This window comes from Humulus lupulus, chromosome 5 (genome assembly GCF_963169125.1).
Source record: "Humulus lupulus chromosome 5, drHumLupu1.1, whole genome shotgun sequence".
Lineage (NCBI taxonomy): Eukaryota > Viridiplantae > Streptophyta > Magnoliopsida > Rosales > Cannabaceae > Humulus > Humulus lupulus.
Window position 1 is genome coordinate 191,687,345 of NC_084797.1, and position 72,089 is coordinate 191,759,433.

General features: G+C 41.5%; 4 protein-coding genes, 1 long non-coding RNA gene and 1 other non-coding gene across 6 annotated transcripts in view; 3 read left to right on the plus strand and 3 right to left on the minus strand.

The window, feature by feature from the left end:
* Positions 1-2,246, minus strand: part of LOC133833893 (uncharacterized) — a 2,948-nt gene extending 702 nt beyond the window's left edge. The window contains exon 1 of the long non-coding RNA XR_009893195.1: positions 2,109-2,246. This is a non-coding gene — a long non-coding RNA (uncharacterized LOC133833893). The remainder of the gene's footprint in view (positions 1-2,108) is intronic.
* Positions 2,247-10,109: 7,863 nt separating this feature from the next.
* On the minus strand, positions 10,110-11,142 carry LOC133779795 (uncharacterized). Its single transcript, XM_062219705.1, has 2 exons — positions 10,893-11,142; positions 10,110-10,552 (listed from the first exon to the last, which is right to left on the minus strand). Exons 1-2 carry the CDS (start codon positions 11,140-11,142, stop codon positions 10,110-10,112), a joined length of 693 nt encoding a protein of 230 aa, XP_062075689.1.
* A 9,283-nt stretch (positions 11,143-20,425) lies between these two features.
* LOC133779797 (uncharacterized) lies at positions 20,426-21,412 on the plus strand. Its single transcript, XM_062219706.1, has one exon. The coding sequence runs from the start codon at positions 20,426-20,428 to the stop codon at positions 21,410-21,412; it is 987 nt and encodes a 328-aa protein (XP_062075690.1).
* A 24,401-nt stretch (positions 21,413-45,813) lies between these two features.
* Positions 45,814-45,920, minus strand: LOC133780770 (small nucleolar RNA R71). The gene has a single exon (XR_009869589.1). It is a non-coding gene; the product is annotated as a small nucleolar RNA R71 (small nucleolar RNA).
* Positions 45,921-47,014: 1,094 nt separating this feature from the next.
* On the plus strand, positions 47,015-47,761 carry LOC133779798 (uncharacterized). Its single transcript, XM_062219707.1, has one exon. It carries the CDS (start codon positions 47,015-47,017, stop codon positions 47,759-47,761), a length of 747 nt encoding a protein of 248 aa, XP_062075691.1.
* Positions 47,762-68,842: 21,081 nt separating this feature from the next.
* On the plus strand, positions 68,843-69,829 carry LOC133779799 (uncharacterized). Its single transcript, XM_062219708.1, has one exon. It carries the CDS (start codon positions 68,843-68,845, stop codon positions 69,827-69,829), a length of 987 nt encoding a protein of 328 aa, XP_062075692.1.
* Positions 69,830-72,089: the final 2,260 nt, after the last annotated feature.

Genomic DNA, 72,089 nt, shown 5'->3' on the forward strand with positions numbered 1-72,089 from the left:
ATAAAAGAGAACCGAGTCTCCACACTAAGATCTAGCCAATAAATATTCTCATCAAGGGTAACTATCGTGTTACCTAGGGCATCGCTACTTATCCAAGAGCGTAATCCAATTTACACGGTTTTACGGAGACTTCTATGTTAATCAGTGGGGCTGGTGAGCAGCTGCCCCTAGGGTGTTCAACCTCACTCTATCTTGGCAACCCCTAGTATCTCTAGGCACTCTCACGGAATGGCCAATATTCACGGCTGCTATCCGGGAATAACTTATCAGAGCACTTGCTCGGATTCTAACCGTCCAATGATTAAGTAAGCATGAGGGCCCCTAGGTCCCATTTATCTTGGCACCCCTAGGTTTAACCAGCTTATCCTCATCTCATGGCCACTCGTCGCGGTAATGAACCAGACATAAATAAAATCAAGCAGTGTGACGGGGATCAACCGTCTAGGATATGACGGACTTCTACCGTTCATATTTTCTAAATCAGCACTCACTAGACAAACGTCTCTAAGCAACTTTCTATGACAGCCTATATATGTGCATGTATCCCTATACTAACATACAAGACAATAATCATTTCATGTTGCAGCCATACAATATAAGTTGACTTACTTGGAGTCCTTAGCGCTCAGCAAGTTTTCACCCTCCAACGTTCAGTCCAGTTACGCTTAGCCAATACTGTAGTTATCCATACAGTATACTCGGATTAATTATGGCACTAATAATTCATTATTATTATTTTGGGCAGTTTGGTCATTTTAATAAAAGTCATTTGTAAGGATTTATAATCCTTATTTGGTTTTAAACCTATTAAGGAAAGTTATACAAAATATTCGAGACTAAACCCTAAGTCTCGGGGAGACCTATCCTAAGGTCTCGATACCTAGGCTCGGGTATCACAATGGTATTTCCCCACAACCCGCTAAAAATCTTACTCTTTCAAGGTATCACTATGAACCCGCACTTTCGACTAGTCGGTTAAAATATGTAAGATTTTAGCCGGTATTATATCCAGAAAATACAAATAAATTCCTTAATTATTTTTAAAGAAAATAAACTCTTTAAATTTTCCTTTTATTTTTCTTAAGGTTTTAATATCTAAAAACCGTTTTAAGAAAATTGCCTAATTTGTCTTAATTAGGAAAACCGTTATAAATTTCTCATATTGACTAATTAATTTTCCCAAAAGCAATTAATCAATTTTACTTACTAGAAAAATAATTCATTTAAACTCAAAGGGGTAATTTTAGTGAAAATATGATTTCAAGACTTACCAATTTATATCTTGAAATAAACAAAATTTTACTTTTTACCTTATGTTCCAAAATCTCATTTTTACACTAAGTGTGAAAAACCTATTTTTCACATTTTTAACTACATACTTCGTTAGTTCATAACTTGAAATTTACTTACCCAATTGTTACCAAAATTTCCCAATTCCATTTTTGTTATGCCATTTAGGTCTTTGTAAAATCTTAGGTCAAAATGAGCATTTTTGATTGGTGAAATCATTTTCCAACAATGAGGTAAAAATGACCTTATTTTCAAGTCCTTATTTTTTCCAAACTTTGACAGTTAATAACTTTCAAACCGTTCCATATTTTCTTACCAAATTTTACAGTGGACTAATAGGTTATGCCAGAAATATGTCCACAAAATTTTAGAAAAAACTGGGTTCATTTTCCCTATACAGTGGCTGTCCAAACTTGGTTCCGAAAATGAGAATACGAAAAAACAGTTTTTTACCTAAACTTTGAAATAGCATAACTTACTCATTTCTAAATATTTTTTAGTGTTTCAAAAGCTCAATTTTATGTACTCAATCTCAACAACATAACAGTACAATTTAATTTTACAAAAACAATATACAGTGGCTACTTGACCCCTTGGAAGTCACAGCTTAAAACATGTTTTGTTTTAGGGTATCCTACAAAACCCTTGGGGGTTTTGGTTCCCATTTTCAAAAATCAATACACATGCATCATAAAAATTATTAAAAAACTACCATAACCTTATTACATCATCAACAAGAAACTCTAAGCATTAGATATACAAAATAATGCTTAAAACTAAAAACCCTACAACAAACTCATCAAAAGTAAACTTTTTACCTCTTTGGTGTTCTTGCTTAAGGTTTGGACCTTCCTATAAGCTTTGACTCCTTCAAAACCTTTCAAAAACCCTAACCAACTTCCTCCAACAACATAGGTAATTAGCTATTTGAAACTCTATGCTTAAAACTTGACAAAAGTCTAGATCAATGAAACTTTACCTTAGGGAAAACCCTTCCTAGACCAAGACTTAGCTTCCAAGTTTCTTTGGTGTTCTTGGGGTTGAAAATGGAGAGAACACTTGAGAGAGTCTTCAAAAATCAGATGAGAGTGAATGAGGGAGGGAGAGTGGTCGGATTTGGGGGTTAGAATGGCTCACACAACTCTTCAAAATATCACAAAACACTTGAGTGCTTTTCTACCCACTTGCCCACTTGACTTCTTAATTAAATGGGATTTGAATTTTATAAAATTGGGTTCACACCACTCTAAAATAGCACATGGCCAGCCACCATTTTCCATATATGTGACCATTAATTTTTTTTATTTATTTTTTTATAAAGGTTAATAAGGGTTTATAAGAAGAAAAGTCCAAATTGGCTTTTGACACCTTTTTCACTCTTATTAAGTTTTAATCACCAAACTTAACATTAATTAATTAAATTAAATGTCTCTCACATTTAATTTAATTAATCACATAATAAAATTTAACATAAGGTCCATTCATGGAATAAAATTCCCCATTTCGGCAAAATTAGGCATTTAACACAAAATGCCCTAAAATTTCCATTTTCTTTTAGGTTTATTATTTTTGACCAAAATTTAACTTTTATGAATGTATTTTATGCCCAAAATATAATTGCCATGATTTTTCGTTTTATTTTCCGAGATTTTTACCCGATCAGGGTTTTTGTGTCGGTCCAGGACCGAAAGTCTTATCTTGACTTTTAAAATCACAAAATTCATATTTTGGCTAGCAATAACTCATGGAATACTTACAAACAAAATATAATATTATTTAAAATAATATTCTTAACCCAGGGGAAAAAATCCCGACCTGAGTCGTTTAAAGGTACCCGAAAATGCAGGACGTTACAGAGGCGATTTATGGTCGCCACCTTTCCAGTTAAACTTTGTACTTCCTTACGCGACCCAGGCAAAGGCGTTTCCATCAATGACATGAATTTCTCTAGATTTGCCTCTATCTCCCTTGTGTTGACTATAAACGCCATAAACTTTCCCAACGAAACTCTGGAAATGCATTTTTGAGGGTTCAACTTCATATCATATTTTCTTAATATGCCAAAACATTTTTCCAAGTTGAATAGATGGTTACTGACACTCTTTGATTTAACGAGCATATCGTCGACATACACCTCCATGTTTCTTCTGATCTAGTTAGCAAACATTTTATTGACTAATCGTTGGTATGTAGCACCGACATTCTTCAACCCGAATGGCATAAATTTGTTGTAGTATACGTTATGCTCAGTCATGAAGCTGGTATGCACTTGGTCTACAGGGTTCATCGGGATCTGGTTATATCCAGAATACGTGTCCATGAAAGACATGAGCTCATGACCGGCTGTGGTGTCTACCTACTAAACAATTCTTGGTGATGGGAAACAGTCCTTAGGACAAGATTTGTTGAGATTGAAAAAATCAATGCGAGTTCTCCACTTCCCGTTCAGCTTTGGGACCAGAATGGGGTTAGCAACCCAAATCAGGTATTTTTCCTCTCTGATAAATCTGCATTTAAGTAGGCGAGCTACTTCTTCTTCCAATGCTTCCGGTCGTACCTTCCCCAAGAGCCTTAGTTTTTGGGACATTGCATGCATGTTCTTGTCCAAGTTCAAAGTATGCATTATTATACTCGAACTAATTCCCACCATATCTTCATGCGACCAGGCGAAGACATCCAGGTTCTTCCTAAAGAATTCAACCAGCTCCTTCTACCTTTCAGCTCCAAGATTTTTCCCAAATTTTACAACTCTTAAAGGTGTTTCTGGGTCGATATTTATTTCCTTGAGCTCCTCCACTGCTATGAGCTCAGATCTATCTTTGCCCACTCGTGGATCAATGTTGTCCCATTAGGCGACCTTGTTATCCCCTTCTTGAGGTTCTTCCGTCCCATGGGTAACTTCCATTACATGGGACTCCTCACCTCCTTAGTCTATGACCATTGCCTACTGCTCGAGTTGTTACTTTCCTTTCATGGCTACACTATAGCATTCTAGAGCGGAAATCTAGTCTCCATATACTATGCATATCCCCGAGGCTGAGGGGAACTTCATTGCCAGGTGTCGGATTAAGGTGATGGTTTCAAAAACCATCAGTGCGAGTCTATGGACAGGGGGGATTTCTCCTACTATTTCCACGAGATGTTGCATCTCTTTGTGGGCACGATGGTGTAGGATGTCTAACCGGCAATGGCAGATGTCTTATTGGTGAGGCTATCCCTGTTCCATTAGGACGAACTAAATTAACCCACCTTGGTTCTACCCCAATGTCCCGAGTTCTCTGTGCCTGGGGTTCTGTTCGCGGTGCATGAGGATTTGTTGGGGTGTTTTGTCTCCGTGAACCTGTCCCAGCCTGCCCTGGTGGGTTATTATGGGCATTCCTGTGAATTTGTGCAGAAGACACGGAGCTGGGGGTCACAGTTTTGACTGACCGATTGATATGCGGGTGATGGTTCCGAGGATGACTAGTGGGCTGAGCACTTCAATGATTTCACTTTGAAGGTTCAGAGCTCGGAGTGACGGTCCTGGCAAAATGACTGGATTTGGAACGGTTATTCCCAAGGGACATATGAGACCCACTTTGCCTCTTTCCAACATTAGCATCAGTTGCAAGAGGGGGTAACCAAGAAATGACCTCCTCGATCTGATTTTTTTCCATATCGAGATGACTCCTTAATTGGGCATTCTCCGTCTCAACGGCAGTTAAATATCCTGGATTAGATTTTGGTGGGAGTGACGCTAAACTCCTAGCGTCATCCTGGCCCACCAGTTGTTTCCCAAGACATTGCTGAATATCCAGGGCCCTTTCAGTGGGAACGGCTGTATGATGTGCCTCCTGCCCACCAGGCTGTTCCATTTCCCTGGCATGCATTGATTGAGTAACCACCATGATGAACGTCGAATGAAACTTGTAAAGCACTAATTTCCTCTCAACGAAAGCACCAAACTTTTGACGCGGTTTTTCGCTAACAGTAGATTTAGAAATCTAATAAGGATATTAGTGCTTATTTGCGAACCGTAATGAAATTATAAGAACCGTTTTGTACACACACAATTTTACGTGGTTCAATGGAATATAGTCTTGCTATCTCGGATAATAAATGATAAATGTTCAATACAGCCTGGGCATTAATGAGCGTATAAAGAGCCTCCAAGTCTCTCGCGATCCTTTAATATATGTTCTGAAAAGGTTTTCACGAGCTGAATATCTTCATCGAGCTGGTGATCAAAGATTATTCGAACCTTAGCTCGGATTAACTTCAGAGTGCCCAAAAGGGGGATCTGTACCGTTATCCTAAGAGGCAGCCTGATAATAACCTGAATGTCATATACCGAATCCCAACTCAAGCTGCTCACATCATCATTAGCTAGATGTTCTACTTGTCTACTTTTCCATATATTCATCTGCCAGGTGTTCCCCTAGCTGAGTGATTAAATTCACGCTAATTTTTAGGGTACAACATATATATATATAATATACATAATTTTCAAAGTAATAATAACAAAAATTAAAAAAAAAAATCATAAACATATATTTGAATCAAATCTATACACAATGTGATATGTAAAATTAAAATTAAAATTATTTTCTACATTGTCAACAAAGTTATTTTCTTAGAAAACCCACTCAAAATCTCAAAATAATCACAACATATAAAGAAAAATATCACAAAATATCATTTTAACAATTAATTATACTTATAATTTTGAAAACTTACCTCAAATGTGTGCTTGAAATAGAAATTTTAAGTCAAAATCTCAAGTTCCCACACCTCCTATATTCTCCAACAAAATCCTAAAAAATCTAATGAAAAAACTCATAATCATAACTAACACAAAATTTCATATAAATATCATCTTAATTCAAAACATATAATTTTTTTCAAGAAAATTTACCTCAAAACTTGAAAATGGAGAGATTTTTGTAGGTTTTAAACCTAAAAAATCTCCAGAATTCTGCCCCAATTTGCCTCTGCCTGCCTCAGTGTATCGCACCTCTGGAAGAGAAGAAGTCAAGGGTAATAGCCAAGGAGGACTTCCAACGTCTTCCATTGGGAGACATGCCACATGTCCCGTGTCTCTCATTGGGAGACATTGGATGCCCCCCTCGACACGTGTTTAGACCCCAAATTTTCAATGTCTTCCTGCACTTTTAATGTATCAAATTTTAGCAATTAATAAAAAAATTCAATGCCTCCCAACATAAGACATTTAAAATGTCTCCTAATTTTTAATGTCTTATACCAATGGTGTAAGACATTGTAGGGAGTCATTGAATGTCAAAATTGTTGTAGTGTTAAAAATAAATAAGTACATCCCACTGATTAATTAACATAATGAAAGACTCCAAGGCACTATAGCATTCCAGATCGTTTTCTCATCCAATAGCTCCCTGCAACATACAAACATACTTATGGAAAAATGACTCAGCTCACCATGCGTGCCAAACAAGTCTATCTAGTGTCTACCTGCAAGGGGGAAAGTAAGGGGTGAGTTAAAAGCCCAGTAAGGAAGTGCAAACAAGACATACAAGCATAAGCGACATATTCCACACATTCTTTATTATACTTTTCTTATAGCAATCACTATCAACACATGTCATAATCATAAACATGATACTATTTGCGACATAAGCATAATTTTACATCATAAGATCGTAATCATAACCACAAGATCATTTGCAACATGAGAATACACATTCAACCAAGATCGTAAGCAACATAATCATAAGCATACAACATAAGATCATGGCTCCCCTATTGTCCATTGATCCATGTGACTCCCTTTTGGCCATAATTCACCTGGCATCCTTTCAGCCATGAATTTCCTTAGCACCCTTTTGGTCAGAATATTAGGCACGTCTGCCTTTAATAACACTGCAGCACTTGGTTAAGCAAACATAAACAATGGCATACATATCATCGTAACAAGAGTCCAATCAGAAACAAACCAAAATCTAGCTAACTTCCTTACCTCAGGTCCAAGCAAAATAAGAGCGGGAATACATCACATGAGCCTAGAATAATTTTTCACACATGAACGTGTCTAAACATATCTCACATGTGCATGGTTCATGCACACGTGACATCTATCTCATAAAAAGTTGCGCCACTTTCTAGATTTTAGCATAGCTCATACACAAAATCATGATTGCATGTCACACATATCAATCTTAAAGGTCTTCAAGCAAGGACCTTAGACTTACTCAATTAACATATAATTACACGTAAAAATGCTCTTGCATGTAACATGCATACGTGAGACCATTCTTGAAAACCATGCCAAAGTTTATGATATCATACACTTATTTCTTAACTTTAGAAAAAATTCAACAAGCATTGTTAACACTCAATTAATGACCCATTAATTTTCCTATCGTACTTGCTATCATTTTGACATCTAAAAACCATTTAAAATCATGCATCAAGACTTAATCCCCAAAATTATAAACAAAAGTCACAAACTAAACATGGCGTAAGTCAACAATAGGCAAAGGATAACAAACATTAATCCAAACATATATACAAACTTGTTTGATATTCATAATTTATTTTAGAAATCATATTACCAAAATAATTAATCAATTTCTAACATGCTTTCAAATCCAACCACAAAATAAGAAATAACACTTTTCTAAAAAAATGTAATTATTTTTAATTATCTTTCTAGAACACCTAATCACATAAAATCATGCCATTCACAATTATTCAAAATTTGTTTAAAAAAATTCATAGTTATAAATACCATATCATCAGAGAAAAAAAATCACCTTTAGATACTCATGCCTGCTAAACTCATAAACTTCAAAATAAAATTCAGCATGTTATTCATTTATTTTCATTTATCTTTTATGCATATAAATTCACATAAAATCATAGGTTTCCTTTAGTGAAATGAAAGAAAAAAAAATATGTGAAACTAATCCTTTTCATCTTTAACATATATCATGAAATCATGGCATCAAACTCATTCTTAGTTTACTCATGCTTGCTAAATAAATATAAAAATAATAAAACTGAGCAAGTAACATACAATTAAAAAATGACCAATAACACTTTAATAATATACCAACAATACATGGATACGTCTAACATGCTTTCTAATATATTATGCAAGTCCCTAACAATCTTTAATCTCATGTACACATTTAGAACAATATTACACCATGTAATATAGCCTGAAATACATATAGACTTAACAACCAAGTTTACCACAAAATGACACCATGTTTCTTTATTCAAGTATCAAGAGAAAATCAATAAAAATAAAACAAACAACTAGAACCCATTTCATACCCCTTGGCAGAACACCCTATGAATCCAAAAGAAAAATATTGCATTAATCCACATAAAATCATAGCACAAAAACAAGAGATGAAACAAAATAAAACTATTACATGCTCCCTATAAATCACATACCCTTATTTCCATTTCAAAACCACCAATACTTAACAATATCAATATCAACATATGTTTTATCAAAACTCACATTTTCTTTTCCAAAAAAAATAATGGATTCAGTTATTTTAAGAACCAAGAGTATCAAACCAAAACATACCATTCATGCAAACCAAACTAAACCACAATTCTAGCATGCTTTTCTATGATAATCAACCAATCAAGAAAAGAAAAATGACAAAAAAAAATCCATTACCTCTTGGTGGTATTCAAGAACACAAAGTAAATCAATCCTCAACCACCTAGGGATTTCGAAATATCGCCAAAGAAAAAGAGACACAAACGTCTTAGAATTGAGAAAGATTTCTCTAATCTTAGATGATCAAGAACCAAAAATAAAATAAAAAATGAGAACACATACCTAGAGATCTTTGAAAACCTTTCCTCTTCTCCTCCTTCCTCTCTTTCTTTCTCTTTTTCGTGCTCCCCTTTCTCTCTTTCTCTCCAAATTTTTGCAGCCACACAACAAGAATTCCCAAGGCTCGCATGTCTTCTATTTATAACCCCTAGTTACCTAACCCTAAGAAAAGAACTCAAGTGTAAAAACTAAAATCCTATCCCACAAAATAAGCTAAATCTTGCCATTTCCTCTCCTTACACCTTGCCTAAAACTTATCTACAATGTGAACATAACTAAAACGATAAGCTTTTTCATCTTATCCCAAAAGATGAAAACAAATATTTTCTTTTATATTTATTTTCTTTTCTTAATAAAAAGGAAAATGCTCAAGACCCTCATTAGGTCTAGGTTCATATTTTCTTATCTTATTTCCATCTTTATTTTCTTAATCTAAATTAAATAAATAAAACAAATCCCATTCACACACACACTACACACTCGACACACACACACACACACACACACACAAATAAATAAAAAAAAAAATGCAACCTATTCTAAGCACATAATTTTGTCACACCAAATAAAATTGTAACACTAATAATAAAACAAACATTACACAATTATTCCAAACAATCAATTAATTCCTAATCACACAAAACAAACATTTAAATTATTTGCTAAAATTCAAAAAATTAAACTAAAACAGAACAATTAAATAAATTAATTGGATCACTACAATCTACCCTCCTTAAAAGGAATTTCTTCCTTGAAATTATCCCATACCATACAACTCAGGGTAGCGTTCTCTCATGTCCTCTTTCAACTCCCAGGTTGCCTCTCTAGTTGAACAGTTCTTCCACAGGACCTTCACTAGTAGAATCTTCTTGAAGCTTAGTTCCTTGACTCCTGACTCTAAGATTTGCACTGGCTGCTCATCATAACTTAGGTCATGCTTCAGTTCCAACAATTGATAACTCAACACATGGGAGGGATGCACATATTTCCTCAACATTGAAATATATTACACATTATGTGTCTCAACGAGTGCTGGTGGTAAAGCTAAGTGATAGTCAACTTGCTCAACTTTCTCCAAAATCTTAAATGGACTCATATACCATGGGCTTAACTTTCCATTCTTCCCAAAATGCATGACCCCTTTCATGGGTGAGACCCTCAGAAGCACCTGATCACTTACTAAGAATTCCAACTTTCTTCTCTTAAGATTTGCATAGCTTTTCTGTATACTCTGAGTAGTCATCATCCCCTGCCTAATCTTAATGACTGCTTCAGTGGCCTCTCTCACTTCTTCTTTACCTAGAATATGTTTCTCCCCCACCTCATCCCAATGTAGGGGTGTCCTGCATTTGCGTCCATGTAGCATCTCATACGGGGCCATCCCAATAGTAAACTGGTAGCTATTTTTATAAGAGAATTCTATTAGAGGTAAATATCGACTCCATGATCCTGAAAAGTCAAGTGCACAAGATATCAACATGTCCTAAAGAATCTATATTATTCGCTCTGATTGACCATCTGTTTGGGGATGGAAGGTCGTACTAAGTTTAAGCCTCATCCTTATTGCTTGCTGTAAACTCCTCCAAAACTTTTAAGTGAACATAGACCATCTATCAGATATTATAGATTTTGGCACTCCATGTAATCGGACGATCTCACTTACATATAACTCTGCACATTGCTCAGCGATATAAGTTGTATTAACTAGTAGGAAGTGTGTTGACTTGGTGAGTCTATCGATTATCACCCAAGCTGAATCATGTTGTTTTAGTGTCCTTGGCAATCCTACCACAAAGCCCATGGTTGTCTTCCCATTTCCATTCTGGGATACTGATGGGTTGGAGCAAACATGCTGGCATCTGGTGCTTTGCTTTAACCTGCTGATAAGCGAGACACCACATCACATACTCTGCTATGTCGCGCTTCATTCCTGGCCACCAGTACAATGCTTTTAAGTCATTGTACATATTGCTAGAGCCTAGATGCAGGGAGTAAGGAGTAGTGTGAACCTTTGAACTGGTGCTCCCATTTAGATCCATATTTGCTGGAACACAAATTTGATCCTTACACCACAACAATCCACCCTTGGAATTGGTGAAGTTGTTGTCACTCCCTTCCTTGATTAGTGCTTACTGCCTAACCAAAGCCTCATCAAGTTTTTGCTTCTCCTTTCTCTGTTCAAGTAAAGATGATTGCAGGGTAAGGCTTGACAAACCCCCAGATTCTAATTCAATTCCAACTGCTACCATTTCCTTCCGAAGTGGTGCCTCTATTGTACTTTGTGCTGAGAGAGTCCCATAATTGCGTCTACTCAAGGCATCTACCACAACGTTTTCCTTGCCTGGGTGATAAAGGATCTCCCAGTCATAGTCCTTTACTAACTCCAACACCCTTGCCTCGTATTCAACCCTTTCTGAGTGAAGAAGTACTTTAGGTTCTTATGGTATGTGTATATCTCACATTTTTATCCGTAAAGGTGGTGCCTACATATCTTAAGGGCAAACACTACTGCAACGAACTCTAAATCATGGGTAGGGTATATATGTTCATACTCTTTCAATTGTCTTAAGGCATAAGCCATTACTTTACCATCTTGCATCAATACACATCCCAAGCCATTTTTGGAAGCATCACAGTATACTACAAACTTCCCTTCTTCAGTTGGTACACATAACACTGGAGATGATATAAACTTATTCTTCATGGTCTGAAAGCTATCCTCACATTTTTCAGTCCCAGTGTATTTCTAATTCTTTCTTGTCAAATTTGTTAGGGGTGCAACAATCTTAGAAAACCCTTAAACAAATTTTCTATAATACCCCCCCCCCCCCCCCCAATCCTAAGAAACTCCTAAATTCTACTGCATTCTTAGGTTGAGGCCAATCTCGAATAGTATCAATCTTAGTTGGGTTTACTACTACTCCCTCCTTAGACACTATATGGCCCAAAAATCCCAACTTCTCTAACCAGAGTTCTCACTTCTTAAACTTTACGTATAACTGGTGCTCTTGAAGCGTCATTAGCGTCAATCTCAAGTGTTCTTCATGTTCTGCTTCATATTTGGAGTAGATTAAAATGTCATCAATAAACACTAGCACAAATTTTTCCATAAATTCCTTGAAGACTCAGCTCATCAAATCCATGAAAGTTGTTGGAGAATTTATGAGTCCAAAAGACATCACCAGAAATTTGTAATGCCTATACCAGGTCCGAAAGGAAATCTTTGGGATATCCTCTTCACTCACCTTCAACTGATGGTACCCCGACCTCAAGTCGATTTTACAAAATACTACCGCTCCCTGAAGTTGGTCGAAAAGATCATTGATTCACGATAGCGAGTACTTGTTCTTGACTGTGACCTTATTATGTTCCTGATAATCTATGCACATCCTCATGCTCCCTTCCTTCTTCTTAACAAACAACACTAGAGCGCCGCATGATGAATAACTTGGTCTTATGAAACCTTTGTCCAACAACTCTTGTAGTTGTATTTTTAGTTCCTTTAGCTCCGTCGGTGCCATGTTGTATGGTGCCTTTGATATGGGCATAGTCTCTAGAATCAATTCAATCACAAATTTAATTTCTCTGTTTGGAGGTAGACCGGACAAGTCCTCTGGAAACACCTCCTGGAATTCACACACCACGCGAACGTCCTAAGGCCTTAGTTCAGTTTCTTTTGTTTTATCCACTACGTTTGCAAGATACACCTGGCATCCATTATGAACCATGTTGTGTGCTTTTAAGGCTTAGATTATCGGTGTACGAAGTCCTGCTATGCGCCTACAAAGGTGAACTGGTCTCCATCATCTGGCTTAAACTTCACTGCCTTCTTGCGACAGTCGATGGTTGCTCCATACTTAACCAACCAATACATACCAAGAATCACCTCGTAGTTTGTTATATCCAACTCGATCAAATCTTCTATACATATTCTCCCTTCAATCTCTATTGGGGTTGCCAGTATCCATCTAGTTGATACCATGACATCACCTGAGGGTAACATCGTAGCAAAGCCCTCACTAAAATCCCTATAGGGTAAACATAGGCTATCTATCATTTCCACGAAAATAAAAGAATGCGTAGCTCCTAAATCAATAAGGACTTTACATAATTTACCAGCTATAGAGATCTGACCTGTTACAACGGTGTTACTGCCATTGCTTCTCCTTTTGTCAATACGAAGATTCAGGCTGGTACAAGATTGTCATTGCCTCTTTGTCCTGTCCCTGCCCCCATCTATTGACAATTTCTCTTTATATGACCCTTCTGGCCACACTTGAATCATTTTCTAGTGTTTGCCCTACACTCACCCAAGTGCTTACGGTTACATTTCCGACAAAATAGGAACTCGGTTTTGCAATCCTGCTGGTTACCATTGCCATTGCACTAGGCTACTGATTTGGGCTTCTTGTCTGACCCACTACCCTAACCCTCATGAAATTTCCTCTTGTTGCCACCCTACCTTGAGTGATTCTTCCTAGCCTCTCTCCTAGCTACCCCATCTTTCTAGATTCGGTCTTCCATGAACTTTGCATCCAAGGCTCAATCTTGGACCTCAACATAATTTTCTATGCCCACACTAGTCAACTTGACGTCTCTGACTATCATCAACTTCATTCCTCTAATGAAGCGTTGAATCATCATGGCTTCCGTCAGAACTATTTCTAGTGTAGACTTAGCCAATCAGTCAAATTGTTATGCATATTATATGACAGTACAACTCCTTGTAACTAGTGTCACAAACTTATCGACCCTGGTGGCCATGACTGGAGCACTATAATACTTCTTGTGGAAGGCCAACACAAATTCATTCCAAGTCATAGTGGCTAATTCTCGAGTTTGTCTGATGACGTCCCACCAGATTCTTGCATCCTTCTTCAGTAAGTGGGATGCACAGGATATCCTCTCCCAATCATTTAATTCCATGTGTTCAAAGATAGCCTCCACTGGTTTGTGCCAATCTTGGGCCTCCATAGGATCCGGTTTCCCCTCAATGTTTGGTGGGGATTGTTTCCTGAACCTCTCATACACTGGTTCAAATCCATGTATTTGTACCCTTGGCCCCCTAGCACCTGTTGTGCTTCTACTAGTGTGGGTGGTGCTGGTGGCGTTTACCCAGCGCGAGCCAATTCTTCCTCTCTCACCCTTAATTTCTCTCTCAACATTGCCACTTCTCTTGCTAGATCGTTAGTAGTGGGTGCTACAGGCACCTTGGGAATGTCAGCCGTGGGAGGTATTGGTTCCTCAAAGATTTCAACCATGTTTAGGTTAGCAGTCCCACCACGATCCCTGACTTGTCCTCTTCCATGACCAACTCCCCTTCCTCTGCCTCTTACCGCTCTTTCGACCGACATGATGGAAATTTAGGGTACATAAAAGGATCTGATCATAAGAAAAGAGTGAATCTGATTCTTAGTGGCTCTACTACAAGAAGGAATAACAAAAGAAACCTATTATTTTAATGCTAACAAACAGAAAACAAAACAACTTACAACACGATGAGTTAAGTCTTTTTCCCAGTCTTCAGTATGTATGCTGAGGGATTCCTTGATGCCAAGAGCTGAACGACTGTCTCTGATACCATTTATAATGGCCCAAATTTCCTGTCTCTATTAAAATACTAATTTTAATAATAACCTTGTAGATTACATAATCTGATTGAAAATACAGTGGATCTTTATTTAAAATAGATGCATAGTTTGGATCCAATGTTAAAAAAAAAAGAGAATTTGATGTAGTCTAAAAAATAAATAAGTACATCCCACTGATAAATTAACATAATGAAAGACTCTAAGGAAGTATGGCGTTCCGGATCGTTTTCTTGTTCAATGGCTCCTCGCGGCATACATACATATTAATGGAAAATTGATCCAACTCAAATACGTGCCAAACAAGTCTATCTAGTGTCTACCTGCAAGGGGGAAAGTAAGGGATGAGCTAAAAGCTCAGTAAGGAAGTACAAACAAGACATACAAGCATAAGCAACATATTTCATACAATCTTTACATACTTTTCTTATAGCAATCGCAATCAACACAAGTCATAATCATAAACATGATACTATTTGCGACATAAGCATAATCGTACATCATAAGATCGTAATCATGACCACAAGATCATTTGCAACATGAGCATAAACATTCAACCAAGATCTTAAGCGACATAATCATAAGCATACAACATAAGATCTTGGCTCCCCTATTGTCCAATGATCCATGTGACTTCCTTTTGGTCACTTCCATGCCACCCTTTCATGGATAATTCACCTGGCACCCTTTTGGCCATGAATTTCCCTGGCTCCTTTTTAGCTAGATTCTTAGGCACATCTGCCTTTAATAACAATGTAGCACTAGGTTAAGCAAACACAAACAATTCCATAGATATCATCATAACTAGAGTCCATTAACAAACAGAAATCTAGCTAACTTCCTTACCACAGGTGCAAGCAAAATAAGAGTGGGAATGCTTCACTATGAGCCTCAAATAATAGTCAAAACACTTATCTTAATATTATGTAAAACACACATGAACGCGTCTAAACATATCCTAAGTGTGCATGGGCCATCATAACAAGTTGCACTACTTTCTAGATTCTAGCATAAGTCATACACAAAATAATGTTTGCATGTCACACATAACATCATGAAAAACAATGTTGATACACATATCAACCTTAAAGGTCTTCAAGCAAGGACCTAAGACTTACTCAATTAACATATAATTATGCGTAAAAATTCACTTGCATGTAACAAGCATACGTGGGACAATTCTTGAAAACTAGGCCAAAATTTATGATATTATACACTTATTTCTTTACAACTTTACAAAAAATTCAGCAAGCATTATTAACATTAAATTAATCAACCATTAATTTTCCTAGCATGTTTGCTACCATTTTGTCATCCTAAAACCATTTAAAATCATGCATCAAAACTTAATCGCCAAAATCATAACTAAAACTCACAAACTAATCATGGCGTAAATCAACAATAGGCGAAGGATACGAAACTCTAATCCAAACATATATACAAACTTGTTTAATATTTATAATTTATTTTAGAAATAATATTACCAAAATAATTAATCAATTTCTAACATGCTTTAAAATTCAACAACAAAATAAGAAATAATACTTCTTAATAAAAAATGTAATTATTTTTAATTCTCTTTCTAGAAAACCAATGATAACTCTTGAATAAAGATTTATTTCATGTGCTTTTGAGCTTATAATTGTGGAAAAATCGTGGGTGATGTTAGTGTATTTTAAGCTTTTGTAGCTAACTTTGGTGTTTTTATGATCTTAGTTAAGTTTGCTTATTTTTGTAGTTTTTAATAGCTAATGGGTTGAAGATAATAGTTTCATGAATAAATATTGTAATAACAATGAACTAACATGTGAAACTATCTAAATTGAATTTTTGATGGCTAAATTATTAGGTTTTGCTGGAGCAAAGTAGATTTTGCTGAAGCATTTTTATCAGGCAGCTTTTGGACACCTTGGAACACATGGAAAGTCAAAGGGTTGAGCTGGAATAGTGGCTGAGGTGGCAAGTACAGAAAGTATGAGTCAAAAATTGAGAGTAATTGCCAAAAGAAAATAGGAGACCCGCGTTTTTACCAAGAAGATGGGCAATATGGTTAAAAAAGGGCAAAATGAGGAAACCTAGATGATACTTACAGAGGCTTCAGCCAAAATAAAGGAGGTAGCCATTTTTGGAAAGAAAAACCACCAAGAAGAAGGAAGGAGAACCATAAATCAGCAAGAAGAAGGAGAACGAAAAAGAGAGCTCAAGCATCATTTTGGATTTGTTCTTTCTTCCTAAACTCCATTTTTATATTTTCTAAGTGATTTTTGAATTTGAATATTATGGGTTGTTTTGATTGTAGATTAATTTTTATTAAGTCAGCCATGAACTAATTATTAGGTTGCTTGAATTGTTGATGAACCCTATGTTATAGACTAGTAATTTCTTGCACTTTATTTTAGTGAAATCTCTCTTATTCATTTAAGTATGCTTATATTAATTTTTGTTTGTCCAACAATGGCAAGATATTTAATTATGTTTAATGCTAGAAAGGTTAAATATAATGGGAAGAACTTGGATGACACAAGTCATAATCTAGGTTAGATTATGTTAGTAAGTAACATAGGGATGTGTTATTTTCCTTGTGTAACTTTTTGAGAATTAAATCTTGAATTTGCATTCTTAAATCTGATTTGGCACAGGAATATGTTTAATTAGGTAGAAGAATTAATGTCATAAAATTTGGAAAAGTTTTATGAATGTTTAATGAATTCTTGTTAACCTGAGAGTTTTGTTAGAATATTGCTGCCGGAATCTGTTCAAGATGATTAGTATAGGGGGAATCAATAATTCAAGTCAATTTTACAATCCATATATTTTCCTTAAATTTTCTTGTTCAGTTCAGTTTTAATTTCAGTATTTCAATCTATTTTAATATTTTGATTAGCCTAAAAACAACCCATTTGATTTTTAGTACTTTTAAGTTGTTTAGTGATTGTTTTGCTTATTTTATATTTTTCAATCCCTGTGGAGACGATCTACTTATCATTATATTACTTGTGTGACTACATGCACTTCCGTATTTAAAATCTAATATTAATTTATCACAACAACCAATCACATAAAATCATGGCATTCACAATTATTCAAAAAAAAAAAATTAAATAAATAATTCATAGTTATAAATACCATATTATCATGGCACAAAAATCACCCTTAGATACACATGCTTGCTAATCTCATAAACATAAAAATAAAATTCAGCATGTTATTCATTTATTTTATTTTATCATTTAAGCATATAAATTCACATTAAATCTTAGGTTTTTTTTAATGAAATGAAAGAACAAAATATGTGAAACTAATCACTTTCATCTTTAGCATATATCATAAAATCATGGCATCAAACTCACTATTAGTTTACTCATGCTTGCAAAATAAATATATTAACAATGAATTCAGCAAGTAACATAGAATTAGAAAATGACCAATAACACTTTAATTATATACCAAAAATGCATGGATAGGTCTAACATGTTTTCTAACATCTTATGGAAATCCCTAATAATCCTTAATTTCATTTACACATTTAGAACAATATTACACCATGCAATATAGCTTAGGTTGAAATACATATAGGACTTAACAACAAAGTTTACCACAAAATAACATCATGATTCTTTATTCAAGTATCAAGAGAAAATCAATAAAAATAAAATAAACTACTAGAACCCATTTCATACCCCTTGGCCGAACACACTATGAATCCAAAAGAAAAATATTGCACTAATTCACATAAAATCATAGCACAAAAACAAGAGATGAAACAAAATAACACTATTACATTCTCCCTATAGATCACATACCCTTATTGTCATTTCAAAACCACCAATACTTAACAATATCAATATAAACATATATTTTATCAAAACTAACATTTTCTTTTTCAAAAAAAATAATGGATTAATTATTTTAAGAACCAAGAATACTAAACCAAAACATACCTTTTATGCAAAACAGATCAAACCACAATTCTAGCATGCTTTTCTATGAAAATAAACCAATCAAGAAAAGAAAAATAACTACAAAATTTCCATTACCTTTTGATGGTGTTCAAGAACACAATGCAACAATCCTCAGGCACTTAGGGATTTCGAAATACCACCGAAGTAAAAGAGATACAAACCTCTTAGAATTGAGAAAGAGTTATCTAATCTTAGAGGATCAAGAACCAAAATAAAAAATAGGGTTTTTACCGGCGAATAAACCCAATGTTTATAGGTTGTTCCACTTTTACACCCTTTATTTTTCACGCTGAATATACCCAAACCCACATGAATTGTGTCTCCATCACTACTTAACCCCTAACAGCGTTAAAAACGCTTACGTGGCCAATTGCGTGTACAAACCCAGACACATATGCTTTGAAATATTAACTGCAAATCAAAACAAAGTTTTCCAACGGCTTAAACAGGGAATGCTTTCTTTATACCCACATTTCATGTAGAAAAAGCAAACCCACATTCAAAGTTTTTTCTGAAACTAATTTCTTGAGACTACGAAGATCACAGAGGACGACGACGAAGACTGAGGACGAAGAACCCCCTGCTTTTTACCATTTCGGATTGAGGATGACGACGAAGAAGGAGGAGGAACTGGAACAAAATGTCCATGCTTCGGACTGAGGACGAAGAACCCCCTGGATATGGTAAGCCCCTGACTGTGTTGTGCATGTACTTTTGTGGGATATTCTTTGTTTTGTTTGGGTAATGTGCTTTGTCGTATATCACATGAGTTTGTCCATTTTGCCACTAACTTTCTTTGTATTTTTTTATTATTCGATATGCTAGATCTGTGTGGGGGCCATTTTACTGTGGCAATGCACCATGGAGGAAATTTCTTCACTCCATTTGGCAACAAAAGGTATCATGGAGGTAAAGTTTCTTTTTTGGACTGGAATCACACTGGTTACTTCAGTAGATATGAGTTGGATTGGATGGTGTAATGCTTAGGGTATAAATTTCCTGTGGGTTTTTTGTGGAAGCCTAAGGAGAAGCATTTGAATTTTGCTGAAATGGTAATTGGTGATAAACAAGTGATTGAAATGGTTGAAGATATGATGAGGAGAAAGTATTGACAAGTGGATATTTTTGTGGTCCAACCAGAAAGAACTTTGGAGTTGGAATGGAGTAAAGAGAAAGATGCAATTCCTTATATCCCAGAACTTTCTAAGAAGACGGTGTGCACTATAGAAGAGTTACCTGATGATACAACTATCCCAGCAGATGTAGTGGTCAACCCATTATCAGATGATGAAGATCCTTGGTTTGATCACAATGAAATTAGATATGAGGATGGTCCTAAAGTTGTAGACATTGACTTTGTGAACTCTGAAGATGAGGAAAATGTAGATGATGAGGACCCATTTTTTGTTGTCAATATGCCAGAGGAATGGACACAATCTAGTTGTGTCATTGAAGACTTGCATGATGATGCAGATGTATTTTTTGATGTGGTTGTCAATCCAAAACTCAATTGTGCTGCAGAAGAGGCCCAAGTTGGAGAAGAGGTCGAATATGAGTATGAGTATAATGATTTTGGCCCAAGTCAACATGATGAAGCTGATGTTGGTGAGAATATTCAGAGTGAAGGTGATGTTGGTGAAAGGGGTCTAGAGAGTTAGCATGATGCAGCTGCTATTAATGAGAATGGGCAAAATGAAGGTGAAGGTAATGAAGAGTCTAAATTTGTTATGGAGGAGGAGGAGTACATGTAGAATGAGGGTGAGGCTGAAGAGATGTTTGCTAATGCTAATCCTGCAACATGGTGGCATTTAGTTACAAAAGGTTGTAGCCAAGTTGATCCAAATGATGATGAAGGTGCTTATGTTAGTGAGGAAGACCTACAAAGTTTGTCTAGTTCAGATGAGGATGGTAATGCCAAGAGGAGAAAAAGATCCAACAACCAATTCAATCGTGCAACAAACATGGATAACTTCAAATTTAAATTAGGCATGCTTTTTTCTACCGTGGACCAATTTAGGACTGCATTGAAGGAGCATTTTATTAAGATTAACAGGGAGTATGTTTGGCTGGCCAATGACCAAAGGAGGGTAAGGGCAAAATGCAAGAGTGTAGGCTGCAATTGGGTCATTTATGCAAGAGTCCAATTGTCAGACAAGCACTCATTCATGGTAAATACATTGGTGGATAGGCACATGTGTGGATTGGTTTTCAACAACAAACATGCAACCTCCAATTGGCTTGCAAAGCATTATCTGAAACAGTTCAGAATAAACCCAAACTTAACTTACATAGGTTTCATGCAGCTAACAACACATACTCAGTTTTCAAGAACAACAAGGTCAACTTTCTACAGAGCAATGAATTGTGCAAAAGTGATGTTAGAAGGGACTATAAGGGAACAATATGCCATACTGGAAGATTATTGCAAGCAACTGTTAGAGACAAATCCTGGGAGCACATCAATATTGAAAACCAGAATGCAGGATGGAAAAAGGTTATTTGAGAGGGTGTATATATGTCTTAAAGCTTGTAAAGATGGATTCCTCAATGGTTGTAGGCCCCTTATCTACTTGGATGGTTATTTTTTAAAAGGATATTGCAAAGGAATGTTATTAGCTGCAATTGGCATTGATGTAGCAAATGCCATGTTTCCAGTGGCTTATGCTGTAGTGGAGAAGGAGTACACAGACAGCTGGACATGGTTTTTAAATTTATTGAAGGAGGACTTGAGGATTGATGAACCAGAGAGAATAGCATAGATTTCAGATAGGCAAAAGGGCTTAGAAAAGGCATTAAGTACTGTATTTCAAGGTTTGGAAGTGAGATTCTGTGTGAGACATATGCATGCCAATTTCAAGAAGCAATTCCCTGGACTCTTACTTAAGCAAATGACGTGGGCCACTGCAAGGGCAACAACTAAAGTGGAATGGAAAAATAGGATGAATGAAATTAAGCAAGAGAATGTCAAGGCATATGAATGGCTGATGAAAAAAACCCAGAAGAATGGACCAAGTCTCATTTCAGGGAGCATGTGAAATGTGACATTCTTATTAATAACCTCTGTGAAAGTTTCAACAATGCCATTCTTGATGCCAGAGACAAATCTATTATCACACTGCTAGAAAATATTAGGCATTGGATGATGAGTTTGTTCTGCAATAGAAGAATGAGTGTCTCTAAGTGGGTGCATCCTATTTCCAAAAGAATTATGGACATCATTGAGAAAAGTAAGAATGTTGCTAAGCATTGTTTCCCTATGCTTGCTGGAGGTGGTAAGTTCCAGGTAAATTTATTGCAAAGCATCAATGCTCAGTCATTTGTTGTGAACTTGGAAACGAAACCATGCACATGTAGGCTACTCCAATTGTCTGGCATACCGTGTGGGCATGCTTTAGTTGCTATCTGGTTTTCAAACCTAGATCCAGTGCGATTCATAGATGACTACTACAAGAGGCAAGCATATGAAGCAACTTATGCGACACCAATCGAACCAATGCCTAGCCCAAATAAGTGGCCTAACACTGGTCTGAATCCGATACATCCTCCAACAGAGACAATTTTACATGGAAGGCCTAAAAATTCTAGAAACAAAGAGGCAGATGAACCACCACCTATTACTGCAACAAAGGCTAGGAGAGTTGGCCAAGTTAATCACTGCATCAATTGCAAGCAAACAGGCCATTCACGAGTAACATGCAAGAATGCAACTATGGAGGTAAACTTGGTACTGAATTTGTATTCATTTGCAGTTAAAATGAATGTGATTTGCTTAAGTATGACGAGTTATGTTTTTGGTTTAATTACAGCCTATAAGGCAAAAAAAAGAGAGGAAGACCACCAGCTCAGAATCCTACTACTGAAACTATTAAAAGGAAGGAGCGAGCTAAGAGACAAAAGCAAAGGAATGGTGGTTCCACATCTCAGACCAACTAAGAAGCTGCTCTTTAATCTTAAACCCTTTTGATGTAGAAAACTTGTTTTCTTTTTGGTGTAGTCGCCATACAATATAGGCATTACCATACTTTTGACATGTAGATATTCAGTCTGACTTTATCAATATTTTGGGACATCTTGGCCATTAGGAATACTTTTGACATGTAGAAATTATGCTACTTAACAATATGTCATATTTTTGCTCTATAAAGTTGAAAATATCAATCAATGACAAAATGTCATGGTTTGGTGCATCATTCTATTATGCTTGAAAGCAACACTAAATAAATATATGGTTTGGTTTGGTCATTACCTTCCAGCTCACCAATAAAAGGGTACGTCGAGTCCTGATAAATAATGTGAGCTCGACCATCTTGGAAAAAATGGGAATCTTTGTTTGTGACCTGAAAGCCTGTGTGACGACATTGTACGGATTTTAAGGGGAAGGAATAGCCAGCACGACATCTATCGAGCTCCCAGTGACCTTGGGATACTACCCAGTCTCAGTAACCAAGATAATGGAGATCATAGTGGTACCCCTTCTTCCTACAATGTACTACTAGGAATACCAACCCTTATTGAGCTAGGGACGGTTTCATCTGTGAGGCACCTGGCCATCAAATTCCCATCACCTAGTGGCATTGGGACGATGAAAGGAGACCAACTGGCCACCGGAGAATGCTACAAAATCTCAATGAGGGGGAAGGGGCTAACAAGTGCACAGGCGCTTATGGTCATCTGAGAAATAAGGGAGATAGTATATGAGGTCGGAGAAGAGATCGACCCCAGGATAGAAAAGGATAGGGCTAATCTCGGACCAATCGAAGAGCTCGAGAACGTAGATCTCGATGAAAAGGATACCGCTACGGTGGTAAAGATAGGGAAGAACCTTCCAAAGGATGCGAGACTGCAATTAATCCGCTTCCTAAGGGAAAACCAAGATGTGTTCACATGGTCGCACTCAGACATGATTGGGATCATCCCAAACATTATAAGCCATGCACTCAACATAGACAAAGGCTTCCAACCAAAACAACAAAAAAGAAGGCTCCTAGATGATGAAAGAAAGAAAGCCTTGAAAGAGGAGGTCGAAAGGCTTGAGGAAAATCGATTTATCCAAGATGCTTTCTATCCCATTTGGATAGCCAATCCCATGTTAGTTCTGAAGCCCAATGGAAAGTGGCCAACTTGAAACGATTATTCGAACCTCAACAAGGTATGTTCAAAAGATAGCTTTCCCCTACCTTGAATTGATCAACTTGTAGATGGAACCACGGATCACATGACCATGTCGTTCATGGATGCGTATTCTGGATATAACTAGATAGCCATTATAAAGGGTCCTATTCTATTACTTTGTAAAAATGTCACTTATCTCATAAACAATTAGAAACATACCACTTAAAAGACAAATTCAGTGGGGTCTTGATAAAACATGCAAGTTTGGGCCCGATAGTTTAAAATAAAAATAAAGTGTTCATATGCAATGTATAAAGAAAACAAAAAAAGTTTAAGTCCCACTGGCATATTTAAAAATAAAGTCCATAACATAGTTCTTTAAAAAAAAACTTGGCACTTATGTTGATCGTTTATTCGTTCATTGGAAACCCCCACGCCATACACACCCAGACATCGAAACTCCCCACATCACAGCACATGCTAGAGAGAAACCCTATTTATTACCTGAAAGGGGGAAAGTAAGGGGGTGAGCTAAAAGCCAGTAAGAAAGTACAACAAAATTAAAGATAAGACACGAAAGACATGTATAACAAAACAAAACAATTCATAATATCATCATACTTATATCTCACAATCAAAATGAAACATATCCATACATCACATCCATTCAACATAAGCATACTCTTTGTGATCATGGCGCCTCTATTGTCCATATCACACCTCGAGGTAACTAGTATAACTGGGCTAGTAAAATATCCTCTATGAGGAAAACAAGATCTCAAGTCCTTGAATAACCTGGCCGCGTCTGCCCTCTGAGTTACGTCATATCCTTAGTAACTCCTTTGTTGCGTAGTGTTCAGCAGGCTAGCAACCATCTCTTTTCATTCATCATATGAACACATGTACTCCATTTCACATCAAAACAAAGGAACTACATGTTGCATCATACTTTTCATAACATTTCAAGATAGAATTCCATTTTCCATATCACATGGTTTATCATCAAAACATAGGACATTATTCCTTGTAGCATACAAGTCTTACCATTTCATATCATAAACATAGAAATTATATCTAACATTCTTACCTCAAGTCCAAGAAAATTAAATAGTGGGATGCTTCACAATGGGCCTAAAATCATAACCCAAATATTCGTCTCAATATTAATATTAAGTAAGACTATGCATGCCCAACAAACATTCCCCACGTGTGCATGGGCCATGCACACGTGGCATAGGTTACATCGAAAATCATACGTGAATTCATAAAGGAAAAATTCACAATTTACTATCTTGCCCTTAACGAATGCCAAACCACAAACACTCACTCAACTACAAGACGTATTATGAATGTAAGGCTAAACTTGCATGCGACATGCGTATGTTGGAAAGTGCATAGAAGTTGGTAGAATTTAATCTCTTGTATCCATAGAAATCGCGTAATATTTTATTAAGAAAAATGTTTACCAATTTAATTTATGTCGCAAGGCTAAGTTGAGAAATCGTACTGTTTACCGAGTTTTTCGGAAACGAATACAAACAAAATAATAAAAAGATAAGAACTGTAGAAGTGCATAAATATATATGGACAAATAGGTTTTTTACGTGGTTCAGGCGTTAACGAGCCCTAGTCCACGAGTCGATGTTATTATACTTGTAGAGAATTACAGTAAAATGGCTGGTGTACAAGAAACTCACAAACTCACAGTGTTTCTCTCGAGTTCTCTAGAAGAAGACGAAGCTAGAGGGATTTTAGCAGAGTTCTTGCTATGTAATGTGTTCTTCTCCCCTTCCTATTGCAAAATGAGGAGGTCTTTATAGCTAGAATTTTGGATTAGGGTTTTACTTTGCCCCCCTGAGTCTTAATTACACCAGCCATAAATAGGGGATACAATTACCGTAGTCGCCTGGCTACCAGGCTCTATGTGGGTATATTTACATGAAAGTATGGGGAATGCACAAAGGCAGCTGTCTTTTCCAGGCTGTCAGCGGAACAGTAGGCGAAATGGTACTTTTAGGCGTGCTGGGATGTGTGCGGCCTCGACCTGTCGGGCGTGTCAGGCGGGATCCTGTGTCAGGTGGATATCATTCCAACTATGCCTTCTCCATGACTCGACCGCTTGGTCTTCTTCCGTGCGAGGCACGGAACTGTATCCGCGAAGGTAACCTGAAGAGCTTCTCCTGGAAGGACCTTCCCCGAAGGATATCCCTTCGGGAGTCCGGGAGAATTGACGAGCTTCCGCATCGCGGTTGCTTGAAAGAGTATGCTGGACACTAAACGGGAGAGGCGGAGCCTTTCTGTCCATCCGCAAGCTCTGGTCTCCTTTCGTGAAAGACTTTGATAATTCTGGTTCCCCGAGACTATCCATCTAAACGCTATCCGGAAATCTGGATAACATTTACCCCCCAAGGTCATGGGGCTTGAGAGATCCGGGGGCTTGTACAGTCCTCCGGGTGTTCTGGTCTCTAGATTAGGCGAGGGGTCACCTCCTGCGTTCCTGGAAGGGTTCCTTTTTCCCGCCTGAGTGTCAGTACAAAAAAAAGGAAATTTCTTCTGTTTGAACTCAAGTACTCAAGTGTGGCGAGGGCCACGCGTCATGCAGGGAATGGCTCTGTGACCAAGACGTGTGCGTAAGGCGACTGGCTGAGTAGTGATTTGACGGTATTTAATGGTGCACTGGGCCCGAGGTGTTATAATGATGGGAAATAAATACTTAATTCCCATCCGAGGAGTCTTAAATGGGACCGGCGCTTCATCCCCAACCGTTGGATTTGATGCATGCGGTATGGGAAGATCGGGACCGTCCATTTGTGGAATTCGAAATGATTTCGTTCCTGCTATAAAAACGAGGGAATGGACTTTTCTTCCTCTTTACGCTTTCAAATTCTCAAGCTTTCAGATTCTCAGATTCCCAAATCTTCGAACTCTCAAGCTTCCAAGCTTCCTTTCCTTCGAATTCGCCACTTCTTTTGGTAAGGAATCCAGGAACTTTTCTTTCGATTAGGCAGTAGGTTTGATCGCCGAAGTTCTAGGTTTGAATCGTTGCTTGTCTTTGCAGCCTTTACTTCACGCGTCCGTGCGGTGTAGTGACCTGGTTACTCCCTCAATCTTCAACTACTCGAATACCAGTAAGTATTTTTACTTTGCTTTTCCCTTCTAAACCTCAGTTTGTTGGTAGTTTATAGGGTTGAGTTTTCTGCCGGTGTCATCTTTATGCATGCGTGAATAGGGCTTTGATAGGCATGTGACTGATGCGAGTCAATAAGTCATTTCTTTGCATGCTTTGACGATTTACTTTTGGAAAGTTGTTTCTCGTCTGCTTGTGCTGTTCTGGTTTGTTATTTTAGGGCATAAGCGTGAACGCCTTTAGGGTGTTTTCCCCTGGGAAAACACTTCTCTCGGCGGGCTTAGGCTCGAAGTTTGAATCTGGTTCCTTGCTGTCCTCCGGGTGGCATGGTGCCAGTCCCTCGGCAAGCTCGGTGGGAGCCTCTCCAAGCAGTTTTCTGGGAGGGTTTCCCTGACGCCTTTAATACCGTTAGGGTATGGCAAGGGTGCTGACTGCTTGGAGTGTTTTCTTCTTTGTTTCTTTTGCTCAGTGACGAGCACCTCAAAGGAACAAGTCATCGCTATGGTAGAGGCTGAATTTGCCCAGGAGCAAGGTTCCCCTGTTGCCAGCGCGAAGGGGAAAGCAAAAACTAAGGTGGCCTCGGCTAGCCCACCGACTATTAACAGCTCCATCTGGGAGATGGACCAGAAGCCGAACCTGCTCAGGAACTACGGCATGCTGGAGCTGTATTCCTCAGAGGCAGGCCTGAAGAACATCCCAGGCCTGATGTGGCATCGCCTGTCGGTGCTAGGTGAGTCTGCCAGTCAGAGTCACGAGGGTTTTGGCGCCTGGAGCTGGGCACACATAGTGTGTGGGGCACACTTGCCCCTAAGAAGTTATTTTGCCAACTTCTGCGTGAAGACGGGGATTGCCCCCTTCCAGTTGATTCCCCCCAGCTACAAGCTTCTAGCGGGGTGGTACATCTTTTGCAAATCCAGGAATCTGGAAGCCCCTACCCCAGAGGAGGTGCTATACTTCTATGGGCTGAAGTCTCAGCCCATGAGAGGTCATGCAGACAAGGTGGGGTTTTATAGGCTGGAGAGATATCCGGACGTGATGTGCCCCACATGTCATACCGCGAGGGTTCCAGATCTCCGGGAGTACTGGTTCCTGACGACTGGCTTCCCATTGAAGAGGGTGCCAGCTCTATCTTTGGACTTCAAAGTTCCTGGTAAGTGCTCCTTCCTCTCTTCTTTAACTTTGTTTCTTTAAGTTTGGTCTGCCTTCCGGGAGGATCTCTAACACTCGTGTTTGGATTTTGCAGAAGCCATCCCGCGGACACCTCACTGTGCGGAGATGATAAGGAGGTCAAACTTCTACGAGGGGCTCTCGGAGGAAGAGCTGAAGGTGGAAGGACTTGTGACCACCGAATCTTTGAGGGAGTATGGGCTACTCACCTCTTTCCAAAATATTGAGCCAGTGAGTGGCAGGGGGCAAAGTCAGGTGTCAGTTGACGTTCGGGAGCAGATTGCCCTGGAGCTGTCCAAGGTGGTCTACCAAGCGGCCCGGGACGAGAATAATTTATCTCCTAGTTGGGCGGAGAGGTTCCCCGCCCCCCAGCCGGAGGAAGAAGAGATCGAGGCTCGCCACGCCGCAGCTTACCCCAATGAAGGGACTCCGGGAGCTGGTACCTCCGGGAGAGGTAAGACTAGTTTTCGATTGATCCACACCCCCAGCCTGTCTGAGGTTTCCCGGACTTCTCAGGTGGGGTTCGATCCCCGCTTCCTTAGGCTAGATCCGCGCAGGATACCCTTTGACAGATATTGCGATAGGGTAGATGAGCTCCTCGGGTGTTTGAGTGACGGTAGTCTGCCAGAAGGTGTCACCATGGTTGACCCTTCTTCCCTCAGCATGCCATTCCCGGACTTCAAGGAGTACGAGAGCTTCCTGGAGCAGGAAGCGATGTTTTGTTTTGCTCTGGGAAGGCCATCCACGTTTCTCGTGCATGGTCGTCCCTTTCAAACTTTTCCCTTTTTTGTTTCTTGTTCCCTGCTGGGGGACTTGTTTGTGCTTTTATGTTGTTGCTTGTTTTGTTTTCTACTTATCTTTTTTCACATTGCTTGCTGGTTGGTTAACCTTGTTTCGCACATTTCTTGCAGAACATCCTGAAGTAAAGATGTTGGGGAGAGCTACCTCACTTATCAAGAAGGCCGCCACCAGCCAAGACCCGTCCAAGGGGAAAAGACGAAAGGTCGGAGCTGGTAGGGGAGGTAAAGCTGCCACACCCAAGAAGACAAGTGGCGAGGCACAAGGGTCTCCGGTGGTGGAGAGGTCAATCGTGCCCGTGGTGGAGAAGCCTCCTGTCAAGGGGCCTTCCAAGAACATGGTGGTCTCGAGCAGTAGCAGCGATGGGGAAGGTCTTGTGTTCCCCGCGAAGAGGGCCGGGGTGTGCAAGCGCTCCGGAGGAGAGGCTGAGGGCGACAAGAAGAAACGCCTTAGACACTCTTCTCCCGGAGGTGATGGAGACCTCCAGGCTGCGCGCAGTCCCCACCAGACAACCCCCACCCAGCAGCAAACACAACTCCAACAGCAAAAGCAACAACAACAACAACAACAACTACAAAGACAATCAACACCGCCACAACAGCAGCAAAAGCAACAGCAACATCAGCAACAACCACAAAGCGGGGCGGTAGTGTCTTTGCTACCGTCCCCAATACCCCGTCTACTTCCTCCTCCAGTCCAAAGGGAGTCCACCCTTTCGGGGTCTCCTTCTTCTTCTTCTGTTCCACTTTCTCAACAAACAAGCCTTCCTCGGCCTGGCCTGAAGTTCCACTTCCCTCAGAAACCAACTCGTTTCCCCGCTGCCCTCCTGGAGGGTGTAAGACGGGCTGATAATTTTTTGAAGAGGCGATTGGAGGCCGACAAGGCTGTTACTCAGGGAAGGGCAGACAACTTGTCTGCCGTGAAGAGAGCTGAGCTGGCCGAGGGGGTGAGATCCCTTCACCCGGCTGGAGCGGTTTTGGATGGCCCAACCTTGGAGAAGAGGCTGGTGCCTAGGCTCGGACGTTTATTGGCGCCGTTCGGAGCGGAGATGATGGAGGACATGGCCCTGAGCTTGTGCGAACTCAATTATGAGAAATGGGCCATCAGTAGCAGTAAGGACCCGCTGTTGCTGACACATGCCGTAAAGCAGCAACTTTCGGGGGTAAGCTGTCAGTTGTTGTGTTCTGGGATCAATTGTCTTAGTACATTTGGTTCTGCTTAACTCATTCTGTTGTCTTTCCTCGCAGGCCTCTCTCATCGCGGAACGCTCGTTCCGGGAGGTGGGTGCAGTTTTGGTTCAGCTGGAGGAGAGCCAGGTGGCTCGCCAGGCCTTGGAGGCGGAGAAGCAGAAACTGACCCAACAGGTCGAGAGCATAAAGGGGGAGGCTGTGGAGCAGATTAACCAGGCCCGGCGCACGGGTGAAGAAGAGGCGGACAAGAAATATCTTGCCAAATATCGAGAGTACCGGGCCAGCGCGGAGAATGAGTTCAAGCAGCGGTCGGATGACTTGAAGGCCCAGAACTCCAAGCTCCAGGAAGAGCTATCCCAGGCCAGGGGGGAGAAGGACACCCTGGATGCCCGCTTGCAATCGAAAAATGATCTCCTCCTTAAGCAGAACGAGGAATACGCCATTCTTCAGAATAAGCTGCACGAGGAGGAGCAAGATCACAAGAGGAGCAAGGATCTCGCGTCTATGCTGGAGTTGGGGCTCGCTGAGAAGGATAAACAGATTGGAGCGTTGCAATTCACTGTCAGGGGGCATGTGACCGAGAAGCAATCCTTGCTGGATCAAAATAAGGTGCAGCGCAAGGAGATTGATTCCCTTAAGGGAGAGCGGGATGCATCCAAGGCCGAGCTGGAAAAACTGAGGGCTCAATTGGCTGTCGCTGAAGCAAAGCTGGCGACCTCTGAGGCGGAGCGCTTGAATGAGAAGGAAGATGCCGAGGTGGTGCTGAATAGAACGATTAATCTATCCCACGTGGTCCTCATGCACCAACTTTGGAAAATAAACCCGGAGGTAGTAGGCTACTTGGGAGAGGACGCCGCCGCCATGAGGGAAAAGATACAGGCGTGGGATCAAAGCCCAGAGGTGTACGTCCAAACTTATAACATCGACGAGCCTGCTGGAGTCCCTGAGGCAGAAGATCCCGAAGAGGCGGGGACCTCTGAACTTGCCATTGATGACGTTCCATCTTCCAATGAGCTGACTTCGCCAGCCCCAGTTGAAACCGCTGTCTCCGAGACCCCGGTCGTGGAAGCCGCTGCCACCCCCAGTGCTTGAAGGGGTCTTATTCTTTGTGTAATAATAAATTTTTTTTCTATTTTTCTTTGATTGCGGGAACATTACAGATGTCCGGTCTGCAGGGCCTTCATTGTCATAATTGTAGACTTCTTCTTTCCTTTCCTGCTGAGTTCCTTGTTTAATTTTGTGCTTAGGGTAGAGACTTTTATACAATAGAAATTGCTGTAGGGGCGCATGAGGTTTATGTTCCAACGGCCAGAACCTATGCATTTCTAACTTGAAGCTCCAACGTCTTATGTCTTTTCCCACGTAGTTTCTAGGTTACGGAGGGTTCTTGGTTCCAACGGCCAGAATCCCTCTTTCATCGTACTCAGCTTTCCTAAGGTAAATAGCCAATCCCGGGACTTGTAGTTATACCGTTCGCTGGGATGGCTAAGGTGACCTGTTGCATCTTCCCATCGTGATCTTTACAAAGCTTGCGAGGCCAACACTTAATACGATTCCGCGGGATGGTGCTGGAACGGGAGATCTTTTGGTGGGCGTTGCTAGACTTAGGGCTAGATCTTTGCGAAGCAAAACTAACTGTCGTTGCGGACCTCACGGTGGCCGACTTCAGGGACTTGGCATGAAGCCTTGCGAGGCAAAGTTCGTTGCGGTGGAGGAAATCGTCACGCCTACCATGTATGATCCTAGAGTAGGGGCTTTGCGAAGCAAGGCCTGCTGTAATTGGGGAATCGATTATATTTGCTCCCAGAGCTGAAGCTTGCGAAGCGAAGTTTGCAGTGGTCGAGGAGCTGGCCATGCATTTTTTTGTGAGACCCGGAGCTGAAGCCTGCGAAGCAAAGCTTACAGCGGTCGCGGATCTTGCCCTCTTTTGCCTTGCGGGGCCCGGAGCTGGAGCTTGCGAAGCAAAGCTCTCAGCGGTCGCGGATCTTGCCATGCATTACTTTATGAGTCCCGGAGCTGAAGCTTGCGTAGCAAAGCTTGCAGCGGACGCGTAGTATTCTGCGAAGGACTTGCCAGGGAGTTGGGGGTGTTTCGGCATGGCTCTCTGAATGTGCCCCAACCTCCAGTCCTGTTCATCGCTGGGCTACACAGGAGATAACTTTCATGACGCATAATGGCAGATATTTTCATGGCAATTTTCACATAACCACATAATGCACACATGACACGTAATGCAAATATGTTCATGGCAACAAATCAACCTAAGCTTAATCAATTTTAAAAATTTCAAACACAATGCTAGCACATAAGTGGTGTTCTCTTTATGTTTTGTTCAAGGGGCGTACGGCTATGCCTTAGCCATGTATACCCCCCCAAGTGATCGTGGGGTCCGGACGTCTCCGGACCGCGTGGTCACTTGTTAAAACGCAGCTTGGAACAAAGGGATAAAAAATGCAGTAAAAGCGGAGTGAAACTCTCCGTGTTTTATTAAATTAGCCCGTTAGGCATGTGTTTTACAGCTGGGAGGACTATCTCCATATTTTACATTTTTGCTACGTCCACCAAGGACTTTCGACTAGATAGTCCGGGGCTTACTGATAGTAACGGCGGAGGTGCTCTGCGTTCCAGGCGCGCGGGACTTTAGATCCGTCGAGTCTCTTTAAGTGATACGTCCCATGGCCCACTTTTTCTTGGACTTCATAGGATCCTGCGTTGTAGGAAATACTCTCCGTAGGACAAGGTCCCCAACTTCGAATGTACGGCTCTTGACTCTTGAGTTGAAGTGTCGGGCTATCTTGCCTTGGTACATTTTGAGTTGGACCTGTGACTGCTCCCGGAGCTCTTCGATCATGTCCAGGGACTCCTGGAGAAGGGCGTGGTTCCGGGTAGGGTCGTAGGTGTCCTGCCTGTGAGAGGTGATCATAGTTTCTACTGGGATGACGGCCTCACAACCGAAGGTCATGGAGTAAGGTGTGTGCCCTGTCGAAGTTCTCTCTGTTGTGCGATAGGCCCAAAGTACTCGCGGGAGCTCTTCCGGCCAGTGAGCCTTGCATGCTTGGAGTTTTTTCTTCAACGTGGTCTTTAAAATTTTGTTCACTGCCTCCACTTGCCCATTAGCTTGAGGTCTGGCGACTGCGGAAAAGCTTTTGATGATTCCATGCGAAGCACAGAAGTTCGTGAAATGTTCACTATCAAATTGCTTCCCATTGTCGGACACAATTTTACGTGGAAGCCCGAAACGGCACACTATATTCTTGATGACAAAGTCCAGTGCTTTCTTAGACGTGACCGTGTTCATAGGTTCTGCTTCAGCCCATTTGGTGAAGTAGTCTACCGCGACTATGGCATACTTCACTCCACCCTTTCCAGTTGGAAGGGAACCTACTAGGTCAATGCCCCAAACGGCGAACGGCCAGGGGCTGGTCATTAAGGTAATTTCTGTAGGCGGCGCTCGCGGAACCTTGGCGTACCTCTGACACTGCTCACATTTTCTGACATAATCCACACAATCCTTCTTCATGGTGGGCCAGAAGTATCCTTGACGAAGGATCTTTTTGGAGAGGCTCAGCCCGGAGGTATGGTCGCCACAGAAGCCTCCGTGAATCTCATGGATGATGGTGCTGATTTCGGTTCCGGCAACACACCTAAGGAAGGGTATGGACAACCCCCTACGGTAAAGCTTTCCATCCATAACCACGTATCGGGGAGCTTGATATTGGAGCTTTCTTGCGTTAGCTTTATCAGTGGGGAGCTCTCCGGTGGTGAGAAATCTGAGGATGGGTCGTATCCAGGAATGGGAATGGTCGATGATGGCATTTACCCTCTGTGTCTCAGTGCTAGGTGCTTCTAAGTGCCCGATGGGCACTAGGCCATATTGTTCAATCTCCGGGTCTGTTGCAAGCTTAGCCAGTGTGTTCGCGAGTGAATTCTGGTCTCGGGGGACCTGGCGGATTTGGTAGCCTTTGAAATGCTGCAGGAGGCTGCGGGAGAGAGACACGTAAGCAGCCATTTTTTCGCCTTTCATCTGGTATTCTCCGGATATTTGGTTTACCACAAGTAGGGAGTCGCTGTATACTTCGATTTTTTGGGCTCCAACTTCTCTGGCCAGTTGTAGTCCAGCTAGCATGGCTTCATGTTCTGCCTCGTTGTTGGATGCTGGGAACGCGAAACAGATGGCGCTCTGGAGCTGACGTCCTTGGGGAGAAATTAGGATAACACCTGCCCCAGCTCCTTTTTCATTTGAGGCTCCGTCTACATAGACCTTCCATGTGGGAAGTTCCGGGACAGGATCTTCCGGGAGGTCATTCATTCCTGAGCATTCCACAATAAAGTCTGCGAGAGCTTGACCTTTTATGGAAACACGTGGCTGGTAGTGGATGTCAAACTGGCTCAGTTCCATGGCCCATTTAAGTAATCTGCCAGAAGACTCGGGCTTCTGCAGGACTTGACGGAGAGGGTGGTTGGTGAGTACTCTGATGGTGTGCGCTTGGAAATAGGGCCTTAGCTTCCGTGAAGCGATTAGCAAGGAGAGGGAGAGTTTTTGGATCATTGTATATCTGGACTCGGCGTCCAGTAACCTCTTGCTCACGTAATACACAGGGAGTTGGAGACGGCCGTCTTCCCGGACGAGAGCGGTACTTACGGCATGCTTTGTCACAGCTAAGTACAAGAACAACGCCTCTCCTTCGACATGTTTGGACAGAATGGGAGCTCGAGTTAGATGTTCCTTGAGGTGTTGGAAGGCTGCTTCGCATTCGAGGGTCCACTCAAACTTCTTGTTTCCTCGCAACACATTGAAGAAGGGGACACATTTGTCAGTGGCCTTAGATACGAAGCGGTTGAGAGCAGTTATCCTTCCGGTAACGCTTTGGACATCCCTATGCTTTCGGGGAGAAGGCATATCTATGAATGCTTTAATTTTCTCAGGGTTGGCCTCCACTCCACGGGAGCTGACAATGAAACCGAGGAACTTCCCAGACGAGACCCCGAAAGTACATTTCTTCGGATTCAGTTTCATTCCGTACTTTCGGATCACGGCGAAAGCTTCCTCAAGGTCGTCACTGTGGTCCCCGGAGGTCTTGGATTTCACCAACATGTCGTCTACATACACCTCCATGTTCCTCCCCAGCTGATCATTGAACATTTTGTTTACTAGACGCTGGTATGTCGCCCCAGCATTCTTCAAACCGAATGGCATGACCACGTAACAGTAGACACCCTTGTCCGTGAGGAAGCTGGTGTGTTCCTGGTCCGCGACATGCATCTTGATCTGGTTGTATCCGGAGTATGCATCCATGAAGGATAAGAGTTCATACCCGGAAGTAGCGTCTACCATCTGATCGATTCGCGGAAGAGGGAAACAGTCTTTTGGGCAGGCTTTGTTCAGGTCCGTGAAGTCAATACACATTCTCCAGGATCCATCGGGTTTCGGGACCAGAACCGGGTTGGCCAACCACACGGGATAGAGTGACTCCTGGAGAAAGCCTATGGACATCAGCTTGTCCACTTCGGCTTTGACTGCCTCGGCCCTTACTGGGTCTAACGGCCTCCTCTTTTGGCGAACTGGAGTTGCAGATGGGTCTATGTTGAGTGTGTGGCACGAAACATTAGGATTAATCCCCGTCATATCAGCGTGGCACCATGCCAGGATATCCTGATTATTCTTCACAGTGGCCACGATCTTTTCTCGAATGGCAGATGGAAGGTTTTTCCCCACCTGAATGACTTTGGTGGGATCTTCCGAGTTGAGGATCACCTCTTCGACTTCCTCCATCGGCTCTATCGCCCTCTCGACCCCCACTCTAGGGTCGAGTTCGTCAATGTATGCCCCTTGGGCACCCCCAGTCTCTAGTAAATCCTCTGCCAAGGGTGTGGCAACAATCGCCTCCTGGACCGTGTAGACGGATCGGACGGAGACGTTATAACAGCTTCGTGCACTTCGTTTGTCTCCCCGGAGGGTGCCGATGCGCCCGTCGTCGCATGGAAACTTCAAGCATAAGTGGCGTATCGAGGTTATGGCCCCAACATCGATTAGGACCGGTCGGCCTAGGATGGCATTATACGCCGTGGGGCAGTCGACCACCACGAATGTGCAGTGCTTGAAGGCACAAGCGTCGCTGTCTCCTCTGAGGGTGACTGGAAGTTGAATTTTGCCTAAGGGCATGAGTGCATCCCCATTGAACCCCTGAAGCTGGATGGGGCATGGGATCAAATCTGTCTCGGTTAATCCGATCGCGTGGAAGGCAGCTTTGAAGAGGATGTTGACGGAGCTTCCATTATCGACTAGGATTCGTGACACCTTCTTATTGGCGATCTGGGCTTCCACGACGAGGGGATCGTTGTGGGGGAAGTGCACATGTCAGGCGTCGTCTTCTGTGAAGGTGATGGGAAGATCCATCATTCGGGGACGCTGAGTAGGTGACTGAACCAAGGCGCACATCTCCCCGGTGTGTTCTAACTCCCTCAAGTACCTTTTCTGGGAGTTGTGGGTGCTTCCGGCAAGGTGCGGTCCTCCGGAAATGGTGGCCACGTGTCCGTCAACGGGTGGCGGAGCAAGGCCAGGCGGATATGGCTTTCCGGGTCCTGGAGTCAACATGGCAATGGGTGCCGGAGAGGTCGGAGCAGGAAGCGCTGGGAACTGAGATCCAGGAGCTTGGGGGTGACCGGCTCCAGGAGCGCTAGCGGTCCCCCTCTGTCCCGGAGAGTACGCAGCTCCGTGAACTACTCCCTGTCCGGGAAAGATTATGGGTATCCTCACCCACTGACTGAGGTGTCCCGCTCTTGCCAGGGACTCGATCTCATCCTTCAGCTGAAGGCATTCATTTGTGGTGTGCCCCACGTCTCCGTGGAACTCACACCTCTTATTGGAGTCCCGCGGACGCCTTCCTCCGTGGGACACTTTCGGGGGCTTCCGGTAGTTGACCATATTACAGGTCGCCCGATAGACGTTCTCTCACGAGTCTATCAAACTGGTGTAATCCGTGAACTTGGGCTCATAGTTCTTCCGGGGTTTCTTTGAATGGTCCCCCCGGTTGGAGTTTCTTCCGCCTCGTTTATTCCACGATTGGCTCAGATTTTGTTCTGGGCCTTCCGCTTGCGGTTGAGACGGGCCGGGAGCGATACTACATCCGGTTGGTACAGCTCCGTACCCAGAGAAATGGGTTTGACTCGGCGTCTGAGCAGACGCGGAAGGTCCATACACGCTTGGAGTGAACTGGGCTCCTGGAAGCGTGAGGGCTGGCGCGGGAGCTTGCGAAGCAAAGCTCGGTGCAGTCACGAAGGGCGTCGGAGCTGGGGGAACTCCAAAGGCCTGTTGGTAGGCATCTTCAAGGTTGATGATTCCTTGAGCTTTTGATATGAATTCGGACAGAGTTTCTGCTCGCCTCCTTTGCATTTCTCCCCATAGTAGGGAGCCCACGGTAAGCCCCGATTGAAGGGTGATCAGCTTCATGTCATCGCTGACCTTGGTCTTAGCAGCAGCTTCCATCATTCTTTGAATGAAAGCTTTGAGGCTCTCATTGGGTAGCTGCTTGATGTTGGTTAAAGAACCAACCTCCATGTCGTGGTCCCGGGCAGCAATGAACTGCCTCCTGAATGCGGACTGTAGCTCCTTCCAACTGTGGATGGATCCGGGAGCTAATCTTTTCCACCAGTCTTCCGCGGACTTGGTAAGGGTGAGTGAGAAGCACATGCATTTGGCATCCTCACTGACGCGCGCCACTTGCATCATCTTGTTGTATTTAGCTAGATAGGTGCGCGGGTCTGTCCTCCCCTCATATAATTCTATGTGAGGCATTTTGAAGTTCTCCGGGAGGGGCGTTTCTGCGATCCTCCGAATACATGGTTCCGGGTCTTCTTCCTCAGAGTCTGATAGGGCCCCACTTTGCTTCCGGACCAGCTTGGTCAAGGCAGCGATCTGTTCCTCGAGCCTCTTTGTATCACTCTCTGGGAGGTCACGTCCCCGGAGCTTGTCGTTGAGATGATTTCGCAGGTCATCTCCGCGAGGCCGGGCCTTTTCTCCTTTGGCCTTTTCGTACTTGGCCTCCAACCTTTTCCTTAGGTCCACCGTGGACCAGCTATCTTCGGAGTGCGTGTCCGCAGCCCGACCGTCCTGGTTGATGGAATCACTGGGGCGGTTGTTCCTTCCCCTAGGCCTGGGTGCCTTAGCACCGGGCCCTTTAGGCACAGAGTGCCCCCTTGGGGCTGAAGGACGTCTGGGCTTAGAAGCGCCAGAGACCTTCTGCGCGCGGGGGGGGGGGGGGGGGCAGTCGGCCTGGTGATTCACGCCTTTAGGAGGTGCAGGGGCGTTAGTGCGCACAGGCTCCCCAACTTTTTCTTTGCCCTTGTTAGGGGCGGCTTTGGATGGTCCAGCAGCGGCGGGATCCGGCATGGTGGCATCAGCACCACCTAAAACAGAGGCGTCCTCGTCCGAGTCGCCTAGATCTCCGAACTTACTTTGGAGGCGCTCCATCATGCGCTGCATTTTTCCGGAGACGCGCTCCTTCTCAGCGAGCTTGGCCTTAGTGGCCACCAGTTCTTCGGCTACTTGGACCAGTTCTGGATCCTTCTCGTAGTAGTAGCCGTCTTTGTAGTAACCGTCTCGGACATACTCTTCTTCGTTTTCTAAGTATGTCGTATCTTCAGTACTGACCCGATCCTGGCGGGATGTCAGGTCTTCACCTTGGTAGTCCGAGTCGTGGGTACTTTCTCCTTCGGTCTGGGCTGCCGAGGGTTCGTTTTGTACCGCATCTTCCATCATAGTATCGGGGTTGACCTTAGAATTTTTGTCAACTGCGGATTTTCTCGTAGTCACCATCTTTTCAGTACGCAGAAAAAGAGCTGACTAACAACTCCCTACAGCTCTCAATGAAAGCACCAAAATGTTTACCGAGTTTTTCGGAAACGAATACAAACAAAATAATAAAAAGATGAGAACTGTAGAAGTGCAGAAATATAAATGGACAAATAGGTTTTTTACGTGGTTCAGGCGTTAACGAGCCCTAGTCCACGAGTCGATGTTATTATACTTGTAGAGAATTACAGTAAAATGGCTGGTGTACAAGAAACTCACAAACTCACAGTGTTTCTCTCGAGTTCTCTAGAAGAAGACGAAGCTAGAGGGATTTTAGCAGAGTTCTTGCTATGTAATGTGTTCTTCTCCCCTTCCTATTGCAAAATGAGGAGGTCTTTATAGCTAGAATTTTGGATTAGGGTTTTACTTTGCCCCCTTGAGTCTTAATTACACCAGCCATAAATAGGGGATACAATTACCGTAGTCGCCTGGCTACCAGGCTCTATGTGGGTATATTTACATGAAAGTATGGGGAATGCACAAAGACAGCTGTCTTTTCCAGGCTGTCAGCGGAACAGTAGGCGAAATGGTACTTTTAGGCGTGCTGGGATGTGTGCGGCCTCGACCTGTCGGGCGTGTCAGGCGGGATCCTGTGTCAGGTGGATATCATTCCAACTATGCCTTCTCCATGACTCGACCGCTTGGTCTTCTTCCGTGCGAGGCACGGAACTGTATCCGCGAAGGTAACCTGTAGAGTTTCTCCTGGAAGGACCTTCCCCGAAGGATATCCCTTCGGGAGTCCGGGAGAATTGACGAGCTTCCGCGTCGCGGTTGCTTGAAAGAGTATGCTGGACACTAAACGGGAGAGGCGGAGCCTTTCTGTCCATCCGCGAGCTCTGGTCTACTTTCGTGAAAGACTTTGATAATTCTGGTTCCCCGAGACTATCCATCTAAACGCTATCCGGAAATCTGGATAACACGTACCGATATACAATTTAAAAAACTAATCTCATTTTAGTGGTGATGACCAAGCATTAATCCCATCATTATTTTAAATAAACAATAGAATATTGATATACTCCTCCTATTTCTTTTTCCCACAAAAATAATTGATTTAACGAAAATTAATTAATTGTGAATAGCTATATTAAAATAAGCCAATTTGATATTCATTCCCTTTACCAAAATAAATAAATAATTCATATTTAACTTTTGAAAAAAAAAAAGATATTTCAAAGATTACCATATTACTTTTATGAATATCAAAATTTTAATTAAGCTGGAAGGTTTTCACTATAACATCTTTTACTTAATTAAAAAATTTAGAAGAAAAAATATAAAAAATATATATAATGCCCTTCTTTGTTAATTATTTTTAAAAAAAACTGCACTAATTTGATTAAAAAGTTTCATATTTGAAGTGTAGAAAAATCTCAATTTTTATACATATAAGGTCTAGGACTTAATCTATTAGAGCACACATCTTACCCATCTTATTTAACACACATTTTCTTTAAATTAAATAAAATTCCAGCAAGCAAATTTTGATTGTCAAAATCTATTTAATTAAATAAATCACATTTTTCTATCACAAAATATATATATAAAAAAAACCTGCATGTATTAATTAGTTTAAAATCCCATTAAAATGAAAGAAAGTTATCTTTTGATTAAATTTGTTATAAAATATTAATTTGGACAAAACTTGTATATTTTAAATTCCATAGATTAATTTCCACGATATAGAAAGAAAAAAAAACAAGTAACAATTATTTTTTAAAAAATACATCTAAATTTTACCATTTTCTAGCATATTTCTTCCATCTCATGCATTTCAAGAACAAAGCTTAGTCTAAGCATAAAAAATCTAATCCATATATACAAGACCAATTTATTATTTGTGAAGAATTTAATACTATCTTCAAATTATAATATATATATATTTCTATAACCTAACATGTGTTCTAACATTATAAGTGACAACAAAACATAAAACAAGAACCAAACCCTAATATGCATTTACCATTATCTTTGCATGATTTTTACAAAAATAACTAGAATCACATACACCATAGCAACAATAATAAGAAAACCCTATTCCCATATTGCATATATCAAACAACATCAATAAAAAGAGATCAACATAAACCAAAATCATTCATCAAAACAACACAAAAACTATGAGTGGATCCATTACCTCTCTTGATTGTAGAATCAAGGACACAATAGTAAGAAAATCCTAGAGCACAACCACCTTGGTCACACTAACACCATTTTCGAACATCATAAGAAAAGAAAAGAAAAAGAACTTAGTGATGGGGAGAAAGATCAATCCTAGAGAATCATAACCAAACTAAAACCATAGTTCCAGAAACCATACCTGTACAAGCTTTGAATCCCTTCCTCTTCTCCCTTCTCTCTGTTTTGCACACAACCACCTAGCAAATGAGCCTTCAAGCTCATGATTCTTCCTTTTATTTACCCTAATGGTCTAACCCTACATAAATTCCTAATAACTCATTTCCTAATTCCTCCCTCCCAATTCAAAACCATAACCCTTGACTTCTCTAGAAATAATTAGAGTAATTAGAATTCAGATATCCCCTTACCTATTGTCTGTCCCTCTTTCCTTGGCTGTCCATGGCTAACAAAGGAATTTATGTTATTCTCGTAACTCTAGGGTCCTGCGACTTGGGGCTGGGTTATGACCCGTTTTCGTTGCGTTTTAGGAAAATCATTATATCTCAAAAGTATGAGGAAATTTCATTAGATTTCTAACGGTACAAATTGTGTTTAAATTGGATATGCATATCCCAAATTATAGCCATTTTACTGAGGATAGGTCCAGGGTTACGGGAAATCAGAAAAATGCAACTCTTTTTTTTTCTACACTTGTTTCTCAATTCGTATTTGTGTGAACACAAAAGCTTACCCTATTTACTTTTCTCATTAATCCTCTTTTTAATTTTATAAAAATAATAAAACAAAAATAATTAATTAATAAGGGTATAATCTAGAATAATGCATGAGGAAAATCCTTGCATGCTCACTATGCAATCATGCACATGCATACACACAAGTGCTAAGGTGCATTTCTACTAACCATGCACATTGGTGGACACAATCAAAGCTCATTTACTTACAAATTAAAATAATTAAACTAAACAATTAACAAAATTAAATTCACATAATTCCTACCAAAATAATTAAAAATAAATTCCTAACACTTAACAATTATTAAAAATAAAGCACAAAATTAATTAAACTAAAAAAAATTGGTACGCTACAATATACCCTCCTTAAAAGGAATTTTGTCCCAAAATTCTTTCTTACCAAATAACTCAGGATATCTTTCTCTCATGCCTTCCTCCAACTCCCATGTTGCTTCTCTTTTCATGTTATTCTTCCACAGAACCTTAACTAATGGAATCCTTTTGGATCTTATTTCGGTTATTCCTTTTTCGATGATACGCTCTGGTTGTTCATCGTAAATTAGGTCCTGCTTCAGTTGTAAAGGCTCATAACCAAGAACATGAGATTGATATGACATGTACTTATGCAACATCGAGATGTGAAAGACGACATGCATGTTGGCTAGTGCTTGGGGCAAGGCTAAACGGTATGCAACTTGCCCTACTCTGAAAAAAATCTCAAATGGACCTATGAATGTCAAGCACAACTTCCCTTTCTTCCCAAAATGCATAACACGTTTCATTGTCGAGACTCTCAAGAACACAAACTCGCCCACTGAAAACTCGATGTCCCTTCTCTTAAGGTCTGCATAACTCTTTTGCCCACTTTAAGCGGTAAGCATCCTTTGGCAAATTTTCTCGATCACCTCGCTGGCTTCCCTAACTGTCTCGAGGCCTAATACTTGCTTCTCCCCAACCTTATCCCAATGGAAGGGAGATCTACACTTGTGCCCATAAAGCATCTCATAGAGAGCCATCCCGATAGTGGACTGATAGCTATTGTTATAAGAGAACTCCATTAGGGGTAGATATCAACTCCAAGATTCAGAAAAATCAAATGCACAACACCACAACATGTCCTCTAGAATCTATATAGTCTTTTCAGACTGTCCATCAGATTGGGGATGAAAAGCGGTACTATACTTTAACCTTGAACCCATGGCTTTCTATAATCCCTTCCAAAAGTTTGACGTTAATATTAACCCTCGATTAGAAATAATCGACTTTGGAACCCCATGAAGCCTCAATATCTCGCTCACATACAATTCTACATATTGGTCCGCCGAGTACGTGGTCTTAACTGGTCAAAAATGGGCAAATGTAGTGAGCCTATCCACTATTACCCAAGTAGAATCTTGTTGTTTTGTGATCTTAGGTAACCCTACCATAAAATCCATTGCTATATCTTCTCATTTCCACTCTGGAACATAAAGCGGTTGAAGTAGCCCTGCTGGCCTTTGGTGCTCTACTTTGACTTGTTGAAATGTCAAACATTTGGCAACAAACTCAGCAACGCACTTCTTCATTCCAGTCCACCAATACAACGCCTTAAGGTCTTGGTGCATCTTTGTTGACCCTGGATGTAAGGAATATGGGGTTGTATGTACCTCTTTCATAATACTTTCCTTAATCTCATCATTGTTAGGCACACATATTCTATCCTTATATCACAGCATTCCATCGTTAGACATAGTGAAGTCACCGCTACCACCTTTCTATACCAAAGCCTCTTGCTTCATTAGGGCTTCATCCATTTTCTTCCCTTCTCTAATCTGTTCCAGTAGGGAGGATTTTAGAGTGAGGTTTTCTAGGCATCATGTCACAAACTCAATACTGGTGTTTATAATCTCTTTTTGCAGAGACATCTCTATCATGCTCAGAGCTGAGACACTCCCTACTCAATGCATCGGCAACTACATTGGCCTTGCCCAAGTGGTATAGAATTTCGCAATCATAGTTCTTCACTAACTCTAACCACCTCTGGTGTCTTATATTCAATTCTTTCTGAGTGAAGAAATATTTTAGACTTTTGTGATCGGTGTAAATTTCACACTTATCCCCATAAAGGTGATGTCTCCATATTTTCAGTGTGAACACCACTGCTGGTAACTCAAAATCATGGGTGGGATATCATTGCACATAGTCCTTGAGTTGCCTTGAAGCATATGCTACAGCCTTCCCATTCTGCATCAACACACAACCTAAGTCATTCTTTGATGTGTCGCAATACACCACGAATTTCCCGCCCTCTGTGGGAACACAAAGGATAGGCGCAGAAATCAACTTATCCTTCATAGTCTAAAAGCTTTCTTCAAATTTCTTAGTCCATGTAAACTTTTGGTGTTTGCGAGTCAAGTTGGTTAAGGGTGTGGCAATCTTTGAAAAACCCTCGACAAACTTTCGGTAATAACCCACTAACCAAGAAGAAGGAAGGAGAACCATAAATCATCAAGAAGAAGGAGAACGAAAAAGAGAGCTCAAGCATCATTTTGGATTTGTTCGTTCTTCCTAGACTCCATTTTTATATTTTCTAACTGATTTCTGAATTTGAATATTATGGGTTGTTTTGATTTTGGATTTATTTTTATTAACTCAGCCATGAACTAATTTTTAGGTGGCTTGAATTGTTGACAAACCCTATGATATAGTCTAGTAATTTCTTGCACTTTATTTTAGTAAAATCTCTCTTGTTCATTCAAGTGTGCTTATATAAATTTCTTGTTGTTGTTTGTTCAGCAATGGCAAGATATTTAATTATGTTTAATGTTGGAAAGGTTAAATGTAATGGGAAGAACTTGGATGATAGAATTCATAATCTAGGTTAGATTATGTTAGTAAGTAACATAGGGATGTGTTATTTGCCTTGTGTAACTTTTTGAGAATTAAACCTTGAATTTGCATTCTTAAATCTGATTTGGCATAGGAATATGTTTAATTAGGTAGAAGAATTAATATCTAAAATTTGGGAAAGATTTATGAATGTTTAATGAGTTGTTGTTAACCTGGGAGTTTTTTTAGAATATTGTTGTCGCAATCTATTCAGGATGATTAATATAGGGGGAATTAATAATTCAAGTCAATTTTACAGTCCATATATTTTCCTTAAATTTTCCTGTTCAGTTCAGTTTTAATTTCAGTATTTCCATCTCTTTTAATATTTTGTTAAGCCTAAAAACAACCCATTTGAATTTTAGTACTTTTAAGTTGTTTAGTAATTGTTTTGCTTATTTTTCTATTTTGCAATCCCTGTGGAGACGATCTACTTATCATTATATTACTTGTGTGACTACATGTACTTGCATATTTATAATCGAATATTAATTTATCACAACAATTTTTTGGTGCCATTGTTGGGGATTGGAATTAGAAATTTTTGTAATATCAATTACTTGCAATTTATTTTTCTTTATTGAGTTGACTTTGTTTGCTTGCTCTTGTGTTTTCTCAGGTGATTTACTATATGAACGAGCAAGAAGACATTGAACTAGCTCCTATTGACCATGAGATTGAAAGAACAGTTAGAAGAAGACTAAGGAAACAACGAGCTCAAAATCACCTTAATATGGTTGAAGAGGTTGAAGGAGTTAAGGGTGCTAATAATGTCACTAACGCAAATGCTATGGCTGATGATAGAGAGAGAGCCATAAGGGAGTATGCTGCCCACATGTTTAATGAGTCAATCTGGGGCATTGTTAGGCCTGAAATTCAAGCACCCCAATTCGAGTTAAAGCCTGTTATGTTCCAAATGTTGCAAAAAGTGGGTCAATTTAGTGGGCTGCCTACTGAGGATCATCATCTTCATCTTCATTCATTTTTGGAGGTGAGAGATTCTTTCAAGTTACAAGGATTAAGTGACGTGGCCCTAAGGTTGAAATTGTTCCCTTTCTCTTTGAGGGATCGAGCTAGAGCTTGGCTCAACACCCTTCCTCCCGACTCGTCGACTACATGGAATGAGTTGGCTGAAAAATTCTTGATGAAGTACTTTCCTCCCACCAAAAATGCCAAGTTTCGCAATGAAATCATGTCATTTCAGCAGCTGGAAGATGAATCATTTTGTGTAGCTTGGGAGAGATTCAAGGAGTTATTGAGAAAGTGCCCACACTATGGGATCCCACATTGTATACAAATGGAAACATTCTATAATGGGCTCAATTCTTCCTCTCTCATGGTGTTAGATGCTTCAGCTAATGGGCTATTCTCTCTAAGTCGTACAATGAAGCCTATGAGATTTTGGAGAGGATAGCTAGCAACAATTATCAATGGTCCAATGCTAGAGCCTCAACAAGTCGAAAAGTAGCTGGTATACTTGAAGTGGATGCATTGACAACTTTAACCGCTCAAGTTTCTTCAATGACTAACCTTCTCAAGAACATGAGTTTGGGGGGAATGGTACAACCAGCTGCTATGGGACAAGTTGCTGATGTATCTTGTGTTTATTGTGGATATGGGCACACATTTGAGAGTTTTCCATCGAATCCCGGTTCGGTTTGTTATGTAGGGAATCAAAATGCCAACCGAAATAACCCATATTCGAACTCTTATAATCCGGGGTGGAGGCAGCATCCAAACTTCTCACGGGGGGGAGGGGGCAAGGAGCTAGTTCAAGCAGAGCACCAATGCAAAACAAGCCTACATATCCACCGGGGTTTTCTCAACAACAACCAAGAGTTCAACCACCTCCTCCTCAAGTGTCTCAATCAAGCTCTTTGGAGATTTTAATGAAAGAATATATGGACAAGAATGATGCTGTGATTCAGAGCCAAGCGACATCCTTGAGGAACTTAGAAATTCAAATGGGGCAGCTAGCTAACGAGCTAAGGAATAGACCACAAGGCACCTTGCCTAGTGATACTGAAAATCCAAGGAGATATGGTAAAGAACAATGCAAGGCGATCACTTTGAGGAATGGTAAAAATCTGAAGTTGAATGAGGATAATCCTAAGAGAAACAACGAGCCTACTTCAATCCAAAGTAGTTTGGAAAAGGAAGAAAAAGTTGTGAGTTCAAAAATGTCAAATGTGGATCTTGAAGAAATTGATGCATCAATTCCTTAGCAAAATGCAATAGAGAAGCCTATGAGCACGCCACCTCCACCATTTCCTCAATGTTTTCAAAAGTAGCAACACGATGGTCAATTCCGAAGATTTTTGGATGTTTTGAAGCAACTCCACATCAACATACCTCTGGTGGAAGCTTTGGAACAAATGCCTAATTATGTGAAGTTTTTGAAGGATATTTTAGCAAAGAAGAGGAGGCTTGGTGAATTTGAAATGGTTTCTTTGACTGAAGGTTGTAGTGCTATATTGAAGAATAAAATTCCTCCAAAGTTGAAGGATTCAGGTAGTTTCACAATTCCAATTTCTATTGGGGGACGAGAAATTGGTAAAGCTCTTTGTGATTTGGGAGCTAGTATTAATTTGATGCACGTGTCCATTTTTGAGAAGTTGGGAATTGGAGAAGCAAGTCCAACTACACTCACCTTGCAATTAGCTGACCGTTCTATGGTGCATCCGGAGGAAAAGATTGAAGATGTCCTAGTACAAGTTGACAAGTTCATTTTTCCAGCGGATTTGATTATTCTTGACTATGAGGAAGATAGGGATCTACTGATCATTTTGGGGAGACCATTTCTTGCCACCGGGAGGACGTTGATAGATGTTGAAAAAGGAGAGCTCACCATTCGAGCTCAAGACGAACAAGTCACATTCAAGGTTTTTAATCCTATAGGCTCTCCTAAAGAAGTTGAAGCTTGTTTGGCCATAAGTGCTTCTAACTTCAAGTTGATTGAAAAGATGCATGGAAGGTATAGCAATGGAGTCAAGAAAAAGGTCCCTTTTGAAGAAATTGAGAAAGGTGGGGAGCCATGGATAAGTAAGGAAGAAGAACCATCTCATCCTCCAAAGCTACTGAAGAAAAAGAAGAAGAAAAAGAAACATAGTAGAAAGCCTTAATCACAAATGTTGGAAGTTGGGAATAGAGTGTTTTTCTCGAACTCTCTAGTGAAATCAAGGTGTAATGGTGGGTTCTTCGTGAGCAAGGTGTTTCCTAATGGTGTAGTGGAATTATATGATGAGCATTTGGGAAGAGCATTTAAGGTAACAAGGAAAGGAGAAAAGTTTGGGGGAAGCGAGGTTGAGCAATACCAAACCTCGATTTCCTTGAAAGATCCTTAGAGAAAAAAAATGAAGTTTAGGTTGCTATGGTTTTTGGAGGATTCATTTGTAAAGAAACTCAAAGAAAGAAAGAATAAAAATGCAGTGAAAAAAAAATCAAATCAATAAAAAAATTAATGAAAAAATATACATATGTGAGTATTTTTAATTATTTTTATTTTTATTTTTAATTTTTGTAATTTTAATTTCATTTTATTGTAATGTTTTTGGAGTGGTTTTATGTGTGTTTTTGTGTTTCAGGTGTTAAGAAAGAAAGAAATTGGTGTTTTGGAAGTAATTTTGGGGTCTGATGGTGTGGATGCTTAAAATTCCATGCTTGTAAAAAGTCCAAAGCACACACTAAGGTCCCATAAACGCCTAAATGCATGCCTGTGCCGTGAGGCCCTCAGGCCACCATCGTCTCGCGGAGAGGCACATGAGGCTATCCTCGGCGTGCCTAGAACCCATGCACCTCGGCAGGACCATCGTCTTGCAGAGAGGCTAACCTCGACGTGCCTAGCACCCATGCACCTCGACAGGACCATTGTCTCATGCCTCGTGAGATAAGCACCTACCTCCCCTTGACGCACCCAGTGAAGTCATGCCTCGTGAGACGCGTACCTGCCTCCTCTCAGCGCACCCAGCGAAGCCATGACTCACGAGACGTGCACCTGCTTCTCTCGGCGCACCCAACGAAGCCACAATTCACGAGACCGCTGTCCCGCACCTAACGCCTCGCGAGAAGGGTCGTCTCGCACGCCCCGTGCCTGCCCAGATGGCCGAGAGTGAGACCACTGTCTCGCACCTAACGCCTCAGAGAAGGGACGTCTTGCACGCCCTGTGCCTACCCAGATGGCCGAGAGTGAGATCACTGTCTCGCACCTAATGCCTCGCGAGAATGGGCGTCTCGCATGCCCCGTGCCTGCCCAAATGGCCGAGGGGCCTCACGAGAGACGTCCTTGCCTCGCCACAACTGCGCCTCGCGCCTAAGGGTGACATGCCTCACGAAGCACGCCTCGCACACATGGGGAGTGCATCTCGTACCCAGGAGGAGCACACCTTACATAGCCTCGTATGTAAGGCCCTGTGTGATGACTTTGCACCCAAGCTCGCCTGCGAGCTGGCCTTGTGCTTGAGCACCCCGCGGGACCTCTCACACCTCACCCCTTTAATCCAACAAGCAAAGCTTACCTCCTATATGTATCCTCTCTAGTCAATAAGCAATCTGATTAACATGCACATCTTCGGAAGGTGAAAGCATCCAATAGGTATAGGGTACACATATGAGTACAGAATGTGTGTATCAATCAAGAGGCGTTTGAATACAAGGACAACATCCACGCGAAACAAGTAGTGGTCGTACAAGTGAGGTACCTGTTACGATCCTCACCAATCCATCTCTGACACTCGTACTAGGCGGGTTATGGAGGCACCATTGCGTACTAAAGTGGAGGTGCTCCAACAGACTTTGACCATGTACTGAAGTCGACACCACTACACCTGATACCACTCTCCTGGTACAGTACTTGTGTACAATCTAGTCCCCTGGACCACAATGTATCAGGGGCCCTTAGAGCCCACTATAAAGGGAGCCCCACTTCAACATTGAAGGGGGTTGGAAAAAACACTGTAGCTTGAGACAATAAAGGAAGACAAGTTCTTCTCCCCATTTTTCTTCTGCAACTATTTTCTAAGTTTCTAAGTTTTTGATTATATTGTGGAAGTTATCCATTGATAAGCAATAGACTTTTATTTTTCTAACTTAACTTCGTTGACGAGTTCTCACCGTCAACAGTTTGGCGCCGTCTGTGGGATGAATAAGTGTCAGGCCGCTGTTCTTCCATTGATTCTGGCAGGAAAAAACGCCAAGACATTCTAAACAACTGATAGAGCCACGGGAGGTGGAGGTCCACCTTGATGCAGACCAGTTAAAGACCTCCATGAAGGATCCCCCTCCACCCAGAAATGTGGAAGCCTCAAAGGAGCCACAGGTCCACAAAGATGAGAGGGAGGCCTCATCCCCGGCCGTCCCACTTGACGAGAATCGTCCAAAGTCAGCAACTGCCCCTGGAAGGGATGCCGGCAAGTTCCCCCCCCCCCCTGAAGGCCGCCGCAGGTGTCGAACTCCGGCTGGAAAGATCTGGGCCCATTGACTCGCAGACCTGACAAGCATCCTCGGGTCCATTCCGTGAGCTCGAGTTCTAAATCTCGATTTTACGAAGAGGAGATACGCGAATTTCACCGCAAGAACCAAAGGCTAGAAACCACCTTGGAGAACATGGAAGAGGTGTTAAATGGCCTATTACAAGAAAAATCGAGCATACCTCTTCCTAGGCGAAAAGAGAAAGGACAAGAGGGGGTAGAAACCACAGTTCCTGTGGACGAGGGGAGAACTTGGCTCTCCACCAGTAATAGCCCCCAGACGAAGCAGCACGAACGTCCCGGACCGCCTAAGCAGCCCCAGAGGCAAAGGCAAAGGAACAATGTTGACCCACGTAGCGAAGTCGAGGTCATGTTGAAGAAAACGCCCCCAGACTTGCAAGAGGAGCTCAATAAGAAAAGGGCAGATAAAATGACTACCCCTCCCGTGGCATCCCGTGAGGACAAAGGAAAAGGAAAGGTTAACCCTTCCACATTGAGAGGCTCCTTGAACAAGAGGAGACAAGACCTAGACACAGAAGTGAGGAGCTTGCGAAGCAGGATCGTCACCGCGTCTGGAGGACAAGCCATTGAGGATGAGTTCTACCATGAATCGCCCTTCATTAAGGAAATCCAAGCCATCTGGCTCCCAGCCAACTTCAAGGAGCCTCATATGACCCCATATGAAGGAAACACAGATCCTAAGTACCATCTAGACGCATTTAACGATCTGATGAAGTTAAGGGGGATAAGTAGCAGAGCCAGGTGCCATTGCTTTGCTGTCACCTTGAAAGGACCTGCGTACAAATGGTTCAAAAGACTTCGGCCAGGGTCCATCAGGTTCTTGCAATAATTTTCTGATGAATTTCTCCAGCAACATCACACTGTACGTGATTACACAATGCCAGGCACCAACATCGCTAACGTGAAACACTGAGAAAATGAGAGTCTGAAGAGCTACATCCACATGTTCAATATGGAGGCAGCCAAGGTAGGGAGCTTGACCCGTAGAGAGCTAAAAATGGCCGTCACGGCCAGAGTACACTCGGGAAGAAAGTTATGGGATAATATGCTCAAGAGAGAGGTCACAGATTTAGACGATTTCTACGAGCAAGCACAAAAATATATTTGCGTAGAGGATGGTCACGAAAGCCTTAAGGCCGGAAAAGACCAATCCCCACCAAAACCCTCAATCCGGGAGAGCCAAAGCAGTGCAAAGAAGAAGAAGGTCTATGAAGGAACAAGGGAGGATCGGCCTCGGAAGCCCCAGCGCATGGACGAGCGCAGGCAAGGCCCCTACACCTTTTACACTGACCTCACCCACACGAGGGAACATATTTTCATCATGAATGAAAACCAGGTCCCTTTCAAAAGGCCCCCACCAAAGAAAAAGGACCGGTCAAAAAGGGACCCCAGTAAATATTGCCAGTATCATAAAGATATCGGCCACACCACCGCAAAATGCAACCATTTAAAGATAGAGATCGAAGAGCTTATACGCAGGGGAAATTTGGGTAGATACGTCCGCAAAGAGAACCAAAGACTGGAAGAAGGGGTATCCTCGCCACGGGCACGAGAGGTGGCCATGGAGGTACAAGGAGAAGTCAAGACCATTTTCGGAGGGCCAGGATTCGGAGGCAAATCAAGGAAGGGGCGAGACAAATATGCCAGGGAGGCCAGATGAAGTCCACCACCATGTGTCAGAAACACCCCCCGAAGAGTTTCAAGGGTGAGAATGACTCGATAACCTTCACCGAAGAAGATGCACGGGGTGTACATTTCCCTCATAATGACCCCTTGGTGCTGACTGTCCAGCTTGCGAACATGAGGGTACATCAGGTCCTGGTGGATAATGGGAGCTCTGTGGACATCCTGTATCGCCCTGCTTTGGAGAAGATAAGATTGAACATTCAGCACCTGAAGCCCTGCAATACTTCCCTTTAAGGATTTACAGGGGATTTGATTCAGCCCCTAGGTGCAATTGAGTTAGCCCTCACCATGGGGGAACAACCCAGGCAAACCACCATAATGGCGAACTTTGTTGTGGTGGATTGCACCTTAGCCTTCAATGCGGTATTAGGGAGACTCTCCTTAAGAGAATTGAAGGCGATAACTTATGTGTACCACTTAGCTATGAAATTCCCAACTCCCAGGGGAATAGCAAGCGTAAAAGGAGAGCAAAAGGAAGCGAGGGAATGTTATAACACTTCCCTCTGCGCAACCACAAAGCCATCAGTGCCTATGGAAATGGTCGTGCATGAAGGCGCAAACCTGCACGAGTTGGACCTGCGAGTCGCGAAAGAACCTAGAGCCGAGCCAGTAGAAGAGTTGGAAGAAGTCACGGTCATGAATGAGCCGTTGAGAAAGTTGAAGATAGGAAGAAACCTTACGGGTATCGTGAGGGAGAAGCTAGTAGAATTTCTGAAAGCCAACCTCGACGTATTCGCGTGGAGTCACAAGGACATGGTAGGAATAGACCCATCAGTCATGTGTCATCACCTAAACATCGACCCAAAAGTAAGATCCGTGAGGCAAAAAAGGAGAGCGCTAGACCCAGAGAGATACGCAGCCCTAAAAGAAGAGGTTGACAAGTTGAAGGCAAATGGGTTTATCCGAGAGGCATTCTACCCTCTATGGGTATCAAACCCAGTGTTAGTCCTAAAGCCCAACGAAAAGTGGAGGACCTATGTGGACTTTACTAACCTTAATAAGGCCTGCCCTAAGGACAGCTTCCCGCTCCCTAGGATAGACCAGTTAGTAGATGCCACAGCGGGGCACGAGCTACCTAGCTTCATGGATGCATATTCTGGGTACAACCAAATACCCATGAACCCGGTCGATGAAGAGCATACTTCGTTCATAACAGACAAAGGGCTTTATTGTTACAAAGTGATGACTTTTGGTTTAAAAAATGCAGGTGCTACTTATCAAAGGCTGGTGAACAGAATGTTTGCGAATCAAATATGAAGGAATATGGAGGTATACGTGGACGATATGCTAGTAAAGACGAAGAAGGCAGAAGAGCTCACAAATGACCTCATGGAGATGTTTGACACCCTCAGAAAGTTCAGAATAAAGCTAAACCCGCTCAAGTGCACCTTCAGAGTTTCATCAGGAAAGCTCCTGGGTTTTATGGTGAATTCCCGAGGTATCGAGGCTAACCCTGACAAAATTAAGGCATTACTGGAAATGAGCCCACCATGAAGCAAGAAGGAGGTGCAGTGCTTAACAAGGAGAGTGGAAGCACTCAACAGGTTCATCTCCAGGTCCACTGATAAGTGCCTCCCTTTCTTCAACATCCTAAAAGGGAGCAAAAAGTTCACTTGGAATGATGATTTCCAGGAAGCCTTCACCAAGCTAAAGGAACACCTTGGAAAACCACCCCTTTTGGCCAAGCCAGAAAAATGGGAAAAGTTGTATTTGCATCTAGCTGTATGAGAGCATGCTATAAGTGCCGCCTTGGTCAAAGGGAAAAAGAAGCATCAGCAGCCCGTGTACTATGTGAGCAAACGGTTGGTAGACGCAGAAACCCAATACCCAGAGATAGAGAAGTTGGCAAATGCCTTGATAGTGGCTTCTAGAAATTTGAGACCCTATTTTCATGCTCATGCCATCGAGGTGCTCACCAATACCCCTTTGCGTCAAGTCTTGCACAAGCCGGAAACTTCAGGAAGGTTGTTAAAGTGGTCGATTGAATTGAGTCAATTTGACATTACTTACACCCCAAGGACCTCAATCAATGGGCAGGTACTTGCAGACTGTATAGTCGAGTTTGCACATCGACCCCACGATGAGGGAGAAGTAGAAGGGAATGAGCTGGTGCATGAAGGGGAAGAGCACCCTGAAGAATGGAGTCTCCACATAGACAGCGCATCTAACAAAGGAGGAGTCGGCACTGGCATAGTAATGATGGGACCCAAAGGGCACAAGATGTATTGTGCCTTGAGATTCGGATTCAAAGCTTCCAACAATGAAGCAGAGTATGAGGCATTGTTGGCTAGCCTGCGACTAGCTAAAGAGTTAAAGGTAACCCATTTGCATGTCTTTAGTGACTCACAGCTGGTGGTGTTTCAAGTGAAGGGTGAATATCAAGCTAGAGGCCCAAAAATGGCTGCATATCTCACCAAAGTGAAGGGGTATTTGGATCAGTTCAAAAAATGCACCATAGAATAGATCCCAAGGGAGCAAAACACAAACGCCAATGCACTCGTAAAACTTGCCTCTACTCGAGGCAAAGACACGCTTGAGTCCATCCAAGTCGAATACCTCTCCAAGCCAAGCATAGCAGAAGAAACGATCCATATGATCAATAGCTCGGGGGAGTCATTGTTTGCACCCATCGCGAAGTGACAAAAAAGATGCCCATAGGCTGACTTACAAAGCTGCCAATACACCCTAGTAGATGGGGTCTTATGTAAGAGAGGCTTCTCTACCCCGCTCCTACGGTGCGTAAATAAGGGAGAGGCTTTAAAAATTCTACAAGAAATACACGAAGGGGAATGTGGAAATCATGCTGGGGGGCAGTCCACGGCAAAAATGGCCATCCGCCAGGGGTATTATTGCCTTACCATGGAGAAGGACGCGAGCGATTTTGCGAGAAGGTGTGATAAGTACCAGAGGCATGAAAATTACCCCAGACAGTCACCAAATGAGCTGGTGAGCATAACTAGTCCGTGGCCCTTCGCTGTGTGGGGGATTGACTTGATCGGAGCATTGCCAACATGAAGAGGAGGAGAAAAATATGCAGTGGTAGTAGTCAATTATTTTACTAAGTAAGTGGAAGCAGAGCCTTTAGTCAACATAACGGCTAAGTAAATCACTACCTTCGTCAACAAATTTATCGTCTGCAGGTTTGGAGTACCCTACAAGATAATCTCAGACAATGGGATGCAATTTGAAGGAGGATTATTCGAGGAATATTGCAAGGAAAAAGGAATCAAGAGGACTTACTTCGCTGTAGTACACCCACAAGCCAATGGACAAGTGGAGGCAATCAACAAGATCCTAAAAAGGAACTTGAAAACAAAGTTGGAAAAGTTGAAAGGGGCCTAGGTCGAAGAACTTCCCAATGTGCTTTGAGCCTACAGGACCACACCTCATTCCACCAATGGAGAGACGCCTTTTGCCTTAGCCTATGGCTGCGAGGCTGCCTTCCAATAGAAATGAAGATAAAATCCATCCGCACACAAGCATATGATGACCAGGCTAATACCGCAACATTAGCGGGGAATTTGGACCTGCTGTAAGCTAGGATAGAAAAGGCACAACTGAGGCTAGCAACATATCAACAACGAGCCGCAAGATACTATAATTCGAGGGTGCGAGAGAGGGCGTTCAGAGTAGGACACCTCATGTTGCGAAAATTCCTGCCCAACACTCGAGATCCGAGTGTGGGTGTGTTAGGGCCAAACTGGGAAGGGCCCTACCAAGTTGCCCAGGTTGTGCCCCCTAACACCTACAAGCTCGCACGCTTGGATGATACCATGGTACCTAGAGCATGGAATGCAGAACATCTAAAGAAGTATTATCAGTAAGACTTCCTTATTGAGGAAAGGTTGTTATTGACCTATCTAACGTGCAGGTTAAATGTAATAGTTATAAGTTCAATTTGAATTCCTTAATATGTAGCAAGAACAAGTCACACTAAGTTACCATGTACTTCACCTATTTTCAATGAATGTGTTGTGACATTAAGTGAATATGTAGTAAAGTTTCTTGTTTAAGCAAAATGATTATCAAAATGCATGAATGAAATGATCAAAGTGCCTACCGAGATAAATCTCACCAACCACTTGGGGGGCAGAGTACATGGGGGGTCGGAAAAAAAAGGGGTCCCAAACGAGACCCTTATATCCTAAAAGGACCCCTTATATCAGGAGGATCCTAAAAGGACCCCTTATATCAGGAGGATCCTAAAAGGACCCCTTATACCAAGAGGATCCTAAAAGGACCCCTTATATAAGGAGGATCCTAAAAGGACCCCTTATCAGGAGGATCCTAAAAGGACCCCTTATATCAGGTGGATCCTAAAAGGGCCCCTTATATCAGAATCCTAAAAGGACCACCCCTTATAAAAAATGAAGAAGACCTTGTAAGGCATCGCTTGAGTTCACAAGGATTAGCTACCCTTCTGAACATCAAAAAGGTCAAAAGGTCCTACAAGAAAAGCATCCTAATAAGATTAAACGCTTCCATAAGAGGAAGTGCCTCAGGAGAAGCACCCACCAATAAGCCTAGAGTGGCCACCAAGCCGTCTAGCCAAAAAGTGTCCTAAAAGAGACCCTTGCAAAAATATTACTATGAATAATGACGAGAAGGACACTTCTCGCAAGAAATAATAAGAGCGTGCAAAAATATATAAAAGGATAACTAGAACCCAAAGGGTAAATATATCCTTATAGATACAATCAATGGGCACCAAAGATGGACCTATTGAACCCCTTCGCATGGGCTCCAAAGGACCTCAAGCTTGATAAATAAAAAAGAGAACCTATCGAACCCCATTGTGAGGGCTCAAAAGGACCTCAAACATAGAGGAATAAAGATGAATGATCACATATGTATATATATATATAAAATAAAAGATTTTTTATAATGTAACAGGACTCAGATAAATTACAAGCAAAATAAGGCTCAAATGAGCATACAACCACATTGGACTAAATGGCAAAAATCGCAGAATGATAATCTCAAGGCCTCCTACCGTAGGCTTTCCACTAAGCCGCCCTGGCAACGGCGTGCTCACCAAAGGAGGAAAAATCAAAGTTAGGATTTTGCCTCCATACTCCGTAGAGGGCGCGCTCTATAGATCTATACTCAATATCAGCCTTATTCGCCTCTAAGGAAGTGACCCTCCCTTACAACGTTGCGATGGTAGCCTTAGCACCCTCAAGGTTGGCCTCTAAGCAAGTGACCTTCTCTGCAGCATCACAACCTTGGAAATCTCCCTCTTCTTCTTTTTTGATGATGAAGAGGCCTTCGCCAGGGCCTTCTCAAGCTCAATTTTGGTTTTAGCAAGTTCCCTCTCGATCCCCTGGACCTGGACCGTTAGACGGTCCTTTTCAGCATTCGATGCGGAGAGGTCCTAAGCCAAGTCGGCAAATAGTTGAGCCACTCTATAAGTCTGCACAAGAAAACTAACAATAACAATGATAAGCAACAAAAAAAAAAGAGAAAAGGGGTAAGGCTGATATAAGATGCACGAACTCACTCAAGTGGCGGAGCGCACAAGAGTCTCCTCAAGCTCTGACATGGAGAAACTCCCAAGACCTCTCCAATCAGCCTCAGGAAGATCTGTGGCGACTTGGACATACCGTTGCCCATAAGAGGTCACCATGCGGCCCACCCAAGGCACCTCCTCTGAGCCAAGGGCGCCTGGCTGGGTAGGGTCAGATGATCCACTCGTCGAAAGAGGAGGGGGCATAGGAAGATCAAAAAAATCAGCCCTTGATGGACCAGGATTCAGGGAAGGCCGAGGGAAAGCATCGAAGTCCTTAGAGTAGGGATAGACAAAGCCCCTCGGCATGGACTGTTGATCGTGGGAGTGGGAGGCCATGTCATGGTCTGTAGGGGCTAGAGGAGGGCACCCCCTGGGAGACAGAGATGATCGATGGGGTTGATCATGTCCTGTGGAGACCCCATCTGGCACACACTATGCCTCACCCCCATCCGAGTGAGGTTCAGCCAAAACAACCTTTTTCTTTCGTTCAGAAATATGCCATAGCAACCCAGGCTCTGAAACTGCGGATAGGTTGTAACAGTTGAGGTTGGTCACGGTGAAGAGACGGACAACCATTTTCTCGGCAGGTTCAGCGTCGATAAGTTTACTCACCGCCTCCGACTCGGAAACGCTGGGAACGATAAAGTTTTCTGCACAATCAACACAATTGCCAATATGAACGTAAGTTCCAAAATAGTCAGTTAAAAAAAAACTTGAAGTATTTACAAGGAGTCGAGCGAAAGTGCTCACGAACAGAAATAGGACCTTTCACAAAGAAGAAGTCCTGCTTCTAGGTCCCTGGGTTGGACACAGAACCCTCTATCAAGGAGACGGTAGAATTGGCTTTCTGCAGGAAATAAAAGCCTTTGGATCTAGGGATGGGCATGAGGTTGTACATGTAATGCACCTCCTGGGACGAGGGAGCACGTCCGTTATGCTCCATATACGCCATAAAGAGGCAGCTTAAAGTTAGCCAGCTTTTGGGTGACAACTGGAATGGAGCAACTACCGAAATGGTTGAGAACCGTGACAAAAAACAGGTGTAATGGGATTGTACCACCCGCCTTTAAGATGTGCTCACTCATGGCCACAAAGCCCTGAGTAGGGTTGTCAGCTCGACACTTGTTTGAAGGAACATACAGCTTGTACTCTGGGCTAACACGGTATATCTCTGCTAATTCTAGCAATTTGTTCTCACATACGTGGGACACCAGAGAATATGCCAACAGGGGACCAGATTCTGGTTGCTCATGGGCCACTTGTCTTCGTACTCTCTTCGACATATCTGCAAAACCAAAAGAAAAAGGTGAGGCAGAAACAGGGCACTTTACCCTCCATTTTTTCTTCCTAGCAAGGGTCTTCCATCGAGGCATCGAGTGTGAAAGCGCTAAGCAAGGGTAGACCGAGAACAAGGGTTGAGGAGAAGACGAGATGGCCCCATGACAGTCATTAGGGGAAAACAAGGTAGGAGGCTCAGGTGGGAGATTTCCCTCCATAAACTCCAACTCCATCTACAAATCTAAAAGGGTCACCCTAAGGTTCGCTATATGGTCGTTAAGGTCAAGGGGGAAAGATACTCCGTCTCCCCTCAGAACTAAGTCTATTTCGCTCTCTACCACCCAGATTTTACATCTAAGTTCAACCATGTGCTCAAGATGACGAATACGGGCCTGCCTCAAGGTGTCGTAGTCTTGGTGAGGGTTGTCTTCAGAGGACTCTGAGTCTGAAGATAAGTCTACAAACTCGACCCCCAAAGGAACACCAGATGATCCTTCACATGCCATGGGACCTCGTCTTGTAAGTAAATAGGTTTCACGTATAAATGAGGGGATTTATACAAAACACAAAGGAATGGGCTCAAAACCTCTAGGCACAAGCGCTCTAAATGACCAACTATGGGGTATGAATGAGGGCATGCAACAGGGTTAACTCACGACGAGCTCAGGCCAAAGTGCCCCATCCCGAGTGGTGCTAATTTAGACCCAATAAACATAAGGGAGAAAGAAAGTATACCTCAAGCAAGTAAAATTGGGCGTTGTCTTGGTCAAAAGGAGGTCAAGGGCAGAAAGCACCGTCACGGTCGAAGAGAAGCAAGTGGTCAAAAGTACGTGTTCGCAAAAACAAAGGAAAAGGGTGTTTTAGTCCTCAAGTACCTGCATGGATATAGACATACAAGAAATGAACTCAAATAAAAAAAAGGGGGGGGGGGGTAGCAAAAGTGAGGTTGTGGGGGATCGAACCCTGTACCTCTTGATATGAGTAAAGACTCAAAATCCGCTAAGCTAATGAGGTGAAGTGTAAATAATGGACTAGACATGAAGGCTTATTTATAGGAGCCGCAGGCTCATCTTAACCATCGAACCTAAAGACTGATCAATGGCCAAGAAGGGAGCTTGGCATCTAGATTGGGATCCATGAAGCAAAACGATAGACTCACGATCAATCTCAAGAAATCACAAGAATCACCACTAACACCACCCATGCTATCAAGACACCATATCAAAAAGTCTACCAGAATGTTTGAAGGCCATCTCCTAGACTGGGGGGCAAGTGTGGATGCTCAAAATTCCATGCTTGTAAAAGGTGCAAAGCACACGCTAAGGTCCCATAAATGCCTAAATACATGCCTGTACAGGGAGGCCCTCGGGCCACCATCGTCTTGCGGAGAGGCACATGATGCTAACCTCAGCATGCCTAGCACCCATGCACCTCGGCAGGACCATCGTCTCACGCCTCGTGAGACACGCACCTACCTCCCCTTGGTGCACCTAGCGAAGCCATGCCTTGCGAAACACGCACCTGCCGCCTTTTGGCGCACCCAGGGAAGCCATGCCCGCGAGACGCGCACCTGCTTCCTCTCGGTGCACCCAACGAAGCCACGCCTCGCGAGACCACTATCCCGCACCTAACGACTCTCGAGAATGGGCGTCTCGCATGCCCTGTGCCTACCCAGATGGCCGAGTGCGAGACCGCTGTCTCCCACCTAATGCCTGGCGAGAAAGGACGTCTCGCATGCCCCATGCCTGCCCAGATGGCTGAGAGCGAGATCGTTGTCTCGCACCTAATGCCTCACGAGAAGGGGCATTGCAAGAGATGGCCAGATGGGCGAGGGGCCTTGCCTCGCCTCGCCACAGCTATGCCACTAAAGCCTCGCGAGAGACGGCCTTGCCTCACCACAACCGCACCTCGTGAAAGGAGGCATCTCATGCCTAAGGGTGGCATGCCTCGCGAAGCATGCCTAGCGCACATGGGGAGGGCATCTCATGCCCAGGAGGAGTGCACCTTACATAGCCTCGTGCGTAAGACCCTGTGAGACGGCTTCGCACCCAAGCTCACCCACGAGTTTGCCTTGTGCTTGAGCACCCCGCATGACCTCTCACACCTCGCCCTTTTAATCCAACAAACAAAGCTTACCTCCCGTATGTATCCTGTCCAGTCAATAAGCAATCCGATGCTTAGATAGGCATAAAGGGGCTAGATCAACATGCACATCTTCAGAAGGTGAAAGCATCCAATAGGTGCAGGGTACACATATGAGTACAAAATGTGCGTATCAATCAAGAGGCGTCTGAATACAAGGATAACATCCACGCCAGACAAGTAGTGGTCGTACAAGTGAGGTACCTGTTACAATCCTCACCAATCCATCTCTGACACTCGTACTAGGCGGGTAGTGGAGGCACCATCGCGTACTAAAGTGGAGGTGCTCCAACAGACTCTGACCATGTACTGAAGTCGACACCACTTCACCTAATACCACTATCCTGGTACCGTACTTGTGTACAATCTGGTCCCCTGGACCACAATATATCAGGGGCCATTAGAGCCCACTATAAAGGGAGCCCCACTTCAACATTGAAGGGGGTTGGAAAAAACATTGTAGCTTGAGACAACAAAGGAATACAAGTTCTGCTCCCCATTTTTCTTCTGCAACTATTTCTAAGTTTCTAAGTTTTCTAATTATATTGTGGAAGTTATCCATTGATAAGCAATAGACTTTGATTTTTCTAACTTAACTTCGTTGACGAGTTCTCACCGTCAACAGATGGTTTTGCGAAATTTTTGCTTCAGCAAATAGGGAGCAAAAATTTCTGAAAAAACGGAGGGGTTACGTCAAATTTTGGTTGCTGAAACAAAACTTAGGAAAAATGGTGGCAATTTGGGCAGGCACAAGTCAAGGGTGTGGTTTGTTCAAAAAAAAAAATACACATATATATACAAAAAAATATATATAGTAATATATATAAATATATATACATTAATATATATTATATAAATACTTATATATTACTAAATCTAGATATTATATATATAGCCATAAAATAATCCCTATATGTAAGAAAAAAAATACCCATGAACCCGAGTCCCCTATTCCCATTCAGTAGCCTACATCGCATCAGCCCTCCTCCATAGCCGCCATCATCTCCTCCCTTCATCCCTGACCCTCACAAGCCACCATATCCAGATCTAGCCATAGTCCCCTGCTGCCCAACACCATCGACCTCCGTTCTCCGAGAACCTAGGAGCCATTTGCCCTGTACCCAGGCACGACCCCGCACCACTCCCAAGCATGGCTATCACTCGTGCACCACCCCACAAAGGTGCGATTCTGACTGCGCCCAGCCTCCTGAGGCGAATGTTTCTGTCAGCCGAGAGCTCATCACCCATCCTTGACGCGACCCACAAACTCCTCTCGCATGATCTGAAGCACTCAGATGCCACCCCAAGTATTTGAGCCCAAGCATCACACCCTCAACTCCCTCGTCTAAAGCCCCTCAGTGGCCAAGCATCTCGAAGAAAGAGCCTAGAACTAATCAGACCGAGTCCATGAGCACCTCAGCCAGTGCCATGTGTCAGTAAAGCCAGCACCATGTCGGTCTAGTAGTTCCACTTTGGGTATTGTCTTCTTTGCTCCTGCTTATTGAGTATGAATATTTGTGAGAATTGGAATCTTTGCTAGAGAACATTTGATTTTGGGGAACGCTATTGGAAATTTTTTTGCCAGTATTGTTCGGGTGCTTGTTATACTACTCTGTTACCTTGTTGTTGTGATTCCTAACTTGTGATATATCTGCTCCCTTTTTTACCACTATGGCTACCAAAACAAGAGCTCAAAGAAGGAAATCCAAACCACCATCTACCCGACCACCAACCAAAAAGATTACCAAGGTCCCAACCTCTGCTGCACTACCTTTACCTTCCCTAGTCACTGTAAATGACCCTACTCCTACCATCACCAAGCCAAAAACTAAGACAACACCCACCATACAAAAATCCAGAAGGCCAGCAAAACCCGCATCAGCCGCACCTCGCCTTCCGTGAGCTCTGCCCTTCTACAAGAAAACTGATCCTGTCATGCCTAGAAATCCCTGAGAGAATCCAACCCAGAAAGCGAGAATCCCAGGAGCTCCATGAGCATAATCGAGAAATCTCCATCTGCAACTAGCTGCGCCTCACCCAAGTACCGAGTGACCTAGGTGCACATCCTTTAAGCAGAGCCTACATATTCATTGAATGAGAATTTCTAAACTCTACTTCCCAATTTGATTTTGTTTATGTTTGTTTCTTTGTATTCTCTATTTTAGATGTAGTTCTTGCCTACTGACAATTTTGTATTGTGTTATACTTTGGTCTCAATTGTTGATAATGAATTTTGTGTTTTGTGTACTAGGTGCTCTGTGTTTTACTTAGTTAGTTATGTTTCTTTGGTCATTTTTGTGCAGTGAGCACCAAAATTTGAGTCATTTGCCTTGTGTTTTGTGGCTAGGAAGGTACTTTGTTAATATAGTTATCTTTGTTCTGTTTTTAGTTTGTCTTTGTCTTGTTGTGTTGTCGTTCTTTTGAGGATATTCATTGTCTTGGTTAGTGTTTAACTAGGGGGCTCGATCTTGTTTTAAATTTGTTTTTACAAAAATATAATAAATCTAAGATGAAGCTGAATGTCTTTCTTACCTAAATTTTAAACTAAATTCTTTGGGTGTGAATGTTGCTAGCAATTGATTGATGAGAGTGTAGTGTTTCTATTTTTAGTATGTGTATAGCTTGATTAAACAAATTTTGAGACCCTAGAAAAAGCAAGTTTCTTATGAGAGCTTAAGTTTCTAGAATTACTTAGTGATTCTCCTTGAGGCGAAATACCAGACAACACCACCCCGATGAAATGATTTAGGCCATCTTTGGACCGTTTGAGCCTTTGAAGCCTACCTTGTATGCATTTTTATCCCTTGTCACCCCATTGAGCTTAAGTGTCACTTTTCTTTCTTAGCCACTCATTAGCCTTGCCTTACATATATATAATCGCCTCTTTTCACCACACCCTTTTAGTACCTTGATTTTTATAGGATTTATTTGTTGTGCATTTTGGGGGGTTGAGAGGAGTTGAGTGTGAGAGAGAACATTGGGTGAGCATTTTTCTTTTCTTCCTTGCTTGTTTTCACCATTAAGGACAATGTTGATTTTAAGTTTGGGGGGAGAGTGTATTCTCATTTTTCTTGTTCTCTTGCCATCTAGTTGTTTATTTTCATTAAAAAAAATAGAACATCCAAAAAGAAAAAAAATCAATTAAAGAGTGAACTCCCTTGCATCAAAGCATCTAGAAAAAAATCATAAAAGAAAAAGAAAGAAAAAAGTATGTATGTTTGTAAATAAGTTTGGGGTGTAACTCTTCAAATAAAGGAAAATTTGTTGTAGTTTTTGTCTTTGTATGTTAGTAATAAAGGCTAGTGGCAAGATTTATATTGTGTTGTGGGGTTTTCTTTGGGGGAAATTAATGTGTGCATTTATGTATTTAGTTCCAAGAAAGATTGAGGTGCTTAGGGTGATTTGAGCCAAAATTTATCTCTCTTATCATACCTTCACCCTAGCCTATCATTACAAGCTTGATAAAGTCCTATTGATCTTTGGTGTGGTGTTTGTCTACACTAGTGGAGAGGAAATTACTAAGTAACTTATGAATACATTATTTGAGCTTGAGGACCAAGATCTAGATTGATTTTTGGTGATTGAATTTTCTTAGGAAAAGCTATTCATGCACTAAAGAGTGAAACACTTGATTCATATTTTGGCAGCAACATTAATGCTTGAAGAATTTGGTTTAAAACTTATAAAAGATTGAAATTCAACTTCTCTCATTCAAAATATAATTTCCCGAGAGCCTTCCCCTTTTTACCATTGGCATAGCAAAGTTTGTCCACTGTTGTTGTGTTTTGTTTTTGTTGTTTCCTTGTCTGCTGTTGTCTAGTTTGTGCCCTTTGTGTCTTTTCGTTATTTGTGTTTTTTTTAGAGTCATCACTCGAGGACGAGTAATGTCGTAAGTTTGGGGGTGTGATAACTCTTGAATAAAGAGTTATTTCATGTGCTTTTGAGCTTATAATTGTGGAAAAATCATGGGTGATGTTAGTGTATTTTTATCTTTTGTAGCTAACTTTGGTGTTTTTATGATCTTAGTTAAGTTTAGTTATTTTTGTAGTTTTTAATAGCTAATGGGTTGAAGATAATAGTTTCATGAATAAATATTGTAATAACAATGAACTAACATGTGAAACTATCTAAATTGAATTTTTGATGGCTAAATTATTAGGTTTTGCTACAGCAAAGTAGATTTTGCTGAAGCATTTTTATCAGGCAGCTTTTGGACACCTAGGAACACATGGAAAGTCAAAGGGTTGAGCTGGAATAGTGGCTGAGGTGGCAAGTACAGAAAGTATGAGTCAAAAATTGAGAGTAATTGCCAAAAGAAAATAGGAGACCCGCGTTTTTACCAAGAAGATGGGCAATATGGTTAAAAAAGGGAAAAATGAGGAAACCTAGATGATACTTACAGAGGCTTCAGCCAAAATAAAGGAGGTAGCCATTTTTGGAAAGAAAAACCACCAAGAAGAAGGAAGGAGAACCATAAATCAGCAAGAAGAAGGAGAACGAAAAAGAGAGCTCAAGCATCATTTTGGATTTGTTCTTTCTTCCTAAACTCCATTTTTATATTTTCTAAGTGATTTTTGAATCTGAATATTATGGGTTGTTTTGATTGAAGATTAATTTTTATTAAGTCAGCCATGAACTAATTATTAGGTTGCTTGAATTGTTGATGAACCCTATGTTATAGACTAGTAATTCCTTGCACTTTATTTTAGTGAAATCTCTCTTATTCATTTAAGTATGCTTATATTAATTTTTGTTTGTCCAACAATGGCAAGATATTTAATTATGTTTAATGCTAGAAAGGTTAAATATAATGGGAAGAACTTGGATGACACAAATCATAATCTAGGTTAGATTATGTTAGTAAGTAACATAGGGATGTGTTATTTTCCTTGTGTAACTTTTTGAGAATTAAATCTTGAATTTGCATTCTTAAATCTGATTTGGCACAGGAATATGTTTAATTAGGTAGAAGAATTAATGTCATAGAATTTGGGAAAGTTTTATGAATGTTTAATGAATTCTTGTTAACCTGAGAGTTTTGCTAGAATATTGCTGCCGCAATCTGTTCAAGATGATTAGTATAGGGGGAATCAATAATTCAAGTCAATTTTACAATCCATATATTTTCCTTAAATTTTCTTGTTCAGTTCAGTTTTAATTTCAGTATTTCCATCTATTTTAATATTTTGATTAGCCTAAAAACAACCCATTTGATTTTTAGTACTTTTAAGTTGTTTAGTGGTTGTTTTGCTTATTTTATATTTTTCAATCCCTGTGGAGACGATCTACTTATCATTATATTACTTGTGTGACTACGTGCACTTCCGTATTTAAAATCTAATATTAATTTATCACAACAACCAATCACATAAAATCATGGCATTCACAATTATTCAAAAATAAATTAAATAAATAATTCATAGTTATATATACCATATTATCATGGCACAAAAATCACCCTTAGATACACATGCTTGCTAATCTCATAAACATAAAAATAAAATTCAGCATGTTATTCATTTATTTTATTTTATCATTTAAGCATATAAATTCACATAAAATCTTAGGTTTTTTTTAATGAAATGAAAGAACAAAATATGTGAAACTAATCACTTTCATCTTTAGCATATATCATAAAATCATGGCATCAAACTCACTATTAGTTTACTCATGCTTGCAAAATAAATATATTAACAATGAATTCAGCGAGTAACATAGAATTAGAAAATGACCAATAACACTTTAATTATATACCAAAAATACATGGATAGGTCTTACATGTTTTCTAACATCTTATGGAAGTCCCTAATAATCCTTAATTTCATTTACACATTTAGAACAATATTACACCATGCAATATAGCTTAGGTTGAAATACATATAGGACTTAACAACAAAGTTTGCCACAAAATAACATCATGATTCTTTATTCAAGTATCAAGAGAAAATCAATAAAAATAAAATAAACTACTAGAACCCATTTCATACCCCTTGGCCGAACACACTATGAATCCAAAAGAAAAATATTGCACTAATTCACATAAAATCATAGCACAAAAACAAGAGATGAAACAAAATAACACTATTACATTCTCCCTATAGATCACATACCCTTATTGTCATTTCAAAACCACCAATACTTAACAATATCAATATAAACATATATTTTATCAAAACTAACATTTTCTTTTTCAAAACAAATAATGGATTAATTATTTTAAGAACCAAGAGTACTAAACCAAAACATACCTTTTATGCAAAACAGATCAAACCACAATTCTAGCATGCTTTTCTATGAAAATAAACCAATCAAGAAAAGAAAAATAACTACAAAATTTCCATTACCTTTTGATGGTGTTCAAGAACACAATGCAACAATCCTCAGGCACCTAGGGATTTCGAAATACCACCGAAGTAAAAGAGATACAAACCTCTTAGAATTGAGAAAGAGTTATCTAATCTTAGAGGATCAAGAACCAAAATAAAAAATAGGGTTTTTACCGGCGAATAAACCCAATGTTTATAGGTTGTTCCACTTTTACACCCAATCTTTATTTTTCGCGGTGAATATACCCAAACCCACATGGATTGTGTCTCCATTACTACTTAACCCCTAACAGCATTAAAAACGCTTACGTGGCCAATTGCGTGTACAAACCCAGACACATATGCTTTGAAATATTAACTGCAAATCAAAACAAAGTTTTCCAACGGTTTAAACAGGGAATGCTTTCTTTATACCCACATTTCATGTAGAAAAAGCAAACCCGCATTCAAAGTTTTTTCTGAAACTAATTTCTTGAGACTACGAAGATCACAGAGGACGATGACGAAGACTGAGGACGAAGAACCCCCTGCTTTTTACCATTTCGGATTGAGGAAGACGACGAAGACTGAGGACGAAGAACCCCCTGCTTTTTACCATTTCGGATTGAGGACGACGACGAAGAAGGAGGAGGAACTGGAACAAAATGTCCATGCTTCGGACTGAGGACGAAGAACCCCCTGGATATGGTAAGCCCCTGACTGTGTTGTACATGTACTTTTGTGGGATATTCTTTGTTTTGTTTGGGTAATGTGCTTTGTCGTATATCACATGAGTTTGTCCATTTTGCCACTAACTTTCTTTGTATTTTTTTATTATCCGATATGCTAGATCTGTGTGGGGGCCATTTTACAGTGGCAATGCACCATTGAGGAAATTTCTTCACTCCATTTGGCAACAAAAGGTATCATGGAGGTAAAGTTTCTTTTATGGACTGGAATCACACTGATTACTTCAGTAGATATGAGTTGGATTGGATGGTGTAATGCTTAGGGTATAAATTGCCTGTGGGTTTTTTGTGGAAGCCTAAGGAGAAGCATTTGAATTTTGCTGAAATGGTAATTGGTGATAAACAAGTTATTGAAATGGTTGAAGATATGATGAGGAGAAAGTATAGACAAGTGGATATTTTTGTGGTCCAACCAGAAAGAACTTTGGAGTTGGAATGGAGTAAAGAGAAAGATGCAATTCCTTATATCCCAGAACTTTCTAAGAAGATGGTGTGCACTATAGAAGAGTTACCTGATGATACAACTATCCCAGCAGATGTAGTGGTCAACCCATTATCAGATGATGAAGATCCTTGGTTTGATCACAATGAAATTAGATATGAGGATGGTCCTAAAGTTGTAGACATTGACTTTGTGAACTCTGAAGATGAGGAAAATGTAGATGATGAGGACCCATTTTTTGTTGTCAATATGCCAGAGGAATGGACACAATCTAGTTGTGTCATTGAAGACTTGCCTGATGATGCAGATGTATTTTTCGATGTGGTTGTCAATCCAAAACTCAATTGTGCTGCAGAAGAGGCCCAAGTTGGAGAAGAGGTCGAATATGAGTATGAGTATGATGATTTTGGCCCAAGTCAACATGATGAAGCTGATGTTGGTGAGAATATTCAGAGTGAAGGTGATGTTGGTGAAAGGGGTCTAGAGAGTCAGCATGATGCAGCTGCTATTAATGAGAATGGGCAAAATGAAGGTGAAGGTAATGAAGAGTCTAAATTTGTTATGGAGGAGGAGGAGTACATGTAGAATGAGGGTGAGGCTGAAGAGATGTTTGCTAATGCTAATCCTGCAACATGGTGGCATTTAGTTACAGAAGGTTGTAGCCAAGTTGATCCAAATGATGATGAAGGTGCTTATGTTAGTGAGGAAGACCTACAAAGTTTGTCTAGTTCAGATGAGGATGGTAATGCCAAGAGGAGAAAAAGATCCAACAACCAATTCAATCGTGCAACAAACATGGATAACTTCAAATTTAAATTAGGCATGCTTTTTTCTACCGTGGACCAATTTAGGACTGCATTGAAGGAGCATTTTATTAAGATTAACAGGGAGTATGTTTGGCTGGCCAATGACCAAAGGAGGGTAAGGGCAAAATGCAAGAGTGTAGGCTGCAATTGGGTCATTTATGCAAGAGTCCAATTGTCAGACAAGCACTCATTCATGGTAAATACATTGGTGGATAGGCACATGTGTGGATTGGTTTTCAACAACAAACATGCAACCTCCAATTGGCTTGCAAAGCATTATCTTGAACAGTTCAGAATAAACCCAAACTTAACTTACACAGGTTTCATGCAGCTAACAACACGTACTCAGTTTTCAAGAACAACAAGGTCAACTTTCTACAGAGCAATGAATTGTGCAAAAGTGATGTTAGAAGGGACTATAAGGGAACAATATGCCATACTGGAAGATTATTGCAAGCAACTGTTAGAGACAAATCCTGGGAGCACATCAATATTGAAAACCAGAATGCAGGATGGAAAAAGGTTATTTGAAAGGGTGTATATATGTCTTAAAGCTTGTAAAGATGGATTCCTCAATGGTTGTAGGCCCCTTATCTACTTGGATGGTTATTTTTTAAAAGGATATTGCAAAGGAATGTTATTAGCTGCAATTGGCATTGATGTAGCAAATGCCATGTTTCCAGTGGCTTATGCTGTAGTGGAGAAGGAGTACACAGACAGCTGGACATGGTTTTTAAATTTATTGAAGGAGGACTTGAGGATTGATGAACCAGAGAGAATAACATAGATTTCAGATAGGCAAAAGGGCTTAGAAAAGGCATTAAGTACTGTATTTCAAGGTTCGGAAGTGAGATTTTGTGTGAGACATATGCATGCCAATTTCAAGAAGCAATTCCCTGGACTCTTACTTAAGCAAATGACGTGGGCCGCTGCAAGGGCAACAACTAAAGTGGAATGGAAAAATAGGATGAATGAAATTAAGCAAGAGAATGTCAAGGCATATGAATGGCTGATGAAAAAAACCCAGAAGAATGGACCAAGTCTCATTTCAGGGAGCATGTGAAATGTGACATTCTTATTAATAACCTCTGTGAAAGTTTCAACAATGCCATTCTTGATGCCAGAGACAAATCTATTATCACTCTGCTAGAAAATATTAGGCATTGGATGATGAGTTTGTTCTGCAATAGAAGAATGAGTGTCTCTAAGTGGGTGCATCCTGTTTCCAAAAGAATTATGGACATCATTGAGAAAAGTAAGAATGTTGCTAAGCATTGTTTCCCTATGCTTGCTGGAGGTGGTAAGTTCCAGGTAAATTTATTGCAAAGCATCAATGCTCAGTCATTTGTTGTGAACTTGGAAACGAAACCATGCACATGTAGGCTACTCCAATTGTCTGGCATACCGTGTGGGCATGCTTTAGCTGCTATCTGGTTTTCAAACCTAGATCCAGTGCGATTCATAGATGACTACTACAAGAGGCAAGCATATGAAGCAACTTATGCGACACCAATCGAACCAATGCCTAGCCCAAATAAGTGGCCTGACACTGGTCTGAATCCGATACATCGGCCAACAGAGACAATTTTACCTGGAAGGCCTAAAAATTCTAGAAACAAAGAGGCAGATGAACCACCACCTATTACTGCAACAAAGGCTAGGAGAGTTGGCCAAGTTAATCACTGCATCAATTGCAAGCAAACAGGCCATTCACGAGTAACATGCAAGAATGCAACTATGGAGGTAAACTTGGTACTGAATTTGTATTCATTTGCAGTTAAAATGAATGTGATTTGCTTAAGTATGACGAGTTATGTTTTTGGTTTAATTACAGCCTATAAGGCAAAAAAAAGAGAGGAAGACCACCAGCTCAGAATCCTACTACTGAAACTATTAAAAGGAAGGAGTGAGCTAAGAGACAAAAGCAAAGGAATGGTGGTTCCACATCTCAGACCAACTAAGAAGCTGCTCTTTAATCTTAAACCCTTTTGATGTAGAAAACTTGTTTTCTTTTTGGTGTAGTCGCCATACAATATAGGCATTACCATACTTTTGACATGTAGATATTCAGTCTGACTTTATCAATATTTTGGGACATCTTGGCCATTAGGAATACTTTTGACATGTAGAAATTATGCTACTTAACAATATGTCATACTTTTGCTCTATAAAGTTGAAAATATTAATCAATGACAAAATGTCATGGTTTGGTCATTACCTTCCAGCTCACCAATAAAAGTGTACGTCGAGTCCTGATAAATAATGGGAGCTCGACCATCTTGGAAAAAATGGGACTCTTTGTTTGTGACCTGAAAGCCTGTGCGACGACATTGTACGGATTTTAAGGGGAAGGAATAGCCAGCACGACATCTATCGAGCTACCAGTGACCTTGGGATACTACCCAGTCTCAGTAACCAAGATAATGGAGATCATAGTGGTACCCCTTCTTCCTACAATGTACTACTAGGAAGACCAACCCTTATTGAGCTAGGGACGGTTTCATCTGTGAGGCACCTGGCCATCAAATTCCCATCACCTAGTGGCATTGGGACGATGAAAGGAGACCAACTGGCCACCGGAGAATGCTACAAAATCTCAATGAGGGGGAAGGGGCTAACAAGTGCACAAGCGCTTATGGTCATCTGAGAAATAAGGGAGATAGTATATGAGGTCAGAGAAGAGATCGACCCCAGGATAGAAAAGGATAGGGCTAATCTCGGACCAATCGAAGAGCTCGAGAACGTAGATCTCGATGAAAAGGATACCGCTACGGTGGTAAAGATAGGGAAGAACCTTCCAAAGAATGCGAGACTGCAATTAATCCACTTCCTAAGGGAAAACCAAGATGTGTTCACATGGTCGCACTCAGACATGATTGGGATCATCCCAAACATTATAAGCCATGCACTCAACATAGACAAAGGCTTCCAACCAAAACAACAAAAAAGAAGGCTCCTAGATGATGAAAGAAAGAAAGCCTTGAAAGAGGAGGTCGAAAGGCTTCAGGAAAATCGATTTATCCAAGATGCTTTCTATCCCATTTGGA

Bases quoted from the DNA above. Each gene is read 5' to 3' on its own strand.
- LOC133779795 (XM_062219705.1), bottom strand. From the start codon at position 11,142: ATGGATCTAAATGGGAGCACCAGTTCAAAGGTTCACACTACTCCTTAC. The intron at 10,553-10,892 runs GTAGGATTGCCA...TTGACTTTTCAG, and splicing joins AGACAACCATGGGCTTTGTG to GATCATGGAGTCGATATTTA.
- LOC133779797 (XM_062219706.1), top strand. From the start codon at position 20,426: ATGTTTGCTAATGCTAATCCTGCAACATGGTGGCATTTAGTTACAAAA.
- LOC133779798 (XM_062219707.1), top strand. From the start codon at position 47,015: ATGCCTAATTATGTGAAGTTTTTGAAGGATATTTTAGCAAAGAAGAGG.
- LOC133779799 (XM_062219708.1), top strand. From the start codon at position 68,843: ATGTTTGCTAATGCTAATCCTGCAACATGGTGGCATTTAGTTACAGAA.